Source organism: Mytilus galloprovincialis, chromosome 1 (genome assembly GCF_965363235.1).
Source record: "Mytilus galloprovincialis chromosome 1, xbMytGall1.hap1.1, whole genome shotgun sequence".
Lineage (NCBI taxonomy): Eukaryota > Metazoa > Mollusca > Bivalvia > Mytilida > Mytilidae > Mytilus > Mytilus galloprovincialis.
In genome coordinates, this window is record NC_134838.1 from 93,462,366 (window position 1) to 93,534,454 (window position 72,089).

The following is a 72,089-nucleotide window of genomic DNA, read 5'->3' on the forward strand; positions in this document are numbered from 1 at the left end:
TGTATCTAATAAACTTGACCATTTTCTTAATATTAGTCAGACCGTACGCATATGGTCCAAATACTCATACGGTCTGTCACATAGAATGAAATTCAAAACAGTGTAGCTGTGGCCATTGATTGACACATTAAAATCATCCATTGACTGGGACAATTTACGTGAACGATTGTCTGTAACGACCACTGTTCACGACGTACCTACGATAGACATTTAAACTGCGGGGTCACCAAAGGTTTCTTAACGCCTTTAATTATAAAATAATTCGAAAAATTAATCAGGAATAACCTTTGTGTTTTGATTTATATAATTGATATAAATCAAAATATCGTGTTATTTCTGATTAATTTTTCGAATTACTTTATTTAGGTGTTGAGAACCTTTGGTGACCCCATAGTTTAAGTGTCTTTAAAAAGTACATAGTGAGCATTGGTCGTTACATACAAACGTTCACCTAAATTGTCCCAGTCAGTGGATGATTTTAATGTGCCAATCAATGGCCGCAGCTACACTGTTTTGAATTTCATTCTATATATATAACCCAGGTGGTCGTGTGGTCTAGCGGGACGGCTGCAGTGCAGGCGATTTGGTGTCACGATATCACAGTAGCATTGGTTCGAATCCCGGCGAGGGAAGAACCAAAAATTTGCGAAAGCAAATTTACAGATCTAACATTGTTGGAACATCAACCCAACAAAGTTAGATCTGTAAATTTGCCAAATTTATATATAGACTAATCAATAACTGGTACCATACTGCAACATTCAACAACGAGCAAAACATATACTGTATATATAGTAAGTCTTGAATTATACAGGTATGATCAATTGTGAAAAAAAAGGAAAGTTCAAAACGGAAAGTCCCTAATCAAATGGCAAAATCAAAAGCCCAAACACGTCAAACGAATTGCCAACATGCATAGCTATCATATGCCTGAATTGGTACATGTTTTTTCTTTAGTAAAAAAATGTGGATTATTATAGCTATAGCTAACCTCTAACTTGTATCACCGTATAGTCGCATAAAATTCAACTATATTGACAACGATATGTGAACAAAACAAACAGACATAACAGCAGTAAGCCTAGGTATAAATGTTTAAAATAGGGGTGCGGCAGTCATCATTGTGTTATTATCATAATCACTATAACAAAATCACTATAAAAACAAACAGCAACCAAGTCAGAAAAAAGGCTTTTAAAACACATCATATTATTGATACAAATAGAAATGCATTTCACAAAAACACAGAGTGGACGTGCCAGGTATCAGAGTCAAGTTTCTGCAGGTACTCAGTATACACATCAGTGGCGGATCCAGGGGGGGGGGGGGGGGGGGTTCCGGGGGTGCGCACCCCCCCTTTATTTTTGCCGATCAATGCATTTGTATCGGGACATATGTTTTGCACCCCACCCCCCCTTTGCCCTGGGTTAGCACCCCTTAGCACCCCCCCTTTCGAAAATTCCTGCATCCGCCCCTGCACATCTCTACACTGACACTTACAACAGACACTAACTTGACAGATGATTACCGTGATATCTGAAAGTACTCGCAGCCAAGTTTTTTTTTCATATTCTAGTTATTCTTGATATGTGTGTTATGTTTTGTGTTTTTGGTTGATCCCAATGGATGTAATTTGGAAATAAATTTTAAAATTATCAATAGGTTTATCTTCTATTATAATTATATGGATTTACATTTTGAAACAATTCGGAAACGAGATTTATCCAGAATTGGTTTTAAATTTTCTACTTTTCTTGACTGGTTTACTTTTTTTGCTATTCAATACCACTGAATACAGAGACCAGATTTGGTTGCAGATTTTTCAGATTTTTCTTCCAAAGCCAAGTTTTACTGATAATACACATTTATTATTCAACTGTTAGAAGATATGATAAAGGTGTGACATTGGTGAAATTATGTGTTTGTAATCTGGTATTGTTCTCAATGTCCAGTTGAAAAAAATCGAGAAGAATGTCCAATAATTATTAAGGTTCATCATAACCTTTTGGCTAAAATTGCCGTATTTACACCCCAAATTTTACTCTGAGTACAGACTAACCTATACCCCTGCAACAGTTTTAGGGGATGGCAGGAACTAGATACATAAATTTTAAATGCATTTTATGTTTTAGAAAATTATAAACTTTTCTAGATTTTGCTATTCATTTTTTTTCGTTCCTGCAGAAGGTGCAAAAATTAACTAAGTAGTGAAAACGATTGAGAAGCTCCCCTCATATAATCAATGTTGTGAGTAGTATTGATTTAAATGGACAATAGATAGACAATAGACACCTGTAAACAATAGGTGATTTAACAGGTTTAAACTGTGTAACTGAGTGGACCGTATCAAATGAAACTCGGGTGTTTGTTTATTTTGCTATCTTCTGCAGACTGGAAAAAAATGAACATCAAAATCCAGGTAAGTTTTTAATTTTCTGAAACGTAGACTTCATAAAACTTTTATATATCTAGTTCCTGCCATGCCTTAAAACTTTCTTTGATGTACCAGTTTGTCTGTACTCATAGTAATTTTGGAGGTGTAAACACGGCCATATTTTTCAATTCCTTATGATGAACCTTAATATAATAATTATTAATATTATAATATAATACAAAAAAGAAGATGTGGTATGATTGCAAATGAGACAACTCTCCACAAGAAACCAAAATGACACACAAATTAACAACTATAGGTCACTGTTTGGCCTTCAACAATGAGCACAACCCATACCGCATAGTCAGCTATAAAAGGCCCCGAAATGACAATGTATAACAATTCAAACGAGAAAACTAACGGCCTTATTTATGTACAAAAAAGGAACATAGAACAAAAAGGTAACACATAAACAAATGACAACCAGTGAATTACTCAGTAGACACTGTCTATGAGGAGATGAGTAGCAGTAGCAAGTAAAATCTGGTAATAGATCGTGTTTGGGAAAGGTTGTTTGAGAATGTTTTCTAACTTGTCATTCATGTTGATAATTTGAAGGAAATTTTCTCTGGTTATAAAACTGGCACTCTGTAATGTATGATAATCCATAGGGTACAAGTCATGTCAGGTATGTGTTTAATTTGACATTAGACCTAGCACTGAAGATTGACCTCAGGAAATTAAAGCAGTTTTTTCAAAGTGGTTTGGTACTGAAATTGCTTCATGGCACCAAGAAATATATTCTTTGCATGATAAAAAATATTTGTAAATCTTCATTTAACAAGGTACAAAATATCAGTGTTCTCCCCAGGATTTTTTTAAGGCGCAAAATTCAAGGGCGCGTAACTCTTTTTTTAGAGTGAACTTTTGTGATCTGAAGCAATCAGTCATTAATCCATGACATGCAATATGAATTATAATGCTTTGTGTTATGTGTTTGATAATGCAGAGTATTTAATAATGAATTACAAGAATATATATATATATATATATATATATATGAAATAAATTGATTTTATACACAAAAGATTTATAAGTCAAAATATAAATATTCATCTCTGTACTCTCTGCTCCTTCTAGGGATAATGTTTCAAGATAGTGTTATTTTGTTGGACAGTCTGTTTCTCAATTTTGTCTTTATCCTCTTTAGGGTTGAAAACCCCCTCTCACAATAACTTTTGCTTATACCCCCTTTAACATTTGTAAGCCATGAAAACTCAGTCAGCCACTTGTCATTGAAAGCAGAAACATGGTGCTTGCTGTTATCACTTTGTAAAACTTTAGCTAGGTTGGGATTAGGAGAAGCAATGACATCTGCTTATACTGACAGTGAAGAGGAAGGTGTATTCCCCTTTTCATTAGAAATCATTAGGCTGAAGAAAAAAACTTCTTCTTCCATCATCTGCCTTTTGCTCAGAAGTCACCCTTTTGTTATTTGCAGAGAACATGTTCATTCAGAATTAATAAAATCGAATATGGTTAAGATATTTGATCATATTTGGTATACAACTTTTTAAAACAAAAATATGTTAATGAACAGCTGACAAGTTTCCGTAGTTTTACATTACACTTCCGTGTGTATTATTGTTAAAACCTATCTCTGGCAGGTAGATATAAACGAAACTTTGCAAGTTTTTTAAAGTTAAGACCATTGAAATTATCAACTAGTGACATTATATAGAAGCTGCAGCAATTCCGTACCCGTGTTGATTGTCACATATTTCCTGACGAACGGAATTTTACGATCGATGTTCAATGATCATTTTATTTCTAAAAACACGACAGTTTGAGAATTTACCTTGCAAGTAACATTTTTTCACTTTATATTAAAATAAATCACTTCTCTTTATCTTTAATCAAAGTTTATTTTATTTTTTTCAATTACAAATACTCTCATTCATAATTTTCATCGTAAATATCTTTAGCAATGCGTATTCAAATTTATCACGTGTATTCATCACGTTCATTGGTCGTGTTAAAATAGATTCTTTTTTTCGACCAATGAAAAAATTCGTTATTTAAATGGTCAAGTGATCACACACACACAATGCGTAAATACAATGTATTTGCGATCTATTTCTTCAATTTCTGCACTGAAGTTTTTATTTTTTTTTAATTTTCTTCTACAAATATCTATCTTCTTGATGATCATGTACGCTATTACATGATAACATAGTCCGATAAGGCTGAGATAAGCGTGGCTCAGGTAAAACTAAGCGGACAATTAAGACGCTGCGGGATCTTCGAAAATATTATGAAGGCGCTGCGGCACCGCAGCGTCATATCGGCCTGGGGAGAACACTGTCAAATGTATTACACTCAGTTTATTTCCCCATACATGTACATGTAGAGTCTCTTCATCCTGGGTTTCTTCCTCCTTATTTTTAGAAATTATAGATATTGGTATTTATGTTTTTATATATAGTCCGGCGGCTACAAGCATATTTCAGACGAATTGTGCACATCCTGTTACAAGCATGAAATTTGGCATAGACCTTCCTCAACTATTACTCTTTTATTTCAGATAGGGAGGCATTTGAAAAAAATGTCTCGCTTCCGGTAAAATCCAAAATGGCGGACGTCATACTTAAATCAGCCCAATATCGAAGGCTAGCGTGTAAAAATGTGTTATTATCATGCTACTATCATAATATTTGGTACAGACCTTTGTTTTTTACTACTTTTGGATAAATTAAATAGATTAGATGTCTTCAGAAACCCCACTTTCGGTTAAAATCCAATATGGCTGACATTGTACTTAAATAAGCTTATTTTTTAGGGAGGGTAACTGAAATGTGTTTTAACGTATTGCTACTATCATTACATTGTGTATGAACCTTTCTTTGGTGTTTCTGATGGATACAATGCATAAGACATATATCTTACAGTGCTCTAGCTAGAATTCAAAAGGGGCAGGGTGCCAGGAGAGGGCAGGGCACTTTTTTATGATAGAAGGCACTGCTCATTTTTTTTTCTACGTCCCTGCGTGTATCACGAGTTCACATATTTTTTTACTGTATATATTGTTAATAAAGATGCATTTATAAAGTTGTTGTTTTGATTATTTATTCTATAAAATTTGCATAAGAAAAGTCATTCATACTATATCATGTTCATAATACATGGCAATACACATTCATACTATTAAAACCAAAAGAGGCAAAATAAACTTACTATTCTCCCCACCCTCTCTGCTTCCAAAAGAAAGAACATAAACTAAACATCTCATAGTTTACCATACATGTACATGACAGAGTAGTTGTATTTCAAAATGTCATCTAGAGCTTGGCCCTCAAAACCTGTTTTTATTGTTCGTGTATAAGAATTTATTATTTAGTATAGCTTCATCAAGTTGATTTGTGATGAGAGTATAACTAGTTTATTGAATAAATGCACATTTATACCCCAATGGGGTTGAAGGCATATATAAATGAACACAATACATCATACAAAAATAACAACAAAAGAACAAACATTATATACATATAAGTATCTATCATGCAGTTGTTGAGTCCACTCTCCTCAGTGACCATGACTTTTTATTGCACACTTCCATTTTAGTAACATGACAGGTTGGACATCATTGAAACAAATTTCTTTATTGAGAATAAATAAAACATGGATTGCCAAAAGTATGATTATCAAAAATAAATTGCAATATATTTTTTTTTGTATGTTCAAAGACAGTTAATATCCTTAAGGTAACATTCTTATATAATTTTGTATTCAATTGGTTATTTTTTCCTATTTATAGTGCTAGAAAATATTTTAGGGGCACAATTTTGTAATAAGCATTTTCAGGGGAAATAACTCCAAAATTAATTTCCATGTTTACATCTGCTTGTCGCTCACAAGTTGAGACGCACGATGTTTCTGTGTCAGAAGGCATAGTTTTATTTTGATTACTTCAATTCAATTCTAAATTCATGAAAGTCTTCATTCGCACACACTTTCATTGTGACTTGAAGATCGAAAGAAAATGCCGACACATTCATCATATTTATGACAAAAAGGTACATTGTCTTAATTAAATTACCTTGTAATTAACACCTTTAATTGAAGTCTTATCCACAATAATTGATTGTAATAACATGATAAACCTCATTACCTGGGGGCAATCACCAGGTGTCATATTTGTAATTCAACTTCTGATAAGAAATCGATGAAACAAAGGCAATTTTACCAAAACGGCACAAGGTTTTTTTTGGAAAACGGCGTCAGGGCAGAAGGGCGCGACTGAGGGCACACAGGGCGCGGCTGAGGGCACCCAGGGCGCGGCGCCCTTCTATTTTGGGCTAACGAGACCACTGTCTTAAAAACCCTTCCTTCCGGATATATCCAAAATGGCGGACAGAGAAATATCAATTTTTTATTCAAATTTTCATTTTTTTCAATATGTAAAGAAATGATTTTATTTTGTGCTGGTCATTAAACTTTTGGCTTAAAGTTATCCTCAAAACCACTTATTCTAGCATGTTGTAAATATTTAGATATAAAGTTGACACTTCCGGTTAAAAATATGACGTAAATTTCAAAGATGAGTCCTCAATCTATTTCTTCGATTTAGAGTTTTGGATAGATTGATTAAAACAAAATAAAATCACTATAGTACTAAAAATTATTTAAAATTATTACTATTTGGCCAAGAATACATGTTTATTCACAGTCACCATGACATGCACACATCGCAGTGCACGGGATACCCGATTTTCCACATTAAAAATGACCGCGGAATCCTTTCTTACATCCACAATGTATAAGCTTTTGACAAAATGATGAGGCCTCAAAAAGAGTTTTTCAAAAGTTATCCTCTTTGTCCCCGCCTGGAGTGGGTAGCATAAGAGCCAATCCCAAGCTCGTCTCCCTAAACACCTGCCTAAGTATATTGCATTATTTACATTCTGGAAAAGACTAGACCAAGTTGAGGGAATAGCCTCGAAAAGCCGTCCCTGTTGCGCAAATAGTTATTTTCTTGCTTCGTTAACCATGTTATACCCATCTGCTAAGTTTGTGCGATCTTACAGTAAAACCCCGGTGATTTAGTCTGATTAATCATCATTCTTTTTGTTAAAGTCACATCTTCAAATGCAATCAATGTCTCCCACATAGTCTTTTCCCCCCTTTCAAGCAAAGAGAGAACCATATCACAACAGGTAAAGACATGGATAACAATAAGTGTTTCAGATCACCCAGATCACTCATTGCCTAGTGCATTTGAAAGGCCATTGATAGATATTAATCCAAAGTCTTTTGCCCTCCCAAACACAACGTCTACCCCTATGTCACGGAATAACGAAACAGTATTGACAACATCATCATTAACGACTGTTCGAATCATGACTCGTTTAAGTGCGTGTTTCACTGCATCAGACACATGCACCATGATTTTAGTGTCTGCCTCTAAATGTGAACTTGGTGCTGAACTTGAAATACATTACGTGGTGGATAAGATAGAATATCCTGACCATTTGTTGCTATAACTACCATACGCATCCAAGACTTCATCCACTCGTATTTCAGTTTCAAGGTATTTTATTTAGGTAAGGACATAATACCCAATCAGCATACTCAGTAGGCCGCAATTCATAATCGGAGAGCTGATTTCCAACATTTACAAAGACTGTGGTATTGTTTCTCACATCTTAATAAATTCTGCAAAAACACATATTTTCTTGCCTTGTTAACCTAATCTGTTTCTTTTTTTTTTTTATCTTCCAACAAAACCACGTATCGTTTTCAATGACATTAAACATCAAATCCATATGGTGATGTTGGCTGGTCAATCATCATTCTAAATGCTATAGTCACATCTTCAAACTCCATTAATGTCACCAACGCAGTTCCTTTTCCAGCGAACGTGTTATCTTTTAATGCCTAGTGCATTTGAAAGGTCATTGATTGATATATATCTTATACTTTTCCCCTTCTAAATGCAAACCAAAGTTTGTCTGCCCTATGTCACGGAATAGCGAAACAGCAATGACATCAGTATCGACTGTTTGAGTCATGACTCAGTTAAGTCTATGTTTCACTGCATCAGAAACATCTATCTTGATTCTAGTGTCAGTCTCTTCGTGTAAACATGGTGCTAAACTTGAAACATCATCAAGTGGTGGATAACACTAAACATCCTGAGCATTTGTTGCTTCAACTACCTTGTACTCAAAATTGTATTGAGCAAGCTCCTGTGAATGAAAACTTAAAAGTTCTTTCTTACTGTCGTCATCTCTCAGAAAACTTTCCCATCTTTGAGGATGTTTTTAATCCTGGGTTCGTCTGTGTATTCCCTTTCCCCTAAATGTTGCCCTTGCTTCTTTTAGCAGCTTTAAAACTACCAGTATTTCGCTATTCCGTAACAAAGGGGCAGACGACCTATTGATTGTATTTGGGGAGGCAAAAATCTTTGGATTAATATCTATCAATGGCCTTTCAAATGCACTAGGCAATGAGTGATCACACACTTTTATTTCTGACCAATACCTTATGACGGGTTGTGATACTATTCTCTCTTTGCTTGAAAAGGAAAAAAAAGACTGCGTGGGAGACATTAATGGTATTTGAAGATGTGACTTTAACATAAAGAATGATGATTGATCAGCCTAAATCACCGGGGTTGTACTGTACAAACTTATCAGATCTAACATGATTAACGAACCAAGAAAGTCAATTTTTGCACAAAAGGGAAATCTCATTTTAAGTGAGGCTATTCCCACGACTTGTTCTAGTCTTTTCAAGCATGTAAAACGTGTAATATACTAATGCAGGTGTTTAGTGAGACGAGCTTTGGATTGACTCTTATGCTACCTAGTCTTGTCACTAATGGATTGCGAAGGGACAAAGAGGGTCCCTTTAAAAAAAAACTCTTTCTGAGACCTCATCATTTTTTCAGAAGCTTGTACATTATGGATGTAAGAAAGGATGCTGCGGTTATTTTTAATGTGTAAAATCGGGTCTCCCGTGCACTGCCTTGTGTGCATGTGGTGGTGATTGTGAATAATCATGTATTCTTGGCCAAATAGAAGTATAGTATAAATAGTATATTTTTTAGTACTATAGTGATTTTATTTTGTTTAAATCAATCTATCCAAAACTCTACATCGAAGAAATAGATTGAGGACTCATCTTTAAAATTTACGTCATATTTTTACCGGAAGTGTCAACTTTATATCTTAGCATTTACAACATGCTAGAATAAGTGGTTTTGGGGATAACTTAAAGCCAAAAGTTTAATGACCAGCACAAAATAAAATCATTTTCTTTGCATTTTGAAGAAAGTTGAAAATTTGAATAAAAAATTGATATTTCTCTGTCCGCCATTTTGGATACTTCCGGAAGTAAGGGTTTTTAAGACATATGTCTTATACATTGTCTCCATCAGAAGCACCAAAGAAAGGTTCATACACAATGTAATTATAGTAGCAATACGTTAAAACACATTTCAATTACCCTCCCTAAAAAATAAGCTTATTTAAGTACAATGTCCGCCATATTGGATTTTAACCGGAAGTGGGGTTTCTGAAGACATCTAATCTATTTAATTTATCCAAAAGTAGTAAAACACAAAGGTCTGTACCAAATATTATGATAGTAGCATGATAATAGGACATTTTTACACGCTAGTCTTCGATATTGGGCTGATTTAAGTATAACGTCCGCCATTTTGGATTTTACCGGAAGTGAGACATTTTTTTCAAATGCCTCCCTATCTGAAATAAAAGAGTAATAGTTGAGGAAGGTCTATGCCAAATTTCATGCTTGTAACAGGATGTGCACAATTTTTTACAAAGCCGCCGGACTAATACCTCTGCAGAGAATTTGTTTTAGTTTATATTAAAGAAAAGACATGTAAATAACTTTAAATTTATTGCCTTTTTTTTTTACAAAATTGGATTAGTTGGTACATGTATACATACATGTATACATCTACAATCTTCATTTATAGACTATACTATATGTTCAACTATAATTTTGTAAGAGTTCATGTATATACAAATATAAGAGAGTACGCATACATCCAATACATGTACATAAATTCAAGCACCATGGCAACAATTTTGCTGAAAAAATTCTTTTATCGTTGTTCGGTTTCTTCGAATAAAGGATATCATACTTACAACAAATGTAGCACAATAAAAAAGTGAAAGCACAAAATTTATTTTTAAACTTTTATATTTCAGTTTTTCAGGAAATATTGATTTGAATGGAGTGGAAATCATGTACAATGTATACAGGGAAAAGTTACATGATCATGATGGAAAATGAAAAATGAGTGAAAAATTGAATTTTTAAAATAAATTGATTACCAAGGCAATCATGACACACTTATTTAAATCAACATCCCATTTTAGTTGAAATATAATTCATATTGTTGAATATTCTAAACATGAAGGAAATATAAAACTGTAAAATTTACATGTGATGTGAAGACCACAAATAAAATGTGACATTATAGTAAAATAATCATGATAATCTGGCCATTTTGAACATTTAACCATGTCAACAAGTATCAATAGTATCATCACAACACAACAGATATTTACAGACAGTCATGCCAAATCTATATTGACAACAATGAACAATTTACGGAAGGTTAACAAACTATGTGATGTTGTATTACAAGTTGATGGAGAAGAATTTCCGGCTCATCGAGTTGTATTGGCAGCCTGTAGTGATTATTTCTGTGCCATGTTTACTAATGAGGTAAGCAATAAAAGTAAAATGTTCATTCTTGATGACCAAAATTTGAATGGTTTGACTTTCATGTGATCTTGAATATGCATGAAATAATTGTCATTTGATGTACAAATGTAAATCAAGCCACAATCACTAATATGGCTTCACCTCTTTTGGTTATTTGCTGTTTCAAAGATGTATACTTCGGTTCTCTTTTGATTTGAAAATAGAGGTGGGATATACAGCAAAAGAGGCAACCTAACAAGCAATTTATCAAGAAAGACTTCTAAGAAAGCAATATTTAGTTGTGTTTATACTTTTATGCACTTACGTAGTTTAAAGATTAGATGAATACAACTAACCATGTGTAGGATTTAACAATGTCCTTGGTGAAAAAATGTCCACCGGACACATTTTGACAATATTTACTTATTTAAATGTTTCCTGGACACAATTTCCTATGAAAACATGTCCTCTGGTATGAAAAAGTGTCCATGAACATGGACATTATTCATTACCATAATATTGTCCAGGGCAGGTGGACATTTTTTTCACAGGACATTGTGTCCGCCAGGGCACTTTTTTTATATGATTAAAGTATTAAATGATATCCATGGCCTTGTTATTACTGGACGCATTTAAACTTTAATTACGAACTTGAATTAATTGTTACTTTGACATAGAAATTGTCTCATTGGCACTCACACCATCATTATCTTCATATCTATATTTTTTAATAGATAATTATATACATGTTACATGTGTTAGATGCTGTACCATTTTATTTTCCTTTGAGGACACAATTAAATAACATTCACTACGAAAATTTATTCTGCAGATGGACCATATTTCATAAATGTTGCTGTAAAATGCTAGTGTCCACTTAGGAGACAATATTTCATGGCAATGGACATTATTTATTTTTCTATTGCCTTCTTATCTGACATAATAAATATTATAAAGTTCTTCATATTTGATTTTACACTTCCTTCTTATTGTTATTTTTTCATTGTCATTACCATTTGCTGGGAATTTCTTAGAACTTAAATTTCTCTATATTCACTTCCATCCATTATTTATTTGTTTACATTTGAATATTGATCAATTTCTCATCAATCTTTCATATTTTAATTAAAATTCAAGTATAATAAAACTTTGTTATTACCTTTGTATTACTTCCCTTGGAGGACACAATTTAATAGCAACTACTATGAAAATTTGTCCTTTGAGTGGACACTATTTCATATTGTAAGCAGTTAAAATCTGTCCTTTTGAGGGACACCATTCCATGGCAATGGACATTATTAAATACCAAATTTCAATGAAAAAGTGTCCATGTGGACACTTTTTCATAGGACACTATTATGTCATGCTACCCCCACAGGACAAGCCTGTATTAACAACCAGTGTTCTTAATCTTCTTTCACTGAATATTTGTTTACCATAGAATCATATTGTGGCCATTGATTGACGACCTTGATTTATCCCATTGACTGGGGCAGATTAGGTGAACGTTTGTCTGTAACGACCGCTGGCTGCTCACTATGTACTTGTTAAAGACACTTAAACTGTGGGGTCACAAAAGGTTCTCAACACATAAATAAAGTAATTCTAAAAACTAATCAGGAATAACACGATGTTTTGATTTGTATCAATAATATAAATTAAAACATAAAGTTATTCCTGAATAATTTTTCGAATTATTTTAATATTAAAGGCGTTAAGAACCTTTAGTGACCCACAGCTTAAATTCTATAATAAGTAAGTAGTGAGCAGTGGTCGTTACAGACAAACGTTCACATAATCTGCCCCAGTCAATGGGATAATTTTAGGTTGTCAATCAATGGCCACAGCTACACTGTTTTGAATATGATTCTATATACTTTATTTAGTAAGTACAAAACATGATTTTCATCATAATGTTTTCTTTAGTCGTGTTAGTTCTAAACGTTTAAAATGCAAGTACATGTAGCTGCACTGTATATATGTTACAATGGACTTTACATAATCTAAACTTTGTTTTATCAATACTGCATGTACAGAAATAAATTTGTTTTATTCAATAACAGGTAGAAACATTTAAAGACATGAGTGTTGCTTTGAAGAAATGAATAAGTAATTGAAAACCAAACTAACATGATTGTAAAATAATATTATATACACTGTTATTATTTTTAGATGTCTGAGAAGGATAAAAGTGTGATAACCTTACATGAAATATCAGCTGATGTGATGAGAGTATTACTAGATTTTGTTTATACAGAAACTGTGAATGTCAGTGTAGAAAATGTCCAGGAGCTACTTCCTGCAGCTTGTCTACTTCAGCTCACAGGTAAATGTCAGAGTAGAAAATGTACAGGAGTTACTTCATGCAGCTTGTCTACTTCAGCTCACAGGTAAATGTCAGAGTAGAAAATGTCCAGGAGTTACTTCCTGCAGCTTGTCTACTTCAGCTCACAGGTAAATGTCAGAGTAGAAAATGTCCAGGAGTTACTTCCTGCAGCTTGTCTCCTTCAGCTCACAGGTAAATGTCAGAGTAGAAAATGTCCAGGAGTTACTTCCTGTAGCTTGTCTCCTTCAGCTCAGAGGTAAATGTTAGAGTAGAAAATGTCCATGAGTTACTTCCTGCAGCTTGTCTCCTTCAGCTCACAGGTAAATGTCAAAGTAGAAAATGTCCAAGAGTTACTTCCTGCAGCTTGTCTGCTACAGCTCACAGGTAAATGTCAGAGTAGAAAATTTCCAGGAGTTACTTCCTGCAGCTTGTCTACTTCAGCTCACAGGTAAATGTCAGAGTAGAAAATGTCTAGGATTTTTTTTTCCTGCAGCTTGTCTCCTTCAGCTCAGAGGTAAATGTCAGAGTAGAAAATGTCTAGGATTTTTTTTTCCTGCAGCTTGTCTCCTTCAGCTCAGAGGTAAATGTTAGAGTAGAAAATGTCCATGAGTTACTTCCTGCAGCTTGTCTCCTTCAGCTCACAGGTAAATGTCAGAGTAGAAAATGTCCAGGAGTTACTTCCTGCAGCTTGTCTGCTACAGCTCACAGGTAAATGTCAGAGTAGAAAATTTCCAGGAGTTACTTCCTGCAGCTTGTCTACTTCAGCTCACAGGTAAATGTCAGAGTAGAAAATGTCTAGGATTTTTTTTTCCTGCAGCTTGTCTCCTTCAGCTCAGAGGTAAATGTCAGAGTAGAAAATGTCTAGGATTTTTTTTTTCCTGCAGCTTGTCTCCTTCAGCTCAGAGGTAAATGTCAGAGTAGAAAATGTCTAGGACTTTTTTTCCTGCAGCTTGTCTACTTCAGCTCACAGGTAAAATGTAACTATCAGTGTAGAAAACATGAATAACATATAGTTCTTGTGGTGTGTCTGCTTCATTTCACAGGTAAATACACAGACAGAGAATGATCAGGAGTTACTTCCTGTAGCTTGTCTCCTTCAGCTCAGAGGTAAATGTTAGAGTAGAAAATGTCCATGAGTTACTTCCTGCAGCTTGTCTCCTTCAGCTCACAGGTAAATGTCAGAGTAGAAAATGTCCAAGAGTTACTTCCTGCAGCTTGTCTGCTACAGCTCACAGGTAAATGTCAGAGTAGAAAATTTCCAGGAGTTACTTCCTGCAGCTTGTCTACTTCAGCTCACAGGTAAATGTCAGAGTAGAAAATGTCTAGGATTTTTTTTTCCTGCAGCTTGTCTCCTTCAGCTCAGAGGTAAATGTCAGAGTAGAAAATGTCTAGGATTTTTTTTTCCTGCAGCTTGTCTCCTTCAGCTCAGAGGTAAATGTTAGAGTAGAAAATGTCCATGAGTTACTTCCTGCAGCTTGTCTCCTTCAGCTCACAGGTAAATGTCAGAGTAGAAAATGTCCAAGAGTTACTTCCTGCAGCTTGTCTGCTACAGCTCACAGGTAAATGTCAGAGTAGAAAATTTCCAGGAGTTACTTCCTGCAGCTTGTCTACTTCAGCTCACAGGTAAATGTCAGAGTAGAAAATGTCTAGGATTTTTTTTTCCTGCAGCTTGTCTCCTTCAGCTCAGAGGTAAATGTCAGAGTAGAAAATGTCTAGGATTTTTTTTTCCTGCAGCTTGTCTCCTTCAGCTCAGAGGTAAATGTCAAGAGTAGAAAATGTCTAGGACTTTTTTTCCTGCAGCTTGTCTACTTCAGCTCACAGGTAAAATGTAACTATCAGTGTAGAAAACATGAATAACATATAGTTCTTGTGGTGTGTCTGCTTCATTTCACAGGTAAATACACAGACAGAGAATGATCAGGAGTTACTTCCTGCAGCCAGCTTGCTTCAGCTTACAGATAATGAAGCACAAATCATTGACATTTTAAGATATTGTACAAAAAGTAAGATGATTTTTATGGGTTTTATTTCTCTGAAATTGTTTTACCATTATTGCAAAGAAAAAAGGATTGCTTAATTTATATAAATTCATGTATAAGAAATGTAGTTTGATAGTGTAGTGTTGCTTGGTGCTTTTGTAATAATTGTAAAACTATCTCACATAAAATTCTTTGAGGAGCTCTTTTCCCAAATGAACACAAACTGGAATAGTTATTATGAAATCGTAAACACTATTGAAAAGACTGAAATCTGTCAACCCTTTCCTCCATTGTGATGCCTTTTGACGCCACCCCCTTTACTCCATAATGACGCCTTTTGACGCCTGAGTAGTACCTCAGTTGAAATACTTTGACTACAAAGTGTCTGCTTCAGACTTAATAAAACTGGTATCCAATATGAAAGGGATATTCATAAGAATATCTGACTTAAATTTATTAGATGAAATATTTGTTTTTCACAATTTGTTTATACTTTAAATAAAATTGAGAATGGAAATGGGGAATGTGCCAAAGAGACAACAACCCGATCATAGAAAAAACAACAGCAGAAGGTCACCAACAGGTCTTCAATGTAGCAAAAAATTCCCGCACCCGGAGGCGTCCTTCAGCTGGCCCCTAAACAAATATATACTAGTTCAGTGATAATGAACGCCATACTAATTTCCAAATTGTACACAAGAAACTAAAAACTAAAATAATACAATAATAAAGCATATTTTTTGCATTTTATTGAAAAATCCTATGCGAATCAAGTATGCAAAAAAAAAATGTCAATGGAGGAAAGGGTTAAAAAATGAAATTCCATTAATTGTTGTGATAGATCTACATCTGATTAAAAGTATTTTTCCTTTAGAGTTCAACAACTAATACCAACTATGATTTTGTTATATTGTAGGTGTTAAGCAGGCTTGTAGTTCCTTTCTAGAAAAGCAGCTTGATGCTACCAACTGTTTAGGTATTAAGATATTTGCTGAGCAGCATAGTTGTGATGAACTCCTTGAGGCTGCAGACAGTTTCTGTTTGAAGCACTATGAAGAAATTATTAAATATGATGAATTCAAAACTTTACCTATAGACCAAGTAGAATCACTGGTCAAGTGTGATAGCCTGCAGGTAAGAATTTCTTAAAAGGAAACCGCCAAAAAAAAAACATAAAAGGAAAAACCCTCAAAACAAATTGAGGCAATCTTTGATAAAACTATTTACATACATGTATATACAAATGTATTTAATAATAATGTTCTCAATGAGATTTGTTTTATATTATCTCTGACTCTGCAAGGACAATGAAATAGCAAAAAAAGTAATATTAGTACTATTTGTAGAATTTCTGTAAACTTGTCATGACTGATGTTTGTCATTTTAGTTGTTTTTCTTTTAACAATGGTAGTGACAGTTTATCTTTGACCTTTGATTTTTGATCACCCCTTAGTATCTCTTTTTTTAAATAAATATTCACAGAAGTATGATGATCAGTAATTTTGTCATTTAGTGACCAGCTTTGTCCTGAATTGAACTGGACAACAAGTAAGGTAATAGAACTAACATTTTTGAGAGTACCCCTCAATACATGAAAACCTACTACATGTACTAATCCATTGATTCTTGTCCAAAGGTTTATCTGACTCACCTTAAACAAAGTGTATAATTGATGAGACTGTTTTTTCAACACCTTGCATGTGATTAGACTCCTACAGATATTTACCTCCGGTCTAACAAATAAATTGTAAACTTAAATTCATTTTTTTCTACTGCCCCTTAATATCAAGATTCATGAACATGTGAAACTGTGATGTGTTTTTACATCCATTGCTTGTGTACCTCAGGTTAATGATTACTGAACATTATTCAATGTTTATACTTACACATAACGGCATTGTATAAAATTTTCGAAATTTTTCGTGATATTTTCGCGAGAATTACATTTTTGTGTAAGAATCATAGCTTCCTGTTTGGTATCAATCATTATGTAAGCATGCATTACCAATTGGTGTGTCAGTTACTGTTGATGTTTATACCATTTAAAAACGTCTTTGGAATTTTTATTTTTTATGATATATTTACACTGTATGTTAAAATAATAGAAATGCAGCCATTATTTCAATTTTCAGAAATTTTATTGATAATGCATGTATAATTTTTTTTAAATCAAAGGTTAACACAGAAGAGCCAGTTTATCAATCAGTTATCAACTGGATAAAGCATAAAGAAGAATCTCGTACACACCTATTACCACGGTTGTTGCATCATGTCCGTCTGCCAATTTTAACAGCCAAATTTTTAACAGATGTTGCTGATGAAGAAGTAAGTACAGGGGTGGATCCAGCCATTTTCAGAAGGGGGTTCCAATCATATGTTTCCATTCAAATGCATTAATCATCCAAAAAAATGGAGGGTCTGAACCCCCTGGATCTGCCACTGATGTAGTTACAGTATCATTTATGACATTGGATATTGATGGATTCTCTAATTCTGAAATTACGCATTTAAAAAGATTTTGACATGATTGATAAATTATTATTTTCCCCAGGTTAATGAAAAATATAGGTTCACAAAAGGTTCAAATTTGCCATAAGATTTTAAAGTTTTTTATGATAAAGTAATACAAATTTTACATAGATATTGAATTGATAACTATTTACACAGATTTATTTTGTTTTTGCACAACACATTATAAATTATTAAGTTATGTCTCCATGATTATGCATTATTTTATGTTGTTATGTCTGTGTGGTCCTATTTTTCAATAACTGAAAACAATTGTTGGCACTGTTTACTTATAAAGCAACCTCTGGCATTTAGTATAAACGTTGGCACCTCTTGGTCATAGAACATTCTGAATCATTGTTGTAGACAAGTTTTTCCTGATGCTTTTAGATCTGAAAAATCTCCATAATGTGTACCCTTTGGAACTTATTATATATTCTTATGTAGAGGTTTGTTTTGTCTAGCATAAAGGCTTTTGAAAAAGATAATTTAGGGGCCAAATTTAGCCAAAATTGTCATTTGTCTCATGACCCCCCAACCATTTTCCATATCCATTTAGACCATTGCATTCTGTAGTTTCCATTCAATCAGACTCTATATCAAATCTATGATATTTACTTTATTAGGTATGAAGTTAATAATTCATGGTGTTCACATTAAATTACTGTGAAAAAAAAACAATGCTTTTAAACTTCCATTTTATTAAAAAAAAATACCATTTATTGAAATTAAAACCTCATCACTTTTTAGCTCACCTGGCCCAAAGGGCCAAGTGAGCTTTTCCCATCACTTGGCGTCCGTCGTCCGTCGTCCGTCGTCGTCCGGCGTCGTTAACTTTTACAAAAATCTTCTCCTCTGAAACTACTGGGCCAAATTACACCAAACTTGGCCAAAATCATCATTGGGGTATCTAGTTTAAAAAATGTGTCCGGTGACCCGGCCAACCATCCAAGATGGCCGCCATGGCTAAAAATAGAACATAGGGGTAAAATGCAGTTTTTGGCTTATAACTCAAAAACCAAAGCATTTAGAGCAAATCTGACATGGGGTAATATTGTTTATCAGGTCAAGATCTATCTGCCCTGAAATTTTCAGATAAATCGGATAACCTGTTGTTGGGTTGCTGCCCCTGAATTAGTAATTTTAAGGAAATTTTGCTGTTTTTGGTTATTATCTTGAATATTATTATAGATAGAGATAAACTGTAAACAGCAATAATGTTCAGCAAAGTAATATTTACAAATAAGTCAAAATGACCGAAATGGTCAGTTGACCCCTTTAGGAGTTATTGCCCTTTATAGTCAATTTTTAACCATTTTTCGTAAATCTTAGTGATCTTTTACAAAAATCTTCTCCTCTGAAACTACTTGGCGAAATCAATCCAAACTTGGCCACAACCATCTTTGGGGTATGTAGTTTGAAAAATGTGTCCAGCGACCCAGCCATCCAATCAAGATGGCCGCCATGGCTAAAAATAGAACCTTGGGTAAAATGCAGTTTTTGGCTTATAACTAAAAAACCAAAGCATTTAGAGTAAATCTGACAGAGGTAAATTTGTTTATCAGGTCAAGATCTACCTGCCCTGAAATTTTCAGATGAATTGGACAACCCGGTTTTGGGTTGCTGCCCCAGAATAAGTAATTTTAATGAAATTTTGCTGTTTTTGGTTATTATCTTGAATATTATTATAGATAGAGATAAACTGTAAACAGCAATAATGTTCAGCAAAAAAAGATTTACAAATAAGTCAACATGACCGAAATGGTCAGTTGACCCCTTTAGGAGTTATTGCCCTTAATAGTCAATTTTTAACCATTTTTCGTAAATCTTAGTAATCTTTTACATCTTCTCCTCTGAAACTACTTGGCCAAATTACACCAAACTTGGCCAAAATCATCATTGGGGTATCTTGTTTAAAAATGTGTCCGGTGACCCGGCCAACCATCCAAGATGGCCGCCATGGCTAAAAATAGAACATAGGGGTAAAATGCAGTTTTGGGCTTATAACTCAAAAACCAAAGCATTTAGAGCAAATCTGACAAGGGGTAAAATTATGTAACAGGTCACGATCTATCTGCCCTGAAATTTTCAGATAAATCGGATAACCTGTTGTTGGGTTGCTGCCCCTGAATTAGTAATTTTAAGGAAATTTTGCTGTTTTTGGTTATTATCTTGAATATTGTTATAGATAGAGATAACTTGTAAACAGCAATAATGTTCAGCTAAGTAAGATCTAGAAATAAGTCAACATGACCAAAATCGTCAGTTGACCCCTTAAGGAGTTGTTGCCCATTTTATTCAATTTTTAACAATTTTCACTAATTTGGTAAATTTTTGTAAATTTTTACAAAATATTTTTCACTGTATCTAAAGGTCCAAGTTTATTATAGATAGAGAAAATTCTAAGTACCAAGAATGTTCAGTAAAGTAAGATCTACAAACACATCACTATCAGCAAAACACAATTTTGTCATGAATCCATCTGTGTCCTTTGTTTAATATGCACATAGACCAAGGTGAGCGACACAGGCTCTTTAGAGCCTCTAGTTTCATTTAGGTGTTAATCAAAAAGAGTCATGAATGTAGAGATTTACTTGACGAAGCCAAGAAGTTTCACTTGCGACCTGACTTAAGGAATCAGATGTGCAGCACAAGGACAAAGCAACGTATAGGTAAGGTCTAATTATTGAAAGGTTACATAAAAAATAATAATGCCTACAGATTATAGAGAACTGTAAATTCAAAAATTATTGCAGTTATGTCATTGTAGAGTAAAATGCAATTTTAATTTTTGCGATATTGAGAAAAATCCTGTTTAATTAGTATAAAAATTTCAAAATGCAAGTTTTAATTATTGTGCTTATAACCCTGCCGCATTTTACTCACAATAATTTCTGAATTTACAGTATCCTTTAATAATCTTATATCTTTAAATGGCTGTTTTCTAGTATATTAATAACCTTATTAACATTAAAGCTATCTATGCAGCTGCGAAATGCTTCTTTTTGTCCTCATAGTGATTTTTTTATTTAATTTGTATCATCTTTACTAGGATTTGTTGCAAATTTTGGCCTCCTTATAAAGTGTGTCTTTCAAAATTTATTTAATCTTTAAGCATTTCTTAACAAGTAGCTAGACATGACATGAGCATGGGTGATAAATTATTGTTTTGTGTCCAGTGACAAACTTTACATCCGGATGTGAATATTTTTATGGTGTCAACATCAGTGTAATGAATAAATATGAATTTTTACAGATCTATGCTGTAGCTATTAGAACATCACAAGCCAGTTTCAAACTGTTTTTCGTTGAAAAAAATGAGCCCTGAAAAGATAAACCACTCCTAAGTAAATTTCAAAATCTTTATACAGGTACAGATGATATACTTGTTGTAATGGGAGGATTTGGATCTCACCAGAACATGGTAGAAGCTGTTGAACAGTACGATCCTAAAACTGAATCATGGACTCGCAGACCCGTAAATACCTCAAATTTCTTATGATTATGGTGGTTTATAAAATTTTCTTGGAATTTTAGAATGAAACTGTAATTTAATAATAAAAAAAAAAAGTCCTAAAAATTTTATTGACAAAGATTTTGTTTAAGACTCTTAAGCCCTTAAAAATGTAAATAATGTAATTATGGTATGTTTTGCTGGGCTTTGATTTACTCCTGAACAATATGTTGTAAGTTGGACACTTTGATTTAAAAAATACTCCTAGCGATAAGCCATAACCATTAGAAATATTGTTTGACTACCATATTACATATTTTATGTTCTGTAGGGATATAAATTTCATTTAATCATAAGGATAAAGTCAAAATACTTTCATTTAATCAGATAGTCATGTTACACTATTTTAACAGTTTAGAAATACATATTTTTTATAGAATTTATCAAAGAGAAGAAGATATGTTGCTGCTGCCTCATTAAATGGAAAGGTGTATATCATTGGTGGTTATGATGGCCAATCAAGATTGAGTTTGGTGGAATGTTTAGACCTGTCTTCAGAGGATCCACAGTGGCAGTCTGTATCAGCTATGACACAGAGACGAGGATTAGCTGGAGTTTGTGTCTACAGAGGTATAACAGATGTTCATGAGAGTTACTGTAAATTCAGAAACTATTGCATGTATAAATTATTGCAATTTGGTCAATTAAGACATAAATGGGATTTTAATTTTTGTGATATGGAGAAAAATCCTGTTTAATTCAAATAAAAAATTTCAAATGTGAGTTCAAATTATTGCGATGAAAACCCTGCATTTTTCCCAATGATAAAATTTAAAATATAACAATTTCTGAATTTACAGTACTTCTTGATAAGATTAATGTTATCAATACTGAAAAGGTCTGAAATATTTTTTCATACCAAATTAAATATCTTTATTAGTCAAGAATTATGGTCCAGTACAATTGTCATTTATTTATGATTTTCTGCCAAAATAAGAATGAACCTGTTAATAATTACTATAAACCTTTAAATAGAATATAGTCATAAATTCCATTAATTTTACTGTGCTGATGAGTTGCACCCTTCATAATGGACAGTTCAAAGACTCATCTTAGAAAAATTCTAGTAAAACCCTTCAAAGTCCTTGATGGTGTCAATATAATTATTATGTCCTTGTTTAAACTTGCGAAAATTATAGCTTTATTGATATTAGCTATAAGCCTTTAGTATATCATTAAAGATTACCCTTGACACTGAAATATATGATGCCCATTATTATTGTTAAATTTTATTGGCTTATTTCATGTTGACATTGTTGATTACAACAGTTGTATACTAGTTGTGGATTCAGCAAGTTTTTATCTGGTCAAGCAGAATTTTATTTGTCTTTTGAACAATCAGACACAAAACTCACATTAGAAATGCCCACTCTTAAAGTTGCTTTATTGCATTCCCTATTGTCCATCTGTTTGTCTATTTAAGAGTAAAAAGTAAAATAATTATATGACAACAGTAAAAAGAAAAAAAAATAATGTTAGTGACAAGAAAACATATGCTAACTTCTCCTACTTATTAGTGAATAAATGAGTACCGATGCAATTGTGTTACAAAAAATGGACAGCTAAAAATTACAAAGACAAGCACACAATAATATTCTGTTGATGTTTGGTTTTTTCTGTTCAATCTTACAGGTGAAATCTATGTATGTGGTGGATTTGATGGGTATAGTAGACACACCAGCATGGAGTGTTATAACCCTGGGGCTGATCAGTGGAGAACATTAAGTGGTATGGCAGTGGGACGTGAAGGGGCGGGACTTGTAGTGGCAGGAGATAATATCTATTGTGTTGGGGGATATGATGGCATAAATCTACTGGACTCAGCAGAGAAATATGATCCTAACACAGAACAATGGTGCAATATATCACCTATGTCTTGTAGACGTTCAGGTAAATTAAAGGGACCATTTTTGAAATTTGAACAGAATTGGATATTCAACTCAGACTAATTCTCTTGAAAATAAAATAAATTGCAAATATTAGTCTTTTCTTGAGATCACCATTTGCCATATAACACAAAGCATAACTTTGAAATCTATAGTAAAGAGTAGACAAAATCACTTTCATATGAAACTATATAATTGTTGCAATCATTTTCATAAATATATTTTTAAAAGTTACATCAATTAAGTAAGTCATTAAAAGAATTAAAACATGTTGACATAATAAAAAAATAATTACATTCCAGAGCTAGGCTGTTGTCTTTTTATAGAAAATATATCAATGATCCCTTTTAACGCTTTAAGGCATACGATACAGTTACAGGGGAGGTAATGACGTTGCTATCGTAAATTGTTATTTTCGCAACGTCAAACTATGACTTATCGAGGAAAAAATTCAGTTTTCAACTGATTTTTATCATTCAAACTTATTTTTCTTGAAAACAAGTTCATGAATCCCTCTTTTTTAAAATGCCATTTGGTTTGATTATGCAAGAAGATTATGTGTGCCAATTTTCATAAAAATGTAAATAGTGCAATTTTTTTTAATTTGATAAATATACAGCAAAAAAAAATTTCATAAACATTTGATGAATATGAGATATTTCTGATATAAAATGTATAAATTTTAGGATACTTATAAAATACAGAAATTACAAATTATTTAACAAACAACAATTTGTGTTTATCTTTTAAAACAAAAAAAGTTATGTCTTTCTTTGAAAGAGAAAATACGGCAACAAATCCTAATATTGAGCAAATATACAAAATTTCGACCTCATTTTACTCAAAAAGTAGCACATGAAAATATATTTTTTATTGCATATTTGAATTAATCAGATAAAAAATAGTCTATATGGAAATTGTTATTAAAATGTAAATAGGGGATCAAAACTGTATCGTATGCCATTAAGGCTCTTATTACTTTCAAATATGGCTGCCACTATTAATAAATCTATATTCATTCCATATGTATCTATAGGTGCTGGAGTATCAGTATTGAACGGACAGATATTTGTTTGTGGCGGGTATGATGGTACAGACCATTTAGCAAGTGTTGAATCCTACAGCATTCATACACAGCAATGGTCATCTCTGCAACCAATGGTGGTCCCAAGATGTTATGTTGGTGCTTGTGTACTTAGAGGGAAACTCTTAGTTGTTGCTGGGTAAAGAATAATTATCATTTATTCATGTAGGAGGAATTATGTCTAGCTAACAATACATTCACATGGATTGTTTTCAATTTCATTTCATGCAAACACAAATACTGTTTTTGTATAACGATTCAATTGGGTTATCTTCTGTAGATGTTTATCTCAATCCATCATTCCATCTGTCTGTCTCTTTGAAAAATAAAGTTTTATTTCTTGGCAACTACCAAATGCTTATATATTGATTGGTTCTACAAAATTCTTACACTTTATGGCTGTTACTAAACAGAATTATACAATCTTTAATTTCTGGAGATGAATGTCCAATCTGATTAAAATACAGATACTGTGTTCAAGCTTTGCATACAAGGATCTGACAACATTTCATTTTACTTTATGTTTTAAAGTCCTTTCGGGATCCTCTGGTCTTATCATAATGATGTGCACCTTCAAAAATTGGAAGGCTAAAATTTCATTGGCTGGTGTAATTATTACCAGAACAGAAAGTAGAACAAAATGTTGTCAGATCCTCCTAGTAAGTGAAGCGTGGACCCATGTTATGTTTTGAATAAATTGACTGAATGTTATTCTTTATACCAACACCATGAAAGGCTTGGGTAAAACCCAGAGTTGATTTTTTTCTGCCCCATGGTTTGATGCATATAAAAAAAATCAACTAAAATAAGTTTCAGAAGAAACACTTTCAGTTGAATTTATGGAAAATATTTTCAATAATTTCCCAAACATGTTGCATTAAAAATATGTGATACCATTTTAGTGTTGAATCCATGTTTTTTTAATAAATGTCATCAGATTAACTATTCATTAAAATTTCTGGAAGCTAAATATATTAAACATTTAGAATTGTCAGAAATTCAATATATAAGCTTTAATTTTAGTATGATTTTTTAACTTAATCATGTACTATTGTTTGTTTTAGGTATGATGGAAATACATTATTGAACACAGTAGAATGTTATGACCCTCTGACAGGAAAATGGTCAGTATTAGATCCTTCTATGAATACTCACAGATGTGATGCTGGAATAACCGTGGTCAGAAAAGTCTAAAGTCTCCATATTGCCAAAGATATTAACTGTTTTTGTTTTCAGACATTGATATTATTTAGGAGATAACTGTATTGTATTTTAAGTTCCGACGGCATCAATTGGGGATTTGATGGTCGCAAATTAAGTTTACTGGCGACGCGTTAGCGGAGACAGTAAACGGGTATTTGCAACCATCAAATCCCAAATTGATGCCGTCGGAGCCTAAAATACAATATTGTTATCTCCATTCTAATGAAACAGACAGAAAACAACGTTAAAACATGTATTTAAAATCTGTCATATGCTGTCTGCTCTTGCGCGTACGTCCCATAGCATCAATTGTCAATTGATGCCATGTAAGAAAGTGACGTTATCCAATCAAAATGAACGTTACAAGCGTTGTTGCATTAGAATAGTTATTGTATAGTCTTAGACTTTTAAAAATGTACAGCAGAATTGTTGTACAAATAGAAATATATATATATTGCATGCATACCTATGAAATCATTATTGACAGATGTAAAGTCTAAGGGACCACTATTGTTACATTGTAGGAGTGCTACATCTTTTAATCCTCTTCCAGCTTGTTTTACGTGTAACAAAGTTATTGTGTCTTTGAATTAAATTCCAAGGAAAATTCACTCAAATAATCTGCTTACCTCATTTTTTATCATGCTTGAAGGTATTGATTTGATAAATGGTATGAAGTTTTATCATGACAAGTTACAGATCAAGTTCGAATTTTGGTCTGTTCTAATGATTGTGTGCAGAGTTATGGTCCTTGGACATAGAAAATCCTATCAAATAATCAATTTTCCAAATTTTTTTCGTCTTTCTTGAAGATATTTGATATATAGTTTACAACATGACAAATTATAGATCAAGTTAGCATTTCTAGTACAATGAATTGTTTACTGATAGAGGACTATATTGGCAGGCAATACTCTTAGAATACTTGAATTGTTAAGTCTTTTGATAGCTTTTGGTTCTCCATCATGCTGTTGAATATATTGTTGCGTCTCCAGTATGTCTTTAGATTGATTGCTTTTTCATTTTATTGTTTTTTCATCTTAGGATCTGTGATATTGTATATGTTATGTATTGTGGTTTATCACTGCTATATAGTATTCATTAAAAGGTGTAATGCTTAATTATTGGATGTTAATTAATGTGTTTTAAGTAAATAATGCATAATGATTTGCATTTATGTTAAATGTTATTGTTGCATAATATGTAATGTTGAAGCATTTGATATGATATAAGTGAAAAACAAATAATAAATGATTGAAACATTTTGTTTAATTTTATAAATTCTCTCTAATAATTGAAACATTTTGATTGATTTTATACATCCACTCTTGAGTGTGGGTTACATTTCATTTACTTTGTTTATTTGTCTATCATATATTTTTGTCACAATTTTTTCCAGTTCTTGTGGACAGAATCTGCTCAATTCTTGTATGCATCTAGAAAGTGAAAAGTTGTTACATGTGAGTGCTTTTCTGAAGTGCTGCAGGTCAGTGGTTGTCATGTTCACATGAAAAAGAAGATGTGGTATGATTGCCAATGAGACAACTCTTCACAAGAGACCAAATGACACAAAAACAACGAACAAAGTCCATATCTAATAGTCAGCTATAAAATGACCCCAAAATGACAAACAGATCTGTTACATCTGGAAGGTCTAGTATTACGACTATACATGGATTAGCTGTATCCCTATTTTGTATTTAAAAGTAAAATAATGGTGAAGGATTTGATGAATGGTGCAACACCTCGTGCAGTTGATACACTACCAGGCTCAGGATGGTGCGATGTTGGATGTTATGGATCGTTGCAACGTATTTATGATAATGAATTCACTGTGAAGTAGCCTGCAAGCATACCAGAAAACCTTCCGTCATTATTTAGAAAAATTTGAATACACCCCCTGGATAAGAGTTTAATCAACAACATCAGAGGTATTTACAGGACATAAGTAATGCAAAGAAACTACAGATGTAACACAAACAGATAGCATACAGATAGTTAACGTTGATACTAATGGGAAAGTAACGGGAGCTGTAGAAAGTGCTGTGACCAATAATTTAGTTGTTGAAGATTTTCTAGATCACAATGTTACTGTACCACACTTCTTTGCCGAAAGAAAAAATAAACTAAAGAAAATTATGTCCGCAAAAGACGAGAAGGAAAAATCCTTGGGAAGACTGTATCTGGTATGACCAAAACTGAAAGAGGAAGCAAAAAATAATTAAACAGCATGTTGAAAACCAAGGAAAAAATAAATTAGTCAACCAGAGCAGTAACAAAACTTTGAAACAAAATAAAAAGAAACCGTCCACTTCTGCTTGCCACAGCCACAGAACATAGCCACACATCTACTGAACCTTGACCTAGCCATTGATTTCATGTTTACCATCGTTTTTTCGTTATACTCAATTGTTTTGCATGTCAAAGTTAATATTTTTATTGAATCAATGATTGCAAATTGTTTGTGTGACATCACAAGCTTTTTAATCCGGTGGACAAACTTGAGGGATGATAAAAGAACAACCATTGATTTCAAGTAAGTGTTTGATGTTGCTTATTCGTTGGACAATTCCAAAACGTGGAAAAACACGTAAAAACAAAAGTATAAACAAACAATAGTACATGAAAAACCGTATGATGGGGCACAAGTCATCACTAATGAGTAAAACATGTAAAACAAAGAAACAAAAGCAACAAAATGAATTCCACACAATACAAAAGGGATATATGGATGATCAAAAAGGGTATCATCTCTCTCTTTATTTCAAGCTCCTATGTGTCTATAAATCCGTATCTTGACTTTTTCCCTATGAAATATCACTCACTATAAAGATTGACAAAAACAACTTATCAAATGATTAAAAGTGTGTTATTGTTTGAACGATAAAAATATGTCTGAGTATGATAAACATGAGAGGCAAAAGATACCAGAGGGACATTCAAACTTTAAGTCGAAAATAATCAGACAACGCTATGAGCTTCCCATCTAAACATATGGTACAATAACCCATAATTATCAAATGAGCAAATTCTTGTTTTCACCTGTGTTGTGAATGGCAAGAAAAGGCTACATTTGGTCCGATGAGATTGACTTTTGTTGTTTAAATACTACATTTCTTTGATTTTTTATCGAGATAAATTTAATTTTCATACATATTTGTATGGTACTTTGCTAGGAGGAATTTAGATTTCATTAAGTTGTCTGATAATTTTTTTCTTGACATTAAGTCAAGACTATCTCCCTAACTTTTAAACAAGCTCATTTAATAAAGGAGGAGCCTGGGTATGGGAAGAGTCATTTGTTTTGCCCTATACTTGCTAATATAGAAAAATCATTAAAAGTTATATGATATATAGATATATAGATATGGATATTTTAACACCCTGAAGTATCCAGGTACAGGGTACTGAAGGTCGATAAAATATCCATATATATGGATATGAACGTAGATCTCGAATTTATCACCGGTCTTAGTCTAAATCTGGCAATTTTTAGAGAAATTCGACCACAAAGTTTAACGTGAAAATAACCCTTTTTTTTCATTTTTTAAATATCTTTTATTGAAATTTGGGATTTTGACATATTTTCAACGAGGTGTAGGTACTACCTTTGGTAGAGACCTACAGGTGGAAAAATATAAGACGCTTTTTATTTAAAGACACAAGAAATTGAAATGGGTCGAATTTGGCGCTCAAAGTTGTGAGAGTTACATCATAGGCGATGTGACGTCAACGTGGGTCATTTGCATAGCTAGGTCAGAGTCTCATTGACAGTGTTTCAGAATAGTGATGCATTTACTAAAATTAGTGCAAATAATCGACATAATCAGATCAAATCGTTAGTGGATTAAGTATTTAATTATACAGACATCATGGATAATCTACAGAATTCGATATCTCATAAGGAACAACCAAGGAACTAAGGAAAACGCGCGTGAATTTCCCCGATGTAATAGATAGTAACGTCCGGGGATATGGGTTAGCAACACTCAGGGATTTGGTTTTGTAACGACGTGCGTTAACAAATCAAAATCCAAGAAATATACTAAGCCGGGGATAATGTAAATTATTTTGTAGATAGTTAACAAATCTATTGTGTGTAAACCTTAATCTGCTTATATTCATGCGAAGGCTTTAGTCATGGCTACTAGTACAATTAATTTGGGACTAAGCGATTTGGACTAGAAAATAACTAACAGGTTTTTTTTAAGGAAATACATATTGAAATTGTTATATTATTCAAATTACATAGCTAAGTGTAATGCCTTTGCATACAAACACATCATAGATACCACAATTAAAATTTTATAATTCTTATATGATTTGCATATCAATAAAAAAATTAATTGGATTGGTCAATTAGAATTTTCCTCTTGGTTTACACTTCGATAAACCATGTTTCCGAAACAACTTTCGTAATCTTTTCATGCGTGATACACATTCTTGCAGGGATACTTGGATTTTCAGCAAATTGAAATTAAAAAACAAATGGATTACAGTTGTTTCTATTCTAATATATCACAAAAAAGAAGTAAAATAAATGCAATAAAACTTCGAAAATGTATAAAAATAAAATTTAAATAACTTTCGAGAAATTTCATGAAGGATTTGGCGAATTTTCGTCATGGCCAAACACGACGTCATACTAATGAAAACTTCTAAGGGAAAGATTATTTCGTTATGTGTACGCTTCAAATTCGGATAATATCACATTGAAATGAAGTTTTGGAGAAAGGTGATATCTTATTTTAGATTCCGTTGCATTTATCGAACGCTTATGGATTTTAGAAAGTCAATATGGCAGTCAACTCCCTAGTAGGACCTGTCAGTTGTGCATGTGATGGTGATTATAGTAGCCTTTACACAAAAAATGATGATAAAAATCGAGACTATTTGGCATCAGAATTATAAGGATTAAACACTTTTTTCTAGAGGTTATTGATGTGTAAACCGGGGCTCTTATTCACAAACTTTACATAAAAGTCCTCTGGACTTTTATTCAGTTTGTGAGTTAATCGACCCGGTTTACACATCAATAACCTGTAGAAAAAATGTGTTTAATCCTATAATATTTGTGCGAGACGCACGTTTTGTCTACAATAGACTCGCCAGTGACGTTGGAATAAAAAAAATCTTAAAAGGCCGAAGTACGTAGTTGAAGAACATTGAGAGCCAATAATTCCTCAAGGTTTTACCAATTACAGCTAAGGTAATTTATTCCTGAGGTAGAAAAGCCTTAGTATTTCAAAAAATCAAGTTTTGTAGACAGTTTATTTATAGTTTTGACAATAGGAATGACAATTCATGTAAACACAGAAGTTCTGACTACTAAGCGGTGATACACTCGGGGGGACTCCACAGGCAGTACTGGTTGCATCGACCTAGTGGATGTAAATAAACTCATCATATATACCAGGATTAAAATTTTATATTTACGTCAAACGCGCGTTTCGTCTACAAAAGACTCATAAGTGATTATGTATATTAATATCTAATAAGCTGCAAATTTCAGGCAATAGTACTTTACCGATGTTCCAAACTCATAAAACTATAAGGTTGTGAATTCAAACTTGCAAGGGACAGGTGCACCCGATCTTCAATTTTAATCGACTTGGATTGTCAGTTATCCTACTGAAGGTCGGTGGTTGTCTTCGGATAGTCTTACTCCCACCATCAATAAAAACTACATCCCATGAAACAGCACAATAGTCAGTGGTGAACATGGCGTTAAACACAATGTAATGAATCATATGTTTTCGTCCCGAATGTACTTGAAATATTTGCCACTGGGTGCAAATCTGATAAATCTATTTAGAAGAATCAAAACATTGTATAAAAAAACTCGCACGAACTCTAAACAGAGTGAGAGCGGTAAAGTCGACAAGATTAATCGTCTCCTGCCATGCAAACATTACTCGCTATATTAATCCACTGAGTAGAAATATCACTACGGTGGAATGATAAACAATTGGATATCAGACGACTAATCAGGTATCCAAAGCCTGCGAAAACTTATCTCTAGTGAGTTGAGATACAAACACATCGTTTTCGCTGGGGTACGTGTTGCTTAGTCTTTATTTTTATATGTTTTGTCTTATGTACTATTATTTGTGTGTTTGTAATTTTCTTTTTTAGCCATGACGTTGTCAGTTTAATTTCGATCTATGAGTTTTAATGTCCCTCTTATATCTTTCGCCCCTGTTTTATGTAGTATAGCGTTCAGTCGTTTTTCCTCTCAACTCAGATAGAGCACCTTTAAGCGGCTTAAAATTAAATCTTTAAAAATATTAACATATAGTAATAAAAAGAAACTGTGATAAGTAGTCCGCAACAGATGATCTAAATATTTAATCGAAAATAAATCTGTAATAAATATGTAAATAACAAAGCAAATAAAACAAAAACAACCAAATGATAATGTCTGATAATATAAATATGTATATAAATATTGAATAAGTACTACAATATATACACGACGAAAAGAAGTGTATATGTAATATAAAAGGAAATGCATATGATTAGACCGCCGCCAAAAAGATCCAAGTAGAGAAAAGTTTTGAGACAATTACTATTTTCTTTGTTTTTCAATTTTTCCTTTGTATAACACAGTTGCCAAATCGAAATTCCAATATGGATCAATGCTTCAACAATTGCGTATATTGCTTTCGCATATTGTATATTTGAAACGAGTTCTGTTGATACGACTGCTACCCAAGCAGCCAATATGATTTGGGGTAGATCTTCAATCCACGTTGATATAAAAGACATCGCTGTTGAGTATGTCATATTTGAGCAATCCTTCTTACCATCGACATACAAAGCCAATAGTTGAAGTATAAACGTAAAGGTTCCAACAATTGCAAATGATAAGATTGAATACCGCATTGCAATTTCACTTAGTATATGTTCTTGGTCCGTTTTAATAACTTCGACGGAAAAGTCCCAGTCTAGACCAAGGTCAACCAGTTCCATAAGAATCAGTCCAGTTATACAGAAAACTCTATTACATGTGCAGCTCATTGTTGACAAGAATATTAAATCTGAAAATAATGTAGAACATTAATATTAATGAGAAAAAAGAGGTTTGGTAAGTTCATTTCAAGGTATGAGCCTGTTATTTTTGCTAAGTTTGTGAAGTAGTACTAATAGTCTGCATTCAAATCAAACTATTCTGAATAACGATGCAACTAACCTCTGTACCCTTCCCTTGTCCCTCTCTCCTTATACTAAATCCCTGTTCCTTCGTTTAACATAAAGTTCGCACATGTTTTGGTATGATAAACATTTTACAAATTATTCTGAACACTAACAATACATTTTACTTTCTATTTATATAATATGATTATGACATGAATATAAAATATGAAACCTACCGTTATTAGGAGTTATCTCTAGACAAATGAATAAAACTTTGTTGGGACTAATTAAATGTTGCAATTTTATATCTATAATTGGTTATACCTATCGTTCTTAATATAGAAAGGAAAACTTCCAAATATTTATCAGCAGTCCAAAAAGCTATTTTCAGAAAAATAGATCCTGAAGTCCAAAGATGAATTGACTGACACGTCATTAAAAATATATCACTATAACTGACAAAGATAACTATATGTATATAAATGTTGACAGAGGTATATAACATATCTACCTTTTGTTAGCCGAAAAAAAAACAGGGTATTCTAAAACTGATTTGAGTTTTTAATCCATTAAAATAAGCTGCTAATAGATCTCTTATTCTCCAAAAGTTTTTCTTGTTTTAAAAATTACATAACGATAAGTGTAAAAACTTTTGTTAAACTCAAATTACGTTTGAACGACCACTTTCTGACAATATTTTGGGAAAATCTAAGATTCTTTCCTTTTTTTCATTCATTCCGCTTGTTGGTTAAGTCTACCGTTTGAATTATCAGTTTTGTATTGACCTACCCTTCTCGAATTAAGATATAAATGGGTTTTTCATGATGTTTAGGTATAACTCATTAATTTCATCAATATACCGTGTTTATGTTATAAAACAATATTAAGGTTTGTTACCTCTCCTGTAGCAATGTGAATTACGAAATTTTCAAACAGCAATTGTATTAAAACAGCAAAGCTTTAAATTCCAAAACACCTCTTGCTGAGTCACTAAAATTGAGTTCACCCTAGAAGGTGTACTTGGATTAGTCCATATCTTTATTTGTTTTCACAAATATCTAAATTTATAAAATTAATTTAAGAAAATCATTGCTAGCACTGCATGTAGTAAACCTCTATCTATCAATCACTGAATTGCCAAATATTAGAGTGCAAAGGGAAAGGCTATGGATTTTCTATAACATTTCCATAGGTTTAGAGTTGAACCAACACAAGTAAAGGTACACGATCTTTAAACAAAAGCAGTTCATCACCATAAACTAAAGCTGTACAATTCATGCTTTATAGATAAAAAAAAACTTCATTAGTAAAAGAAATACTGTTTGTGGATGCTTCTCAGAGAATGTTCATTTGGACGGTGAAATCATCTTTATTCTAAATGTTAAAAGCGTTCCCATTCTGTGTTTTATACTGTTGCATTGTTAATTAACACTTATTTTGGAAAAGTTAGAAATCGATTGCAGCATGCTTATCATTAGCTGTCAAATTAATTTTCACTGATTTGACTCAAATTTTCAAATTTGATGAATAACATACTAAACTGAAATACACAGGTAACAAGATAATTTATATATATCAGAATTTCGTGTGCATTTTAGTCTAGACGCCATCCAGTAAACTATCGACATGACCTCCGAATATTGCAGACAGTCACATAACCCGATATATACATAACTTAAATAGATAGCGACCTCGTGAAATTGGATTTTTCAAGGTTTGTTTGATTTCATTTAATAGGTTATAATAAGTTAATTATCGTTTTTACCTTTAAAAGAATGATTTAGTGTGGATCGAATCAGTCAACGAAATGGTTCACCTTGGTTTCTTTTTTAATGTTGCCATTATTTTCCTTTTAATGGTTCTGATCACCCTTAGGGAGCTACCATTCGATTTTTTATGGGGGGGAGGGGGGGCTAGGATGAAATTTGAAAAAAATAGGCAGGACAGGAGTTTTGAGTAAAAAAAAAAGGCAGGATGACAATTTAGGTAAAAAAAGTCAGGATAAACTAATAAAAAAAAATGCAGGACCGAATAGAGTGAAAAATAAAAAGGCTGGACAGAGATTACAACTAAAAAAAATGCAGGACAAAATTTTTCATCCTAGCCCCCCATAAAAATCAAATGGTAGCTCCCATATACATGCATAACCAATCTCTGACTAATGTGTTAAATTGAAGGTCACATGAATACAGGTTCATTGAGGTCGAACCATTCACTTGCAAGTGAATAATTCATCAGTAATGTTTCCTTGGTTATTTTCACAAAATTTAACCCAATTGACTGCTAAAAAATTGTATTTCATTATTTCACTTTTATTAATAATTGATCCAAACAAAATCATATCCTAATTTTAACCATATCGCGTACTAAGTGCCCCTTTAAAACAGTAACAATGATAATCAGTGATTGTACTTACTGGCCATGGAAACGTCCACTGTACAGAATTTACAAAGAAGAAAAATATATTTGTATGCAATTCAAATAATGGTCGACTGAAAACCACGATAAGGACAAGTTCTATTTATTAATTTTTAGTTCTAGATAGTTATCTTTACCCTAGTCCTCAAAAGGTAGTCGAAATTGGAGGCTTTTATCCGAATCGACATGCTTGAAAGAATCTACCTATTGCATAAAAAAGCTGGTTCAAAGTAGGCAAATCGCTTTGGATGGATATAGTGTATGTGAAGGTAAATAGTACAATAGTAGAGGGTTACTTTCTTAGTTTTATGTTTTCCATTAGATGCATCTGTGGAATGTTCCTCCCTCATATAAAAAGTTTTGGTTTAAATGGCTTGTGGTCATATCAACATGAAACTAAGTATCCATGTTTGTAATGGAATAAAGTGTTCAATATACATAATTATGCTAGATTCGGGTTCTCCCTTATTTCAAGTTTATGAAAATGCAAAAGTTCGAGCAAGGCACGGATATTTGTTATTGATGGAATGATAGAAATAATTTCGTTTTTATTATATATTCTGTAGGAAATGAGCATTTGTCTGAGTGGTGTTAAAGAATTTTTGAAGTGATATTGTCGCGGTTATATCATATATTTTCCGTGAAGTGATGATGAATTCCGTTTTGCTTTCAAGAAATTATATGAAATAATTTGTTTTGTTTAAGGATACAGTAACAGTAATACAGATGAGAAATATTCTCTTACAATACGAATGAAGCCTCATTTGCTGCATCAATCACATCGAACTTGAAATAAGGGAAACACACATACATTCAATAAACTTAGACCAATCTGTCTCATATCTCGATGTACATCTAATGAAGGTAATTCAAGAACAAACTTTACAACAACAAAGATGATTTCAACTACCAAATTGTGACCTTTACCTTTCTATGTAGCAACAGACATGCAGCTTCTGCATATGGAGTATATGTCTCTCAGTTATATATTCCAGAGCTTTGCGTTTCCTATCACGATGTCCTTGATAGAAAAATACTTCTTACCAAGAAGCTAGTAATCAAAGAGTATATATCTCTCAGTTATATATATATTCCGGAGTTTGCGTTTCCTATCATTATGTACTTGATAGAAGAAAACTTCTTACAAAGATACTAAGAGTTCTAAGTGGTGAAGTTAAAATTACTCCTTCAAAATAGCTTACGAACACCATCACGAGCTGATTGTTCATTACAGATTATCTGTTTCACACACAGTCACTTTGATATCTTTGGACTTTCTTTTACTACCCTTGGGTCCATGTCTTTGGTGGTGGACATTTTGTCCCCAGGGACATCATCCGCCCTTTACCATACAATGGATGAAATTAAGAAGATTTAACAGAATACTGGCTTAGAAGTCGACCATTACAAAAGGGATCAAAAGACTTAACTGTATAAGGAAACGATGTCGTCAAATATGGCAGGTTTTCCGTCGTCACTATAGATATGATAAATACCTCGAATACGACACAATCCGATCATCATACTAATGTCTATAGCAACAATTGTCGCACTTGGTAGTGTGCAGTTCAACTGGAAGACATCTAGGTGGTATTGACTCTGAGAAACACTGTTTATTTCTAATGTAAAACCACCAAAAAAGCAAAACCTATAAAATTATAATAACAGAATTGACAGGGTTAATTTACTAGCAATTTTACATAAGAACCTTAAAATCAAAGAAACTTCGATGATAGGAATGATCGTAAATCCACACTTATCGTCTACATGTTAGAGTATACACTTTACAGAATGTAACCTTCATAGATATGTTTATTTGTTCACGTACTGGTTCCCACATATGATCTTTGTGTTTCATCTCGTAGAGACATCACTTTGGAATGATACCAGTATAGAAAAAAAAACATGGTAGCGCCTAAAATTTAATTCTTACGAGTTCAAAAGTGGAGTAAAGTGTAGTATATAATTTTAGGATAAGTTTTAACTCTTAGAAGTTCAGGGCTTATACATGTTAAACATATGCTGTATAGCAATAGTAGTACTAAAATAGTAGTACATACTAACTTTCGGTTCTGGGATATAATTTTTCATGAAACATCATAGTAAAAGTGTCACAGTATAACATGGTATTAGTCGCAAAGGGAGTTCCTATGGGAAATAGCATTGTCTATATTTACAGAATTGCAATTTATAACATTTAAATAAATGTGAAAAAAAATTAATCACAAACACGTTCAAGTTGACAATTTGCTGAGTCACTTATAAAAAAAAATGGTTTGTGGTTGAGTATATCTTATTTCACGTATAACATAACAACACATTAAAAATGAAATGATTCATCAATACCCGAAACAATGTGTGTTATTGTGGTTATACATAAGCAACGTATTAGACGTAAGTGTATTTTAAACTATTTGTTTTAGATAGTATACAGTAAATACAAGTTGTATCTTTTTTTTTTTATATGCTTTAATATTGTTAAATGTACATTTGATTCAGAACAGAATGTCGTTTTATTGCGTAAACATGGTAAAACACAACATCTGACTGTTATCACAGATATGTAATGCAATTCTCCTTTCATCTTGTTCATATTCGATCGTACCTTTCGTCAAATTGTAAGAAAGCTCTAGCAAATCGAACGCAAGTTTTTTTTTCCTGTTGGACTGGAGAATTTCAAAAGCAACCCTGTCTATAACATGTATGAACACAATTCAAATTTGTGGCTAGGATTAACTAATGTATAATTCTGACAAATTTTAAAAATGATTTATCGACTTAGTCAAAAAGAGTATATTTTTAGGTATCAAATATGAAGTAATCTGTATCATGCATAAAGTGTGTGAAACTGATCATTATTCTAATAAGAATACATCATTCCATTAACTAGTTTTCTAAAAATTCTATGCAATAACTGATAATTTTCTTTCTATATTTAGAACCACTGGTATAACCAATTCTATATATAGATCTCCAACATACGAAAGTGTTATCATTGTTCAACGACTACTTTGAACTAAGGTAAGAATTTTAACACATTTTATTCATATCATAATTTATCTATAATATAACTTAAATACATTTTATCATGGTACTTTAAAAAAAAATATTTCAAGTTTGGATTTTCAAATTAGACATTTGGATAAACTCATCATACATATCAGGGTTGAAATTTTATATTTACGCCAAACGCGCGTTTCGTCTACAAAATGTTCATCGGTGACGCTCGAATAAAAAATGTTAAGAGCATGCTGTTTCAGTTTAATAACCAATAAACCGTTCAAACTATCTTATTCACTTTTTAATACGTTAATACTGATGACCAAATGGATGTCAATTTCGATTTGACGATTTTCACTTTTGCTGTTTGACATTTATGGTCCCTGATGAGACTGGAAAATATGCACAGAACGTGGTGGGTCAAACACACCTGACATTTCCATCAAGATAAAAAAAATAATAACCTGTTTGCTACCAATTTGACAGCTCATTTCTTGTTCACTGATATCATTGATAGCTGTAATAATAAACATTCTATTGTTTATTTTCAGATTATATATTTTTTTGTCAACAATGAGATGCACATGTAAAAGAGTGTTCTTCATAACTGGACTGATTCTTATGGAATTGATTGACCTTGGTCTAGACTGGGACTTTTTCGTTGAAGTAAATAAAACGGACCAAGAGAAAATACAAAGAAATGATGAATTGAAATATTTGATCCTAGCATTTGCAATTGTAGGAACTCTTACTTTTATACTTCAACTTGTAGCTATATACTATGATTCTAAGAAGAATTACTCACATTTAACATACTCAATAACGATGTCATTTATATCAACGTGGATTGAAGATATCCCTCAAATTATCTTGGCTATTTGGGTAGCAAGTATTTCATCTGATCTTATTTCCTATGTACAATATGCGAAAGCATCATATGCAATCTTGGAAGCATTACTTCATTTTGGAGTTACAATTTGGCAACTATGTTGTAAAAGTGAAAAGTTCAAATACAAAAGAAATAGTGATTGTCTCAGGGCATTACTCGTCCTTGATCTTATTGGCGGCATCCTACTTCTCGGAGCGTCTGTATTCCTTCTAATAGAACTACGCCTTGACAATTATAATTGAAACCAGTCACTGTTCATATTAATAGTACTTTAAATAGTAATATTTTTTAGCATAATATATATGCTATCAGACATTAGGGCTTGACGATTAATGTTTTACTTATACTTATTACATGTTGATAAAATATGCGATGGTTTTTGTAGTTATTCTTATAATCAATATTGCATTTATTTGTTTTACATAATATACAGTTATCTAACAGTCTAACAGTTAAGGGTTCAAAATATTCAAGTTGAAATCCACTCTTGTGGATGTTCGGCTGTTGTCTGCTCTATGGTCGGGTTGTTGTCGCTTTGATACATTCCCCATTTCCATTCTCAATTTTATGATGCAGATTACAACAACTATGTTAAAATTGTCGTAACCACAATCCCGTCCTGTATTTCTCGAATGTGAATTTATACCTAGGCTGAGCAACATGACGGATGACATTTTCGGGATAGGATAAAAGTATCTGTATTTGTATGTTTTTGGTTGGGTCGTGATACTCAGTCTTCACTTTCTAAGTAGCGGTTTGTAGACTGTCCTCGTAATTTTTTTGTTTTTCTTTTTTGCAATGGCTTTATCAGCTATTCTACGACTTATGAGTTTTGAATGTCCCTTTGGTATCTTTGTCTTTTTCTCATTTTTTAACAGGCAAATGTTTTATATTCAAAATCGAAAAAAAATAAGGCAGCTGACGCCGGAAACTATTTGTGTTTTAAATAACATCACAATTAATATATGTATGACTTTTAAAGGACGCTATTATTAGAGTTTGAGTGTTTACAGGAGTCTTAAGTTTTAAATGGAACATATTTACATGCATAACTTTAAATACAATTTTGACTGAATCTTTTTAACTGTTTTGTTGTTTTGTTATTTTTATGTTTTTAGACTACCGTATATATCGTGCACCCTAACTACTTTTTTTATATACCTTCATCGAGAACGTTCCAGCCATACACTTGCAACCCACGGATATATAAATGCGTAAAATACTAGATGCTAGTAAATACATTTAAATTTGAAATACTTCAAGAGCGTCATAAGAAATCCCATATATCTGAAACCCTTTTTTTCATGAAATAATAGAAATATTTTGGTGAAAACTACTTTATAGTTTGTTCTTATGATGTTCAGTAACATCACTGATCCAGGTAAGTGGGGATCTCGCTAACATATTTAGACCCCGCCACATTCTGTATGTATATGCCTGTCCCAAGTCAGGAGCTATCTTCTTTTTTTAAATACCGGTCTATAATTTCTTTTATATATGTATATATAAAAGTTGAGGCGCCGAAGCAGACAACGTGAACAATGCAAAATGTTAACGTTTGCTCAAGTATGCAGACGGTTGTATCATATATACAATCAATAGTTAATAAAATTAAAAATAGAAATGGGCATGTGTCAAGAAAAAAACAACCGACCAAAGAGCAGAAACCAGCCGAAGTCCAACAATAGGTACGGACGCAGCCTCAGCTGGCCCCTAAAAAAAGTGTTCAATGAAATGCTATCCAATTAAAATTAGTTCGCCGCACTTGCTCCTCGTTGTTAACATGTCACGCGACATATAAACAACAAGGATGAAAATGAACGTTACACTCCTAAACATATAAATGAACAAAAATTAATAAACATACAAGACTAACAAATGCCAGATGTTCCTGATTTGGGACAGGCGCAAACATGCAGCGGGATTAAACATTTTGTGATCTCAATCATCCCTTTATACCTGTAGCCAATGGAGGATAAACAAACAAACATCAAAACGCAAAGCACAGCAAAAAATACGTTTAAAAGAATTCCGAGTCAGATGTTAGAAAAGGTAACAAATGAAATTAAGCAAAAGGACAATAATATCTAAATTAACAAGAGATTACTAGTAGTAACTTACATGCCAGCTCAATAACTCAAGTAAGCTGATTGAAATTTTGAGTCTTCATCATATTGAAATCAATCATATTCTCTCCCGTTAGTGGTTTTGTATGATACATCATAAAATATATATTAGAAGAACACAACCCGTATCATGCCAACACCTGGGTTTAGAATAAAAGTGGGAGGTTTGGTTAGCCACAAAAGCAGGTTCAACCCACTATTGTGTTCTTAAAAAGTCCTGTATCAAGTTAGGAAAATGGCAGTTGATATCTTATAGTTCGTTTCTGTGTGTATTGCATTGTCGTTGGTTTTTCGTTGTACTTCAGTGTTTCTGTTGTTTCGTTGTTTCCCTCTTATAGTTGATGTATGTCCCTCGGTTTTAGTTTGTGACCCGGATTTCTTTCCTCTCAATCGATGTATGACTTTCGAAAAGCGGTAATTGTTTTGACTAGTATGTAATATCGAAAACCCTGGTGACATTATTATTCAGTAATACAGAGATTTCTTTCGTTAAAATCAAATACGATGTTACATACAAGAGCGAATAGAACAAAGGATTGTAACCATCTTAAAATAAATTAAAAAAAATACATATAGAATCTCTATAGCAAACAAAAATGATATCTAGTAAAATGAATCTGGCTTTTTAAATGCCAATTTAATTAGTGTGTGATTTTTTCATAATAAGATTATGTGGCATATTTGGTAGAAAAAGATTCGAAATTACCAATATTAGCATGCTTTCTATATAAATCTTCCAACAAATTTTTGACACTCCAAAAGTAATTAATTACAAAGGCCTTATTTGAACAATTTGTTGATAGGTATTTGATTGTTCCAATTGTACTAGTAAGAAGATAGTTTACTAGTGGAATAATAGCTTGACGACGAAACAAATCTATGTGTGATGCTTTGGAAGCAAGTGCATACTTGGAAGTTCCATTGCTAGTTCTGTTTGTAAAGAGGTAGTTTAAAGTTTATGTTTGTTTCAAATTTCATTTTCCAGAAATTCAGTTCGTTGGAAGTTTGGATGAATTAATGATTTTCTTTCGCAGAACTTTAATGTCAAATTTATGTGAAACAATACTGATACTATAAGCAGCCTTATCAGCCGGGGGAAACAACAAATTCCTTGGCGAGTTCTTTTTAGCTTATATTTGATACATGAAATATTTGAACCTCAATACCTCTTCAGGTTTCTCACTTACTATATATTACAACTAGTGACTAAAACATAGATATAATTTAAAGCTATTCAATTAATAAAATAGACATTCAAATTCATATATGAAAAGAAGTTTCTTTTTAAATACATACTCCTGCTCATTTTTGTCTGATACTAAGCACATAGCAACATGGCAGCTATATGGATCACTTGACTTTTCTTATTCAAATTTAGGATAGGCAAACATTCATTGACAAACGATAGCCTATGAACTGGAAATTTTTTTCACCTCTCCACTATAATGTACTGATTGTCGGTTTTGTCTGACCTTTTCGGTGTCTTCAATTAGAATCTCATTTATACAGAGAGATTCCGCCAGGAGCTACTTGTTTTCATGCGATAAGCTGTATGGGATTAGCGTATGGTGACTTAAAGCAACTCCTCCTTTCTCTAACTCAGCCTCTACAACTGGATTACTATAACAATCTCTTTTTAAAAAAAGTTATATATGAACAACTGGTTTTCATGATCAATACCAACTAAAATGCAATATTGGATCTTTGTCATTTAATCGGAGAACACCTCTAAATGAATATGTCTGTTAAAAGTAATAAAAAAAATTCATTGTCCTCCAAATGAAAAAGATATTGTGAATTCAATATTTGAAAAAAAACATGTGATCTTTTTGCACTAAATGTTTTATCAACTTGTTTATCTAGAAATAAATTGACATACATTTTTATGCCCCATTTATGTGCATTATGTTTTCTGGTCTGAGCGCCAGTCCGTTCGTTCGTTCGTCCGTCTGTCCCGCTTCAGGTTAAAGTTTTTGGTCGAGGTAGTTTTTGATATAGTTGAATTCCAATCAACTTGAAACTTAGTACACATGTTCCCTATGATATAGCAAATTTACCTGACGATGTCGGGATATAGGTATTTAGTCGGATCTTAACACGTACTTGTGATTTGTTTAAAACCGGTTTTGATAAAACTAAACGAAGAAATGTCGAAATGTTCAGAACTTAATTAAACCTGTGTTTGGGTAAGATAGTGCAAGCATACAATTTTGATTGCGTCTTACACATTGAGAAGCGAATAATCTTTAGCTACTTTATTTAAATATTGTGTAAAAACGTTAATTATGAGCTATGAAAGTCAAGTGGCTTTTTTCTGAGGAAGTTTTAACAAAGAAATATTTTAACAGTTGGTTAGCTTTCATTAGTCTTCACTATCTATTGATTAAAGACTTTTGGTTATATTTGTAATTGAGAATCATCATTGAAGGTGGAGCACGATTGCCAAGTTATTAATTATATTGATGTGTCATTTGTATTCAAGAGGGACATTCCGTTGTATTATGTGCCAATTCGAAAAAGTTATGCGAGTATTGTCTCCCTTTAACAGGTTAATTATTTTATAATTAAGTTTAGGTTTCTGATATAATTTCCCATCGATCTAGAGATAAAGGATACTACAGATACAGTTAAGTCGGCCTCATATCTTGACTTACATCTAGAAATTGAAAATGAGGGTCGGTTAAAACAAAACTTTACGACAAAAGAGATGATTTCAGCTTTCCAATTGTGAACTTACCATTTCTAAGTATCAACATTCCTGCAGTACCTGCATACGGGGTTTATATCTCCCAATTGAAATACGATATTCCCGTGCTTGCATTTCGTATCATGATTTTCTTGATAGAGAGTTGCTGCTCACAAGGAAGCTATTAAACCAAGAGTTCCAAATGGTGAAGTTGAAATCATCCCTTCGTAAATTTTACGGACGCCATCACGAGTTGGTTGACCGTTATGGAATAACCGTTTCACAAATGAGATCGGATATGTTCCTTACGTCGTAACTACAATCCCCTTCCCTTTTATGAATGTGACCTATCGAATTAGACTATTTACCGAATTTGTTATCACATAAGCAACTGACGGGTGCCACATGTGGAGCAGGAGCTGCTTACCCTTCCGGAGCACCTGAGATCACCCCTATTTTTTGGCGGGTTCGTGTTGTTTATTCTTTAGTTTTCTATGTTGTGTCATGTGTGCTGTTATTTGTTTATCTTTTTTCATTTTTAGCCATAGCGTTGTCAGTTTGTTTTAGATGTATGAATTTGACTGTCCCTTTGGTATCTTTCGTCCCTCTTTTTTGAATAATTACAAAATGTATCAATTCAATATATTTCAGTTTTTTTATTGGTGTATCAAAAACATTGATGTATGAATATAGTTTCATAAGTTTGAAACGTTTAAAATGATTGCATACCAATATAAAGAACCGTTCATTATTTTTGAAGAAGACTATGAATAAATATCGAATTATTTATCTTCCCTTCATGATAGATTGATTGGGAAATGAACCAGAGTTATCTAATGGTAATCACAGAGAGGGACTAGGAAGCAATTTTTGATTGTAGCTTATTTAATGTTAAAGCAATTTTCCACTATAAACAAATGTTACATTGTACAAATATAAGGACTTTGTTAGCTAAATCTACAAATTTTATTAGATATTATGAATTTTTATTACAATAGATTAATAGGCTATATAATGGTATGATCTTTCTAATTTAATGCCAAATTAGAGATTTTACCCCATTTTCACGGTCCACTGAACATAGAAAATGATAGTACGGATGGGGCATCCGTGTACTATGGACACATTCTTGTTTTCTCTCTTTTTTGATCGTTGATTCATTAATGTCCAGTTACAAATATTTCATATATGAATGAAGATGCTTATTTGAAAAGGCTAACAATAATATAAATATTTTAACAATTTCAGGTCCCAAATAATGTCTCTAATTGCATCCCTTCACCTCTGATGAACTATGTCAAGTTACATATGTTCTACACATTTCACAATTCAACATACCGTCTACTGCTACTTCCATTGAAGCCACCAATTCATACATGCAAGCACAAAGAGTTTAGCAAATTTTATAGTTGTGTCACTTCTAGTCGTTTGATTTTGGCTGAATATTAGGTTTCTGATATTTCCATGGTTGTTTTTAAATGTATTTCGTCAACATATCAAGTTGTAGGCCTATGTCTTGCAATATCATCAACCTTGAAAAAAACCTATAAAGTTGGAATAGAAAAAAATGTTTACAAAAGTGTCTCATTTAACTCGATACAGGATTGTGCTCCTTACTCAGAAACTGCTCCAGCAGAGTTATGAGGAGGACAGATTAAATATGACTCTCCGTAAATTTTATAGACACCATCATGAATTTGTTGATCTATACGATGTGTCTATGTCTAAATAACTAACGGCATTTCTACCGCGTCCTAGATTGTGGTTTACCATCTACGTCGTCGGGTATTTTAAGTACCGAACGTGACCGATTCCCGAATATGACGTTTGCTGACTGTGAATTCGAATTGCTATTAGACGTGTCTCGGTATTTGTACATCCAACATTCTTATATTTAGTTATAATATTTTCGTTTGTGGTTTTAATTCTATTTTTATTTTCTATATGTATGTAAAAGTTAAGATGGTTAATCACCTATATCATTTGTATAATATTTGGTTTCAAGCGACGATATGCACAAGATTTATTTGTTTTTATAGTTTGATTTGAAAGGAAATCGACATTATCATAAAGTACAATTAATTACGCCATTAATAACACAATTATATATGAATATTCTTGTACATCAAATGACACCATCACAAACTTAATCATGATATTATATCCATTTTTAGAAATTCACCTGTAACGTAACCTTTTGTGGCGTTGATACATTAGTGTGACGCACAGTTCATAATTCTATTTTGCTGTATTTGTGTATTGTCGTAAATAAATTTTAGTGATCGTTGTTATTTTGTGGTTTACATGACGAAATGTTCTATTATATTTCTTATTTATGTATTTTTCTGTCCTGAGTGTTCTTATATTTATTTGTACTGTATTCGTATCACGTAATGTTGTCATTTAAACGGTATTCTTAACATTATTTTTTAAGTGGGAGGTTTGGCCAACCATAAAACCAAGTCCAACCCACCATGTTTCTTAAAATATCCTGTACCAAAGCAGGAATATGGTTGTTGATCTATGTATGAAACGCTTCTGGTCATACATAAAACACAAAAAATAGATGGAAATAGTATATCACTACTGAAATCAGATGGTCTACTTCACAAAGATTCAATTGATAAGGCATATATATATATCAAATCAGCAGTTTAAAGATGAATCGACCAGCTCCCAGTACAAACGGATATGCAAAATGACTGGACACTTTGAAACAGCAAATTTTATAATTATAAAAGAAAATGGAATTAAAAAGCTATTATTAACACTCAACCAATATAAAGCAGCATGCCCAGACAACTTCAAACGTATAGAATTAAAAGAGATTTCATTACAAGTAGCACCAATTCTAACAATGATATATCGAAGATCATATGAAACTGGAATAATACCAACAATATGGAAAACAGCAAATGATGCCCAGTTTAAAGAAAGGCAAACGATTCAAAGCTATCATTCATAGACATGCATCTACTGCAAAATTATGGAGCATATACTCACTAGCCACATAATGAATCAAGCAGATAAAAATAGCATCCTCTACAAAATGCAACAATGGTTTAGAAAACAATTGTCATGCGAGATATAACTAGTGGAGTTCATTGACGACATAAAAAGAAACCTTGATAATGACTGCCTCGCAATGGATTCCATGAAGGCATTCATTAAAGTAAGTCACAGTCTCTTAATCCATATACTTGATTATTATGGAATCAAAAGGAAAACAAATGATTAGACAAAAAGCTTTCCTTCATAAAAAAAAACACGACGCATTTTCATAGAAGGGGAGAGGTCTGACATCATACATGTATAGTTCGGAGTCAGGCAGAGATCTATACTAGAACCAAGCCTCTTCTTTTTCTATATTAATGACATGCCGGACAACATTTCATAAACAGTGAGGGTATTTTCGTAACCATTGTTTCATCAGAAAGCAATATCCTACACGACATCAAAAAGCTAGCCATGTGGGAAGAAAAATGATTGATGCAGTTTCATCCCACTAAATGTGTAGTTCTGCCAATCACCAAAAAGAAGAAATCAATACACAATAATTACATCCTCCATGGCCACAACTTAGAAAATGTATCAGCAGCAAAATATCTTGGAGTCACCACAACATCTGATCTAAAGTGGGGTGCTCATATAAACAACATCTGTCAGAAAGCTATTTCGAATCTGTTCAAAGTTCTAATTTTTCTACCCTACATACCAATTTGCCTCATAATCTTATTTAAAGAAAAATTCAGACACTTGATTCAAAAAGTCTGATTTGCGAATATATATGTTTCAACTTATTTAGGTCATTTTTAGTAACAACAAACAAAAGAACTGTGGATACGATAACTGCCATTGCATTTTTACTAGATATCATGTTTTGTTCGCTTTATAGTTTCTGTATATCGTCAAGTTATCGGTATGAGTTACACATTATGACTAGAATCAGCAAAAACCCATCGAAATAATATCTGATAAAAAACCAGATGCTCCACAGGGCGCTGCTTTATACGACCGCATAGTTCGAACACTGAACAGTTGGGGCAAGTATGGACACAACATTCAAGCTTCATACAGCTCTGAGTTTGGATTGTAATTAAATAGTTGACACAACATAGGTTTCTGACACAGAATGAATGTGGTCTAAGAACTTTTAAAACTTAAAAGCTTAAAATTTTACCTATTATGGTCCAATATCCAAAATCTAAATACATACGTTAGAATCAGCATATCAAAGAACCCCAAGAATTTAATTTTTGATGAAATGAAATAAAGTTCAATTTTAGACCCTTTAGACCTCAATGTAGACCAATTTGATAACTGGGCCCAAATATCAAAAATCTAAATACATGGTTAGATTCAGTATATATCAAAGAACCTCATATATTCAAACAAAAAAAAAAAGAGTTTAATTTGGGACCCGAATTTGGACCAACTTGAAAACTGGGCCTTTAATCAAAAATCGAAATACATGTTTAGATTCAGCATATCAAAAACCCCAAGATTCAATTTTTGTTGATGTCAATCAAAGTTTAATTTTGGACCAACTTGAAAACTGGCCCCATAAGCAAAAATCTATGTACGTGTTTAGATTCAGGATATCAAAGAACCCAAAGAATTAAATTTTTGTTGAAATCAAACAAAGTTTAATTTTGGACCCCGATTTGGACCAACTTGAAAACTGGGCCTATAATCAAAAATCCAAGTACATGTTTAGATTCAGCATATCGAATAACCCCGAGAATTCAATTTTTGTTAAAATCAAACTAAGTTTAATTTTGGACACTTTGGACGTTTATGTAGACCAATTTGAAAACGGGACCAAAAATTAAGAATCTACATACACAGTTAGATTTGGCATATCAAAGAACCCTAATTATTCAATTTTTGATAAACAAAGTTTAATTTTGGACCCTTTGAGCCCCTGATTCCTAAACTGTTGGGACCAAAACTCCCAAAATCAATCCCAACCTTCCTTTTATGGTCATAAACCTTGTGTTTAAATTTCATAGATTTCTATTTACTTATACTAAAGTTATAGTGCGAAAACCAATGTGTCTTCGGACGACGACGACAACGTCAGTCATACCAATATACCACCGCAAAAAATTTTGCGGTCGTATAAAAATGGATGAACACTTTTTAGATATTTAGATGATATATTGACTCTCCGTAATGACGACAATAGTATGAACACTAAAGAAATTTGTCCTGGTGAACTGTTTACAAAGACATCATTCGTAATTAGAAATCAACATGCAGACATATACGTTCGAGTATTTCAAATCAAATATTTTATGGTAATGTTTTATATAAAGCAAAAAAATGTCGACATTCACCTCAAACTCTCATCAATCTTTTCAACAGACTTATTCAGAATGGATTTAGTTACGATTCTGTTTTCAGATTAAAGATGGCATACTTTGGACTGTTCATATCGATTCACTCATAGGGTCTTTGCATCGGAAATAAAAACATTTATTCTAAAACCAGTTGTTGGCATGATACGGGTTATGCTCTTCTGATACATTTAATGATGGTATGATACTTGATCCCTAACGGGAGGGAATGTGCTTGATTTTCATATGATAAAGACGTTATCTTTCTATCAGTTCAATTGAGGTCTGAGGCTCGTATGCTAGTAACCGCTATTAGTCCTTTGTTTATTTATGTATCATTGCCACAGGCACTTGTTTCGGAATTTTTTTTCTATATACCTTAAGATAACATTATATTATATTAAGGTATATAGGAAATTTATTTCTGAGACAAGTGCCTGTGATCATTGCCTGTTTTTTTAGTTTCTGTTGTTACATATTCTGATATTGTACTCCGACTTCTTTTAAACTGCGGACTGTTGTGTGTTTCCCATTTCCATTCTCTCTCAATTTTATTCATGTGATAACTTATACAGATAAAAACGATGATAAACATATATTTTGTTTAACTATAATATGAAATTAAACAGACCTATAAAATAAAGATATAAATAGAATGCGAAATCGTGCAATTGGATTTTTCTAGGTTCTAATTTCATATTATAGATATACAAAAAATATATATTTACGAAGGATTTTTTTGTTGATAGAATCAGTCAAGCAAATGATTTACTTTTGTTTTTAACTGTTGACCTTTTTTCCTTTAAATTACAATTTATACGTTATCCGTCATAAGCAAAGGGGTTAAATTAAAGTTCACATGAAAACAGGATTTAATGAGGTCGAATTATTCACTTGCAAGTGAATAATTCATCATAAATGTTTCTTAGCTTATTTTGACAAAATTGAACCATACTGGCTGTTCAGGGCGAATTTGTATGTCACTGTTTTACTTTCATTAATGATTGAACAAAAAAACACATTTTTTTTATATATATCTTGTAGTTAGTGTCCCTTTAAAAGTCATACATATATAAATTGTAATGTTATTTGAAAGACCATTTGTTATGGCGTATGATGCTTTATTTTTTCGATTTTGTATTAAATACATTTGACGAGCTCTTGACTGTTAGGGAAAAAAGTAAGAAGCAGATGTAACAAAGGGGCATTCAAAAAGTCGAATAGTAGATGACAAAGCCATTGCAAAAAAAAACAAACAAACGACGACGCCATTTTACAAACCACTACATAGAAATTTAAGACTGAACAAGACAAACCCAACCAAAACTTTGATCTCCGATGCTCCATACGGGCACGGATACAGATACAGATAATGTTATCATGTCCGACAAAAGTCATCCGTTGTGTTGCTCAGTCAAAGTAAAAATTCGAATTCGAGAAGTAGAAGACTGAATTGTGGTTACGACCATTAGAACATATTTGTTTTCATCTGCGACATGCAGAATTCAACAAATTTTCGAAGGACGGACTTCAACTTTAACATTTTGAATCCTTGGTTCAACAACTATTATAAATTATGAACAAATAAATAAATACGATATTTATTATCAGAATAACTACAAAAAAATTCACATATCTTCAAACATGAAATAAATATCAATAAAAACTTCACATGTTTTATCAAAATGACATAAATATAAATAAAAAATTAACCGTCAAGCCACAATGTCTGATAACATGAACATAATGTTGAAAAAGTATTACTCCTTACTATAAATATGAACACAAACTGGTATCAATTATAATTGTCGAAGCGTAGTTCTATTAGAAGGAATACGGAAGCTCCGAGAAGTAGGATGCCGCCAATAAGATCAAGGACAAGTAATGTGTTGAGACAACTACTATTTCTTTTGTATTTGAACTTTTCACTCTTACAACATAGTTGCCAAATCGAAACTCCAAAATGAATCATTGCTTCTAAGATTGCATATGCTGCTTTTATATATTGTACATTGGATATCAGGTCAGATGAAATGTTTGCTACCCAAATAGCCAGCATAATTTGGGGGACATCTTCAAACCACGTTGAAATGAATGACATCGTTGTTGAGTACGTCAAATGCGAGTATTTATTCCTAGAATCATAATATATAGCCACAAGTTGAAGTATAAATGTTACTGATCCAATAATTGCAAATGCTAGGATCGAATATTTCAATTGATCATTTCTTTGTATTTTCTCTTGGTCTGTTTTATTTACTTCAACAAAAAAGTCCCAGTCTAGACCAAGGTCAATCAACTCCATAAGAATTAGTCCAGTTATGAAGAACAATCTTTTACATGTGCATCCCATTGTTAACAAGAATATTTGATCTGAAAATAAACAATGGAATTTTGTTATTGCAGTTATCAATAATATCATTGAACAAGAAAAGAGCTGTCAAATTCGCAGCAAACATTTAATTTTTAATTTTAAGACACTGTCTGGCTTGTTTGATCTGTCACGTTCTATTTTCCAATCTTTTGAAGGACCATAACATCCGAACGGAGATGAGAAATTGTGCACAATTTTGTCATCAATAATAGTTAATTTACTATTAGTTAATTTGTCATCTAAAAAGTGAAAAACATCGGTCGATTTGTTCATTGGTTTTTAAATAAAGCAAAATACGTGAAATTTCACAAAATATCAAGGACCACAACTACAAAACGGAAACGTGAAAATCGTGAAAGTTGAACTTTATCTACATTTTGTTATAACTAATTAAATTTATCACTTAAGGTGGCACGATAGTATTTCCTGGCCCATTAGGGATAGCCTTTTTAGCATATTCACCACTGTCTAACACTGCCAAAAATTCTACACTCACAGTTAACTGAAGTACTTCATTTTACTATTTAGAAATGAATTTGAATGTGTATCATGACCGTTTACTTTTTTGGTATTTTTAAAAACCTTAGGCTACAAGTGCTTTTATGTCTTTTATAATAGTAGATTAACTGTTCACAAAATTTCAAGTTTTGAAATATTAAGGCTTTTTTACCTCAGGAATAGATTACCGTAGCTGTATTTGGCAAAACTTTTAGGAAACTTTAAGGAATTTTTGGTTCTCAATGCTCTTCAATTTTGTACTTTATTTGGCCTCTTAAACATTCAAGCGTCACTGATGAGTCTTTTGTAGACGAAACGCGCGTCTGGCGTAAATATAAAATTTCAATCCTGGTATCTATGATGAGTTTATTTATCGTGCAGTGAATACAAAATTTAAAGAAATTCTCAAAAAATCATTTTCATCTGAATGTAAAATTATTTCATTTTTGTCTACACCTGATTCATCCCTTAGTTTGGGAAAGTATGTTCAGTAGATACTGTATTTTTTGTCCAATCTAACTGTTCAGATACATTTACTAAAGCAGCAACCATTTGATTTTCTGGGGGAGGCTATGGATTTTTTTTTCGGACAAACTTTTGTTTTCGCCTGTGGACGAAAAACAATCTATATATTTGGCCACAAGTTGAAAACAATTTTTTCTTTCAATTTTTATAGCATAACATATAGTGGCAGCTGAGGGTGAAACAAACATTTTTTTTTCTCAGGGTCAAAAACAAAATATTTAACATTTTTTTTTTCTCTAAAAACTGGGAACAAACTTTTTCCCCCAAAAAAAAATCCATAGCTCCCCCCCCAAAAAAAATCAAATAGTTGCTGCATTAGGTTGGGTACACAAAAGAGCAATCTAAATTCTGGAATGCAAATACTACCGTGCTACCATTACGAATGATAAACTAGTTTAATAAAAGTAGAACTTCGAAACCTCATAATTCCAATGTGACATCGTTTGTCAGTTAAACGTTCAATTTGATTGAATAACGTCACTAAATGTTCATTGTCGCTAACGACTGCGTCGCCAGTAAACTAAATTTGCTACAATCAAACACTTTGCAATCAAATCACCAATTGATGCTGCTGGATCAGATCTTAAAATACCAATCGTAACTACTCGGCCATTCTCGCTACGCAGTACAATAACTTCTTCGTGTAACCATAAAGGCTGAGAAGTTCCGATTGCTTTAAATACAATAATATTCCAAAAATACGTCATTTCGTGACGTCATACATGCGTTGTTAAACAAGTGCAAGGCTGCTATAGTTAGCTAAAAGGACATAGTTGTAAAAATCGTAAAGGCCTTAAAGTATTTTTTATCTCTTTTATTTTATCTCTCATCCCCGTCTACGCTTGAAATATTTTTATTAAAAAATATCTTGAATCCATCATCGTTCCCCTGGAGTTTTTTTCTAATTTAATTTTATTATGATGAACATTTCACAAAACAGTAACAATATAATTGTATTACACACGTAATATAGTATGAATACATTATGAAATATACTTATAACGTGTTAAAATTCTTACCGTTACTCAAAGTTGTCGTTGCACAAATGAATGATAAAGTTTTCTAAGATTGGAGATCTTTATACTCTGTGTCTATATATAGAATCGGTAATACCGTTTGTTCTAAATATAGAAAGAAAATTACCAGTTATTGCTCAGAATTTTCAGAAAACTAGTGTATGGAATAACGTATTGACCATTCACAGCCTTCACACAGTCTGTACATAATAAACTAAAGAAAATTTCATAGACATAAATTATATTGTCTTTGTAACCATGGAAGTACTTCCATGTTCTAACTGCATGAGTGATAATCAATAAAAATAATTAAGACGCTAGAACGGGTTGATAAGTATAATAATTCAAGGTTTGAATTTACACGAAGTTTACCTGTGTTTTGTAATATAAAATATTTTACAAAATGGTATCAATATAAAAATAAAATTTGCATTTACTATCTGAAAATAAAGTGAATAGTTTAAAGTACAATTACGTACACGTGTGTCTATAAACAATACGTTGCTTGTGTAACCACGATTAACTTACACACGTTTGTTCGGGAAAAATAGTGGAATCAATTTTTTTTTTAAATGTATTGTTATGCAATTCTTGAAATAAGATGTTTTACCACAAAAAACAGTTTTTTTTTACTGGTGACTCATCAAATTGTCAACGTGGATCATCAAGTTTTAATTGAAATTTCAAATAAGTAAAACAACTAATAATGCGACACTTGTGATGGCATAATGTATTGTATGGAGTGGAGTGTTGGAGTGAACTTTTGGAGTGAGATTTTGGAGTGAAATTTGATGAAAAATTTTGTAGTGAATAAACCACTTTGCACCCAAAATGATTGGCTTTTCCTACCATGGAATGCTTTGCAGGTAAAAATTTGATAAAATGCTCCTCAGTGTACAGCAATGCATGGTACCGGTAATCTGTATGCACAAATTTAAATCATTTGCTAAAAAGTTCATTGAAATTAGAGAAAGCCTTTTTGAGTTATTGTACAATGTGACAGACTGAAACAGATGAACAATGGTATACCATAAAAAGTCCATAATTTAAAGATAGCATATTAAATGAACTTGAGACTCAGTGTCTCTCTTTGCTTTTTATTTTCATATTTTTTTCAGTACTTTTTGGTATGAATCGACTAAACTACATTTGTTTAATTTAAAATTTTAACAGGTTGTGGCTGGCAGCTCTTCATTTTAATGAGAACAGCCAAAGGGAACAAGCTGTAACAAAGGATGGCAGAGCACGGTACAAGATAGTCTATCCAAAGTTTAAGAAGGGGGATTACTCTGTCAAGAGAATTTTGGTAGACTGCACATATGGTAAGTGATCCAAGTAGTACTGATCTTTGAATGCCGGTATGTCAAGTGTTGGTCATTAATGTCTGGATTCTTCCTGTTTTACATCGTATTACATACACCACCAGGATGTTAGACGAGTAGATGTATCTAAGTTACACCCCAAAGATATTATTATCAATGTAAAATTAAAGATTTCTATATTTCGAAGTTAAAATGCTGCAGGATAACAGACAAGTATTTTAATGATAAAACTTTTTATTCTTGTAGACTATGTACAAACAGTAATGACCACAGTGATGGGTCTTGGAAAGGTGTCTCATATGAACGAGCATGGTGTTAAACTGCTGGTAGAGGTTCCTCCTCCTCTTTGTAGTGAATATGAGAGACCAGACAAAGAGATAGCAGTTCAAAATCTGATGAGCCGCTTCAACATTGCAGTAACTAGTCACTGTCAGCCTGATGGAAACCAGTGTAATTCTGGCCAGGGAATGAGCTCCTGATTTGTAATACTGCACATGAGGGAATGACTACCCGTACCTCTTTCCCAAGGAATTGCCAGCACCATCTTACAAACTGCCTGTATGCAGTATATCTGCTGCGTCTGAAAACAGAAGTTAAACTTTGATTTTGGGACAAATAAAAGATTAAGGACTTTAATTCAAATTATGTAACAATGTACTTAAATTTTTGCAATTTTTCTTTTTTGTAATATGAATTAATTATGTGCACTATATCTTGACAGTTATAATAACCAACCATGTGTATGTACAATTTCATAGGTCAAAGGTCATGGTGAATGAATTGGGTTATAGTTGAGGATACTATGACCTTTGATAAATATTGTGCCAACACTTATATATCTTAAGAAACATGAGTTCTACATACAAGGTCAAAAGCTTAGTTTATAGTTGAGATGATAAAAATTGTGTCAATTATTGACAGCGTGGCTATAGAGATCGCTTACATTTCCTTGATGTCTAGTCTGGTCTCATTTAATCATGGTTGGCAAAAATGTCTTAGTAACCCAATAGAGAAATAAAGTGTACCATTCCCAACTTTAAATTTAACTGCATGAAATTTGTTTTTTTGCTTTAGTATTAATATATTATTTTATAAATGCGGTAAATTGTTTAGACACATATTTTGTAATTTGCCAAAAATTTACAATTTGATTAAGTTAAAAAGAAGTATTGAAGGCAATGAAATAGTTTATTACTCATTAGCCTGTTCTGGTCTATCACCATATTCCTGTTTGTACTGGAAGTATGCAACACCCAAAACATGAACATCAAGACAGACTGGTGAAAATCCTGGATGTTGTGTTATGCAGGAAATGTCTTCTTCATTTTTGACATCTAACACCCTCTGCACTTCATTGCAACAAATGCATTCTCTGGCTGTCGGCATCACCTCACAATTTCCACAAGAACACCTGAGGAAATACAAAACTTTATCTACACTAGGAAAATATAAAACATCCATGGTCTGTGATAGTAAACAAAAAACTTAAATTATTATAGCCACGAATGAGACACCGCCCCCCTATTTCAGATTATATGACATCTTAAAAGGCTATTTCATTTGTTTTCTGTGACGCCTTCATAGTTCAAATATTTGTGACGTCTTAAAAGGCTATTTATTTATTTTCCTGCGATGCATTCATAGTCCGTAAAAATTTTGATGTTTTAAAAGGCCATTCAGCTATGATGTCATGAAAGGTTATTTTATTTTTCAGTTACGCCTTCGTAGTTTAAATCTTTAAGAGGTCTTGACTAAGGTGTTTCTTTCTGTGACACGTGCACTTCCTACATGTAGTCCAAAAAACTATGACCTCTTGAAAGTATATTTTATTTTTTTCTGTGACGCCTTGTAATCGAAACAGAACAGAAGTCTTGAAAGTTTTTTCATTTTTTTCTATGACCCTTGAACCCTTTGTAAAAGACCTCATAATTTTTTATCCCCCCCCCCCCCCCCTCTCTTTTTTACAAGGACAGGCGAGTATTGTCAGGTGACCTTTACTTCATCAATTTCCATAGTACATCTGTATAAAATTTCGTGTGTTCTCACTATAAAAACAAACAAAAATGCATGCTGATCCTACTATAATAGAAATGTTACTTTCGAAGACTTAAATTAATTTAGAATTTTAAACTGTTTCTGCCATTTTTTTTCGGTGATATTTTCATACTTTCTGTACTTGAAATTTTGTTTTTAAAAAAATATCCACTTGATATGCTACGTATCCCACAAGAAATATGTCTACAACTTGGTCGTCTTATGCAAGTTATGTCCGTGTTACAGAAGATCACAGAACTTGGTCGAAAATAGGGTCCGTCATTTTGATGAAGAGAAAAGCCAAAATCGGATAAACATGTTAAATGGAAGTTCGCAAATTAAATTAAATTTACCAAGAATTGTCTTCCAGTCTATTTTCTTCAAGATTTTCTCCCTCCTCGTTTTCACTGGTCTCCGAGTCAGAAGCGTATGGCTCGAACTGATATGGATTTATTCCAGCCACACCAGCAACAACCTCCTCCATTTCATCTGTGTCGGAATGTTCTATCAGGTTTCTCTCATCTTCATCACCAAAAGATGACGACCCACACGACAAGTCATTTTCTGGTTCGTCTTCGTCATCACTGGGCTCGATAGGCCGTGGTTCAGATGCATTCTCCTCATGTGCCATTCGATTGTTTGGAAGTTGATATTTGTTCCCGATGTGACGTCATGCATTGTTTTGGGTATTTGCCGGAAGTCTTCGGCAATTAGAATCGTGCATCTTCGGTAACAGGTGCGATAATGAACTTTGGACCATTACTATGGCTTTATTTCTCAATTTTTTTTCATTGGGTTTTTTGCATACGACATCTAACGATATATTAATTACATTTTCGTAATAAAAAAAATAATATTTTTTTTCCTGTTGTGGCTCTTTATAAACAAACTACTGAAATAGAAATAAAAAAAATGCATGCAGTGAAGTATTCGAACAATAATGTGAACGTATGGAACGCCACGACTGCCTTATGTTAATAATCAGCATTATACGCAGTGTTCACAGCATTATATGAAGTGATCACAGCATTATATGTAGTGCTCACAACATTATATGATGTGATCACAGCATTATATGCAGTGCTCACAGCATTATATTAAGTGCTCACAGCATTATATTAAGTGCTCACAACATTATATTAAGTGCTCACAGCATTATATTAAGTGCTCACAACATTATATTAAGTGCTCACAGCATTATATGCAGTGCTCACAACATTATATTAAGTGCTCACAACATTATATTAAGTGCTCACAGCATTATATTAAGTGCTCACAACATTATATTAAGTGCTCACAACATTATATTAAGTGCTCACAACATTATATTAAGTGCTCACAGCATTATATTAAGTGCTCACAACATTATATTAAGTGCTCACAGCATTATATGCAGTGCTCACAACATTATATTAAGTGCTCACAACATTATATTAAGTGCTCACAGCATTATATTAAGTGCTCACAACATAATATTAAGTGCTCACAGCATTATATGCAGTGCTCACAACATTATATTAAGTGCTCACAACATTATATTAAGTGTTCACAACATTATACGTTTTTTGTTGTATGATGAGATTGATGTATGATGAGATTTATGAATGATGAGATCATTCGGTAAACTTCGTTTTTAGCGGAAATTACCGAATCCATAATTGGTAAATTACGGTAAATCAATGCCCAGCAAACAAATTTAAACAGTTATTATTATATATGTGATCATTTAAGGCAGTATCCAATATTTAAAACGGATTGAAATAAGTAAATTAAGAAGTATGATCAATTTAACCCAAGTTTATTCCACACCAGGGCATTTTAAACTTATTTTGAGGATTAGTTTCACCATATTCACAAATTAATATGTATATATATTTACTAGAACACATCCGTGATATCGCGGGTCTGTGACTGAATTAAAGAATATAACTATGCGTAAGCCTTATTTGAGTATTGGTATTGTCATCTGATAAAGTCATGCCGATTGTAAGATGAAGTTTTTTCTGCTTTTAACATCTTTCTGTTTGAATCCGTCGACCTGGAACTTGTCAATTTAATATTGGTATTATTGATTTTGTTTGGAAAACAAAAGTCTCTGGAAAGGAGTATTTTTTAATCAACAGTTTTGTCCTTTATGAGTTATGAATAAAATTGAATCTTTGATTCGCTGTTTTGCGTCTAACAAATTGAAAACTGTACATGTTGTACCTATACGCATTATTGTAAGTCCAGATTTTTATTATTCGTATTGTCATCTTAGAAAGTCATACTGATTTTAAAAGTACTACAATCGGGAACAATGTGACAATGATTGAATTAAGTAGTTTCAACCCTGTGATTACGACCCGTGTATATAGCAAAATCTTAAATACAGCGTTGCGTGGTACTCCTGTCAGATGCGGAACGTACAGATAATGTAATAGTTAACAGGTGAATATATTATTGGTATCTATTCGACCCCGAACTTCTTAATTATTGGCAATATTAATTATGTGGAAAACAAAAGGGTCTGGAGTGATGTTATTTTTAATCAACAGCATGGTACTATATTAGTTATATATACTCTCAGATCAGTCTTTTTATTGGAATATACAAGTACCCGCCCACATGCACGTTCACTCTATTTTCTTGTTAGATCATATGTATTTATATTTGTACCAATCTAATGAGTTAATATAAAAAAAAAAAGATGTGGTATGATTGCCAATGAGACAACTATCCACAAAATACCAAAATGACACAAACATTAACAACTATAGGTCACCGTACGGCCTTCAACAATGAGCAAAGCCCATACCGCATAGTCAGCTATAAAAGGCCCCGATACGACCATGTAAAACAATTCAAACGAGAAAACTAACAAGCCTTTTACAACTGATTTTCATAGTTCGTTCTTATGTTGTTCTGTTACGCCACTGTCCCAGGTTAGGGACGACATCAAAAGATCAATGTAAGATAAAAATCTTAATTCAAATAGTTTGGGGGTGGGGGGGTTGAACTGCTGCAAGATTTGGTTATCCGACATTGATTTTTACATATATCCATATGGGTCAATCAATTTTTCCCAAATTAAGTTAATAGGGGGGTAGGGGGGTCAGTGAAAAAACTATTTGAATTAAGTTTTTTATCCTTCATTGAACTTTTGATGTCCTCCCTTAGAGGGAGGATACCAACATCCCGCTAACATGTTAAAACCCGCCACATTTTGCATATATGTGGCCGTCCCAAGTCAGGAGGAGCCTTTATTTCAGTGGTTGTCGTTTGTTAATTAATGTGTTATATATACATGTTAATTTTTCAATCGTTTGTTTGTACATAAATTAGGAATATTTTTCGTTTATCATTTCGGGGCCTTCTATAGCTGACTATCCGGTATGGGCTTTCCTCATTGTTGAAGGTCGTACTGTGGCCGTTTAGCTGTTTAAAATTTCTGTGATGTCATTTTGTCTCTTGTGGAAAGTTGTTTCATTGGCAAGCATACCACTTTTATATATATATGTACCGTGCAAACTGACGAACAAACGTAGTAAACGTTTTATTCATCCCCACAAACTCAATTTTCATAAGAGATGATAACTTTAAATGAATATGTTAAACAGGGTCTTGAAAGGGTAATTTTTTCTATGAAAGTTTAAATTTCTATATAAGACTGCTGATCATATTTAGAAGACAATCTTAGTACTTGCCGTGCTAAAAAGCTTGTAAAAAAATGGAATAATTGATGTAAAGTTATGTTTAACACCTACAGTGAAATGCTTTAAACTGCATTTTCCATATCTGTTAGATACTTATACATGTAAAAATGCAAAATTCTGAAAATCGATGCCAAAAATGACTCTATCATGACATATATAAGCTAGCGTAATATGGCACCTATGTGTTATAGAAAGCTGACTGTTTTATTTAAAAGGTAATTAAGCTTTTTAAAACTGAGTACGGACTATAAAGTGGCACCTTGCTAAATTTCTTCAGTAGGAAATGAACTCGAGAATATATCATACAAATTTTCCTTCGATATTTCATTAAATAAACTTTTTATTATTTAACTTAAATTTTGCCATTCGTATTTCTTACGACGAACAGAACTACTTCAATCATTCACCTCTCAGTTTCATCTTTTCCTTACTTATTTCAATCAGTTTTAAATATTGTATGCTACCTTATGATAACATGATTTTAATAACTTTTTAAATTTGTTTGCTGGGCATTACCGTTATTTACCAACTATGGATTCGGTAATCTCCGCTAAAAAACGAAGTTTACCGAATGATCTCATCATTCATAAATCTCATCATACATCAATCTCATCATACAACAACAAACGTATAATGTTGTGAACACTTAATATAATGTTGTGAGCACTTAATATAATGTTGTGAGCACTTAATATAATGTTGTGAGCACTTCATATAATGTTGTGAACACTGCATATAATGCTGTGAGCACTGCATATAATGCTGTGATCACTTCATATAATGTTGTGAGCACTACATATAATGCTGTGATCACTTCATATAATGCTGGGAACACTGCGTATAATGCTGATTATTAACATAAGGCAGTAGTGGCGTTCCATATGAACGACCTCATATCAACAGTCCTTTATAAACAATTTCAAATTCTCCTGATCTACTGATGCATAACTAAGAGTTATATAATTATTTAGCATTGTGATTTCCCGATCTCTTAAGAATCTGGCAGCATCCTCATTAGGAGAATTTTACTTGCTCGTGTATTAGGTTTAGTCCCCATTTCCATTCTTTATTATATTATATTATTTTGTAAAATGAACAAAAAATCTTCACATTATCATGTTTAAAAGTATCATATTTATTGTTTTTGCACTGTTGTTTTTAGTTTTTTTAAATGATTTACAAACTAATTGACTTGAGCTTCTGTTTAAATAAAAAAGAATGTTTAAATGTTTTCAACAATGATGAAAGTATTTTCATTTTCTGAATTTAATTTAGATGAAATTTGGATTTATGAAAAAATAAGTTATTAATTGGTATTACCTAGCTATCATTTCGGTATCAATAGAACACAATAATAAAAGATGAACTGCAATTACAGTGTAACTGTTATTTCCTGGATTTACATTGAGAAAATATTGTTCATGACACCTGGGGTGTGTGGTTAAACCTTCGTAGCAGGCTGAGCTATAAATATAAATATAAAACATAGGTAATATGGTAATTTTTAATACAGGCACTGGTATAGATACATCAATAGTAATATAATATCATATATATATATGATAAATCTCCAATATGTGGATACATATTAACAAGAGAGATTGGTCAAATTTCAATATTTACAAAACTATTTAGTTGTAGTTATAAGGCATATAATAATTATGGTCTCAATGAAATATATAATGAATCTCAAGACTTATATATTTTATTGTTAATGTATCCTGTAATCTTTTTGATTCTCTTATAAAACCAATTTTAACATATAATGCTGAAATATCATACATGGATACATATCAATCTTATTATAGAGCAAAAGGCAGATTAAAATCCCAAAACAAAGATATAAATAATTTCCAATATTTGGACAAGACTCCCTTCGAAAAGGTTCATGTTAATTTCTGTAAATATATTTTAGGTACTAAAAAAACATCTGCTAATTTAGGTGTTAAAGCTGAACTTGGTAGACAACCAATAGGAAAATATATAAAAACACAAGCAATTCTTTATTGGGCTAGATTAACCATAATTTGCTCATTGAGAAGGGCAGATATCTAAAAATACCTCGAGACAATAGAACATGTCCAACTTGTAAAACCTTAGAAGATGAAAATCACTTTCTCCTCCACTGTCAAATTAATAATGTTTTACGTATAAAACTTTTTAATGACATGGCAATAGATAATCCTATGTTTCCAAATCTATCTGATACTGAGAAACTAGTAGTCCTACTAAATCCTTTTAATATAAACCAAGTGAAAAAAAAACAGGTTCCTTTATAAAACAGTCTTTAGAGCTGAGGACAGGAGACTCTTAGTTAGTTTTACTTGTATATATATATAGATATGTGTGTGTTCAACTCAGTTATTTTATTGTTGTTGTTACTTTTGTTTATGTCACAAGTATAATGTTACTTATATGACAAAAGTTCATAAAATTAATCTAGAAATAATTAATGAGGCATTCCGAACTGGTCAAATAGTTGGAAACATAAACATTCCTTACCGACCAATCATCAATATTAAAGTGTAACTCTCCCACGAGACGCATTGAAAGATTACTGGGTCTAATCTTAAAACCATTATTGAAGAGGCATAACTTTTACATTCAAGATACAAAAGACTTCATAAATAAAATAGAGTCACACGAGGTCACAAAAGAATGCATCCGTATTGCCTATGATGTAACGTTGATGTACACAACTATGAACATTGATAACTTAGAAGAAACAGTTATCAATTCATTAGAATCAATGGACACACAAGAATATAGTTTCAGCAGATTTTACTATAATGTTCTTTAAACGGTTGCAGTATTTCTTTGCGTGTGAACTGGGTTATCACAGGTTTCAGGTAATAATATATTATGCAAATCATTTGCGGGTTGTACCAATATAGAAAATAAAATAGACGATGAAGAACACTTTCTGTTTGTATGTAAAAAAAAATGAAAAATTGAGACTTGAATTTTTACAGAAAGTTAAAAATACTTATTCTTATATAGATAATATGGAGAATTTTAATAAATTGATTTTATGTCTTTCGTGTCCGTTAATTATGCAGTATGCTGCTCCATTTGTTAAAAAGTCATGGTCACTAAGGAGGGTGGACTCGACAGCTGCATGGTATGTACATATGTATATTATGTCTTATTAATTTGTTCTTTGTTTTTTATGATGTACTGTTTTAGTAATTGTTAATTTGTATGTCATGCCTTCAACCCCATTGGGGTATAACTGTGCATTTGTTTGTTTAATAAAGTTAAATATATCTTTAGGTAAGGTGTTGAGTCAATTTAGCACTGTAATTTTTCTTTCTTTATTTTTAATGAATACTTGTTCAAAATTAAACAAAACATTTAACCCCCTGACATTCTACTACTAATAATATACTATATACTCTAAAATTTCACCAAAAAAAAAATCACTCCAAAATCTCACTCCAAAAATTTCACTCCAAAATCTCACTCCAAAATCTCACTCCAACACTCCACTCCAATACTCCACTCCAACACTCCACTCCATAAAATACATTATGCCACTTGTGATCGTATTAAACAAATGCGAAACGGAATAAATATCCGTCCACACCATGTTAGTCAAATTGCAATTGTCTCGAGGAACACTTTAAACTACTCTTTGAGGGGTCCGTAGGAAAGAGTCTTACGCATAATTCGTCAAGCGTATCTATGTTTCGTTGCGTCAAATTGTAAGAAAATTCGGGATGTATCTAAATTGCATACCCTACCAAGTCCGGTTGGAATTGGGTCGTTGTTTAGAAAGTATTCTGCATTCTCTTCACGCCAAAGAACCTTTGTATCATCATTTATGATGGTCCGTAGTTGGCCAGATTCATTTCAATATTTCGTTACCCTATTCATACGCTAATTTTCAAGTGGCAGTCGAAATTCCCGGCTTTCATCCAAAATCAAATTGTTTTAGGGAACCTAACTGCTGTATTAGTTATTGAACTGTTCTAATCCTAAATGTGAATGAAATATTTACCACTGGACGCTCAGCTAATAATAATGTATAAATATTTACAAGCACTATTGCATTTAGTAACGTTGCACTATATACAGATACTTGAACATAATTTACCGTGTTTTTTCTATGATTCTTTATCGTGTGACCGTCAAATTTTTACACCAAGTGATTCGTGTAAAATCGGTCAACAGTTCATGTAGCTTAATTACCGATGTTCAAATCTCGTAAATCTGTTAAGAAAAGATAAATCAAGGTAACAGACAGTCACACAAACTGCAGGAATAGCATGAACTCCAATGGACCAGATAAATCAAGAGGATAAGCGTCCTATGCTGTAGCTTCACCACCCACCACATTAATTCACACTCGGTCAAACTGTCAACAATCGATAAAATTGTAGAGCAGACGTTATAAAAAAGGGACAAAAGATAGCAGAGGGACACTCAAACTCATAAATCGAAATTAAACTGACAACGCCATCGCTAACAAAGAAAAAAACAGACGGACAGATAAACAATAGTACTATACTGTTACATAGTAATTTTTTTAGTCCAAAAGAAAATCATACAATTTGTTTGACAGTTTGAGGAACAATGACAACGGTATAATTTAATATTTGTGTTCAGTAACTACTTCTCTGTCAAGCACAACAACTTCATTGATTCAAAATAGATTACTAGATGTGCAGTTTATACTAATGGTTCAAAAACGCATTACAAAGTTAAAAAAAATCTAATTTCTGTTGGAAAAAGTTGTCATATTTAAACTCAATTCCTCTTTCATATCAGAGTGTCTAAATATACGAAATAGTGAACTTATATGATACATCATTTTGTAACTTTTCATAATTTAGCATGATATGTTATCATGGAACCTTTCATTCTACCATGTCAATTATTATAGTTGTATGTAATGCCATAGGTCTTAACCATTTATTGATAATGAGTTTGTGCCAATAAAAATATTTGTATTTTGTATAAAAAAAAAAAAAGAAAAAAATCCCCATCACTTGATAATTTACTTTTGTTTTAGAAACATGCAAACAGATTTGTATTTTTTTTTATCTTGACTAGCTTTAAGATATTTGATTATTGTTGTATAGTGTGGAGTAGTTGTAGCAGTGAGGGTTTAAATAGGATATTAAAATTACAAAAGAGAGCTGCTAGATTAATACTAGAAACATACCCTTTCGCTCCTTCTGCGCCCTCATTCAAACACTTAAACTGGATGACAGTTGAACAGAGAATAAAATATCACAAGTTTGTGATGACATTTAAGTGCATTAAACAAATGCCCCATCATATCTTACTAGCAAGTTTCATTATGTTTCAGACAGACATCCATACCCTTTGAGAAATGCTGTTCAAGGAAACCTCATACTCCCTAAACCAAAAACAGAATTGTTCAAAAAATCTTTTATTTATTATGGACCATTCTTGTGGAATAATTTGCCAATACCGTTAAGAAATATTACAAATGTTAATTCTTTCAAATACAAAATAACAGATCATTTATTGAAATCAACCTAGCTGTATAAATAATATTAAAAACTGATTATGTCATCATGTTTATTTTTTCATCACATTTCATCAAGTTGTATTGAACATTATTATCATACTTGACTTTTTATACTAATGTATGCAATGCATATGTTTACATTTTGTTTGAGTTTTCATGATGAGGGCCTCAGGAAAGATTAGTTATATAGCTAACTGTGTAACCCTCTTAAAATAAAGTATTGTTGTTGTTGTTGTTATTTAAAGTTTTTGGTGGTCTTTTTTAGAAAGAGAAAATGCTTGATTACATATTTCACTATACAATGTATAGACAAAACATTCTTCTAGGTTCTTTGATAAACCGAGCTACTATAAAATACAGAAATGTAAAATGTCAGTGTGATGATCAAACTGTATCACTCTGCTCAACTGAAATTTTGGCGTTAAAATTATATACCAATGAAGAAATCGCAGTTTATAATGTTATAAATCGTCGTACTGTTTTTCCTTGATCAAATTTCTGATAGGAATGGCATTGTTACACACACAAATAGTAATAGTCGCTCCATTTCTAGCTTCGCCAGGAGTAACATTAAAGAGGAATGTATATATAATTGCTGATGGACATCTAAACTTCAGCATTCACCTTACAACTGTTCACAAGATATAAGTATGCAAGAAGACTTTGTAATCAATAATTCTCCATATTCTCTTAAGAAATAATGAAATAGAAAGACATTCAAGACATAACAAAAATAACTCTGAGGAGAATTCTAAACGAAAAATCCGTAAGCAAATGGTGGCAAAATCAAAAGCGCAAACACATCAAACGAATGGATAACAACTGTCATATTCCTGCACTTTGGAAACAGAATATTATAATTTGATAAATTCATTTTATATATTGGTGATATATTGAAGTGTATTTGGCAGTATTGTTGTCAAAGTATACACTTTGTTTGGAGTATTATTGGTTACTTTTATCTTTTTATTTAAAAAAATATTGAATTGGAAGTATTTTTATTATGAATAATAATGAACAAGAATGCATTGTAAAAAAACTGCATATATATGATTTGTATGTGCCTGTCAAAATCTTATATAGTATCAAGGGTCAAATATAATAATTTAGAAACAGTTTTAAGACACTTAATGCATAATGTGTTATTAGTTGGGTTTTTTTGTGAATCAAGGTTGGTTTCGATCATGCTGACTGAAATGCAAGTTGATATGCCCATTTCACCCCATCCTCCTTCAAATTCCCACATTAAGTGATTCATATAAATGCCATATATGCCAACAATTCCGAAGAAATTCCGAGCTACTTGATGAAGTTGTAACATTTTTTACATAACATGGTATTTTGGTTTGGATTGAGGTCCTCGTTTTCCCTGCGTGGGTCTTCTACTTGGTTTCTTCCTCCCTCGCAGTCTCATATGATTTCATCCACTTTTCATTAATAAAGGTGGCTGAAAGTCCCACCATGTTATTAAACTGGACAACGATATCCTCCTTTACCTGCTTTTAAGTTGATATGTGTTGGACTGTTTCGAAATTTTGAATGTAACTATGTTAAAATAATTTCTTTCTCCACAAGTACACACAGAAATATGTTGCCCTTTTCTTTCCTTTTTTCTGTTGTGGTTGTGTCCATTTTGTATTTAACAAGAAATTCTAAGAGTTAAAGAGATATATACTGGATAATAATAATAATAATCCATTGAATTTCTTAGTAACAGTTATCAATTTGACAAGCTTATCCAGTCATTCGAACAACCGGGCCCTAGTGTTGATAGCTTTGAACTGTCCGATCTTTTTTTTTAAAGATTCTGTTATTCTTTTATGTAATATATTTCTTCATAGATATACCTTTAACAAACCTGTTTGTCAAAATTTAATGTTGCAGTGTAACATTTTATGCATGCATAATTTCTTTTTATCATCTGCTTGTAACATGGAGAACTATTGAAGCGTATTAAGGCCATCCTCTTTTTTTTTCGATTGTCGACTTAAATCTTGGAAAAAGATAAATTTAATCTAAGAATTATCAAACATTAATCTTGGAATTATCAACTTTCATCTTGGAATTATCAACATAAATCTTGGAATCTAATCTATCTAAGATGGTATTTCTAATATAATGGTTGATAATTCCAATGTTAAAGTTGGAAATTACAATAAATTGTATTAAAGTTGGAAATTACAATACATTGTATTAAAATCGGAAATTACAAGATTAAGTTGATATTTCCAAGATTAAAGGTTGACAATTTTTTTTAAAGGATGTCCCTTATACGCTTCTGTAGAGAGCACTTTTATACTATAATAATAAATAGATTTGTTTATATTTCAAAGACGCGTGTTTGGTAATTCCAACATTGAAAAATTTTTACTAAATCGAAATAAAAATAATTGTGTGAGTGACACACATTTTGTTGCATTATTTAGGACAGTACACAAAAACAGCTTAATAAGATTATGATCTGTGTGTCTGTCACACGAATGTATGAACGCCACAAAAAAAGTGTCCAAACTAGTGGTTTTATAAAATAACTATGATTGATAATTCTTTGAAAAAAAGAAAAAAAAATTCTCAACGGATTTTTTTATTTGTAACTTTTGTAGTTGTCATTACACTGAGCGATTTTGTTGAGTTAAGTTTGTGAATCACGTTTAAATGACCGGTTCTACGGCTTAAAAACGTGACAAACGTAATACTTTCCATGAGAAGTCATAAATATAAAAAGTTGTTGTATTATTTTCAAAACAGTTCGTTCCGTAGACTGATTTAACTTTGTACTCAACGATCATTTGACAAGTACTAGACGTGCCTTATATGTAAAATGTGTAATAAGAGAGATATGTGAAATATTTTTATAAACAATACAAATTAAATGGACGCTTAAACAATGACGCAACAAACTGTATATGTCTCATAGTACAAACAAATGTATATGTTAAATAAGTATTACTTCATTTGAAAATTGAAAAGCTAGTATCGATTCACAGAACTATATATCTAACTGAATAAAACAAAAATCAAATTTTCCTTGTCATTTACTAGATTATTAAATAGTATACCACTCAATTTCGCACTATGTATTTGATTCATATGCCTTTAGATTTATACTATACAGAAGTATCTTTTTGTCGAGCCTGTGGGACAAAGCGATTCTACATTCCGACGTCGGTGACGTCATCGTCGGCGGCGTCCACAGTTATACACTCTGTGGTTAAAGTTTTTCAATTATTAATAAATATCATAAACTTTCTTGGATTTCTACCAAACTTGGACAGAATCTTGTTTATGATCATAAGATAGTATCTAGAAGTTAATTGTTCTTTAGAAAAATCTATTATGTGGTTTCGTCTATCACACTGAAAACATAGACAACAGCAAACGTAAGCCAGACACTCCGAACACTTATATTTTTTTTATCTTATATTTCATATGTTAGAGCCCCAAAACTCATAAAGATGATACCAGGTATTTATAATTGTGTACACCAGACGAGCGTGTTGTTCACCTAATACTTATCAGAGACGCTCATTACAGCTGGAAGGTCAAATGATCCGAAGTTGCAGAGCACTAGAAACCGAAAATTCAAAAGTTGTGCCACATTATCTGAGGTTATTTTTGTAAAAGAGGGACAAAAGATACCAGAGGGAAATTCAAACTCATAGAAAAAACTGACCATGGCTAAAAAAGAAAAAGACAAACGGAAAAACATTATTACACAAGACACAACACAGAAATGCTATACGGCCGTTTCGTCTATATAAAATGATTCGAGAATGTATAAACTGTGGGTTTACAGGAAATTTATCATTTTTGCTTTGTGCTGAATGCCTCTATGCTTTGGGACGTAGTAGAGCAATACAAGTGATGTCCCTTTGCATTTTGTGTTTTTCCCTTGTGGTTATACTATAATTTTATGTCATTTCGTATTATTTCATGTCAACACAAAACAAGAGCAAATAATCCAGGAACAAATCTGGACCATGTTTATTGCATTGACAAAACACATATACAAATGTTACATCAATAGTTTTGTAAGTTAACTTAATTGTTAGGAAAAATTATCAAATAATTATAATCCTGGTATCTATATTAGATGCATGTGCTGATTTTACGACATCCTTTTTGGAACTTAATACTATTTTAAAAATATCAATCTTTATCGTATCTTACTAGATTAGTTTCTCACGACATTATCTTAATGCTCTTGTTAAAGAACCCTTTGTATTAGGAAGTTAACAGTGTTATTAGAACCATTTTTTTATTAAATGAAAGCATATAATTTACAGATGTTGGTAATATAACCAAAATAACATATTATGCCTACCTTAAAGATCATTCATTCAAGTAAATCAGCTTGGAATCTTTACAAATAGTCAACAAAACTGAGGAGTAGGGATTCTTACTCAGATATTGTATATTGTTGTTTATTTAGTCATATGCTATAGTTGTAGTATTAGTTGTAGTATTATGACAACAAAGAGTTAAATTAACTTGAGTAAAGTTGTCTAACAAAAGTTCTATAAGAAGGAAAACGGACATTCCGAGAAGAATGAAGCCGCCAATAGGATCCGATACACGTAGCCCTATGAGACATTTACCATTTCCTTTGTCCCATTTATTACATAGTTCCTTTATCGCAAATATAATATGAAGCGATGCTTCAATTATTGCATATATTGCTTTCGCATATTGTACATTAGAAATTATATCGGACGAAATGACCGATACCCAAACGGCCATAATAATTTGGGGGACATCTTCAATCCAAGTTGATATAAAGGTCACCGTTGTTATGTATGTTAAATGCAAGTTATCCTTCCTGTAATCATAGCTCATAGCTACAACTTGAAGTACAAAGGTAATTGATCCAACAATAGCAAACGAAAGAATCACATATTTCAAAGCAGTTTCACTCTGTATAGCTTGTTGGTCTGTTTTATATACTTCGACGAAAAAGTCCCAGTCTAGGATTAGATCAATCAACTCCATAACAAATAATACAATAAAACTAATAACTCTTTTATAGTTGCGTTTCATTTTTTGCCAAGAATGTAAAATCTGAAAATAAAAATACTAGTATTTATTATAACAGCTATCAGTAATATAATAAAAAAAAAAGGAATGGTTTGCTAATCGTAACTTTTCTGACTTCATATCAGAGCTTTTATGAATAAAATCAAGATAGTGATATTGCAGATAAAGGTGTCATATTCGCAAAATAGACATAAATTGTATATCAGGAATTTAGTAAGTCTTTCGTATGAAGATTTGATAGAAAAGAAAAACGTCGAACACCTGGATTTCACCAATATTTTTAATCCAGCGTCATGATTCTGAACATTGCAAATACAAAAACATCTATAGATACAAAATGAAACAAAAGAAGAGAGCCATAGAATGAAATTCAAAACAGTGTGGCTGTGACCATTGATTGACACATTGAATTCATCCATTGACTGGGACAATTTAGGTGAATGTTTGTATGTAACGACCACTGCTCACTATGTACTTTTTAAAGACACTTAAACTATGGGGTCACCAAAGGTTCTCAACACCTTAATAAAATAATTCGAAAAATTCATCAGAAATAACACGATGTTTTGATTTATATCAATTATATAAATCAAAACATAAAGGTTATTCCTGATTAATTTTTCGAATTATTTTATAATTAAAGGCGTTAAGAAACCTTTGGTGACCCCACAGTTTAAATGTCTATCGTAGGTATGTCGTGAACAGTGGTCGTTACAGACAAACGTTCACGCAAATTGTCCCAGTCAATGGATGAATTTAATGTGTCAATCAATGGCCACAGCCACACTGTTTTGAATTTCATTCTATGATGTTCTCTCACTAAATAGTTCAAAATTTGACGGCTATGTCGAACTACAGATAAACGATACGACATATCTTGACT

The 72,089-nt window shown here is 32.4% G+C and overlaps 2 protein-coding genes across 2 annotated transcripts; one reads left to right on the forward strand and one right to left on the reverse strand.

Annotated features, from left to right (window-relative positions):
- Positions 1 to 1,796: 1,796 nt before the first annotated feature.
- On the forward strand, positions 1,797 to 26,878 carry LOC143045148 (kelch-like protein 12). The gene is made up of 11 exons (XM_076217459.1): positions 1,797 to 1,897; positions 10,612 to 11,134; positions 13,286 to 13,439; positions 16,335 to 16,552; positions 17,594 to 17,743; positions 20,484 to 20,598; positions 21,298 to 21,404; positions 21,818 to 22,010; positions 23,073 to 23,330; positions 24,363 to 24,549; positions 25,475 to 26,878. Exons 2-11 carry the CDS (start codon positions 10,928 to 10,930, stop codon positions 25,602 to 25,604), a joined length of 1,719 nt encoding a protein of 572 aa, XP_076073574.1. The 5' UTR covers positions 1,797 to 1,897; positions 10,612 to 10,927; the 3' UTR covers positions 25,605 to 26,878.
- A 28,281-nt stretch (positions 26,879 to 55,159) lies between these two features.
- On the reverse strand, positions 55,160 to 57,706 carry LOC143045158 (uncharacterized). Its single transcript, XM_076217470.1, has 3 exons — positions 57,331 to 57,706; positions 56,139 to 56,354; positions 55,160 to 55,523 (listed from the first exon to the last, which is right to left on the reverse strand). Exons 1-3 carry the CDS (start codon positions 57,606 to 57,608, stop codon positions 55,364 to 55,366), a joined length of 654 nt encoding a protein of 217 aa, XP_076073585.1. The 5' UTR covers positions 57,609 to 57,706; the 3' UTR covers positions 55,160 to 55,363.
- Positions 57,707 to 72,089: the final 14,383 nt, after the last annotated feature.

Excerpts from the sequence above, each read along its gene's own strand:
- LOC143045148 (XM_076217459.1), top strand. The coding sequence starts at position 10,928 with ATGTCAACAAGTATCAATAGTATCATCACAACACAACAGATATTTACA. Across the intron at positions 16,553-17,593 it reads TCAAGTGTGATAGCCTGCAG|GTTAACACAGAAGAGCCAGT; the intron begins GTAAGAATTTCT and ends TTTAAATCAAAG. Across the intron at positions 17,744-20,483 it reads CAGATGTTGCTGATGAAGAA|GTGTTAATCAAAAAGAGTCA; the intron begins GTAAGTACAGGG and ends AGTTTCATTTAG.
- LOC143045158 (XM_076217470.1), bottom strand. The coding sequence starts at position 57,608 with ATGGCACATGAGGAGAATGCATCTGAACCACGGCCTATCGAGCCCAGT. Across the intron at positions 56,355-57,330 it reads AGACTGGAAGACAATTCTTG|GTGTTCTTGTGGAAATTGTG; the intron begins GTAAATTTAATT and ends GTATTTCCTCAG. Across the intron at positions 55,524-56,138 it reads AGACCAGAACAGGCTAATGA|ACGCAGCAGATATACTGCAT; the intron begins GTAATAAACTAT and ends TTCTGTTTTCAG.